Below are 72089 nucleotides of genomic sequence, written 5' to 3' on the forward strand. Positions count from 1 at the left end.
GCCGTGGGGAGATAAGAGACCGTGCGGGCGAGACGAGCGCGGTTGTTGGCAGAGGAGAAGTGTATGGCCATGCAGCCTACCGTCAGGCGTGTGTTTGTCCTGTTTCATAAGCTACTATAATAGGAACAAAATCAAGAATGGGGCCAGCAGATGGGGTAGCATGCTGTGGTATATAAGTTAAAAACAGGAATAAGGTTCCTCAGAGAGGCTGGACTAATTTTCGATAGGTGGGCCTATCTTTGCCAAATGAACAACAGGCTCAAGAGGGATGAAAAATCATCCCTCTCAGAACGGCTTACAGCGCGGCACTGCATGCGTCTGGATTAATCTTCATTGAGATAGTTCGTGCGCTTCTCACTCGTCCACTAAGCGCTCAGCGCCTTATTCTTGCTTCTTTTTTTCCCCAACAATCTCAGAACAATGGGTAATGCGTACCTCGTCTCTATGAAGAGAACAGAATACGCGGGAGAGGGCAGTGGCAACAACCATCCCGTGACAGTTTCACTTTCTCCCGCAGCGCAGCCAAGGTACAACAAAAGCATCCTCCTCGCGTACGCGCGTGCAATGTAACCGGAGGATCCAGCTGGTAGCGCGGCCCGCGCGAACCCGCGTCGTGTCCAAAATGCCTCACGTCTAAACGATGAGCGTCACGACTGTGGTAGGCACGGGGAAGAGTCTGAAAGAGGCCAAATGCAGGGAGAACAGAAACAAACCAAAAAAAAAAGCTAGCTTCGCGAGGAGAGGAGGAAGAGAGTGTCAGGAGTGCAATCTTGGCGGAAGAAAACAAGAAAGGCGACTGACCTCCCTTCCACGCCACCGGTGCATTTTATACAGTTTCGTCATTCCGCCGCCTTGCATACAGTGTTGGCGAGTGACCCGCCGGCCCGACGAACCGGCCGTGTGCATATAGGCTCGCCGCTCGTCGCGTGGCGAGAGCATATAGAAGCTCGCCGCTCTGCGCATCCTCTCTCGCTGTCGGCCCCCGACGCGGATACCACTCACTACTGTACTCGTCTAAACGGCTCTATAGCACCCGGCATCGTCGGCTTCCAAGGTAAGGGACCTTTATCTCGACAATTCCGTCTATGTTCTCGCAAAACTTATTTCCGCGGGCATTTGTGATCGCCGTAAGTCATGCTTCCTAGTGATACGAACACCTGTTTCAGGAAGCTCGCAAACGCGCCATGTTTCTGACAGACGCAATGAGCCACTTCCGGTCTGCATCCAGAATGACGGCGGCTCTAGGCTTCTGGCTGCAAGCTCCCTGTTTAATATGTATATATATAATTAAATTCGGAGGTTTCGCGTGCCACAACCTAGATATGATTATGAGGCACGCCGTAGTGGGGGACTCCGGATTATTTAGACCACCTGTGGTTCTTTAACGTGCACCCAATCCAGGGTACACGGGGGTTTCTGCATTTCGCCCCGATAGAAATGCGGCCGCGGAGGCTGGGAATCGATGCCCCGTTCTCCATTTTTTTCTGCAGCCTGGAATGAAAACCCATTCATGTGTCGCATAATTTAGTCGAAAGTTTGATGGTCTCCTTATCGTTCACTAGCTTTGGAGTGTCGTACTAGCTTTGTCACTGGGATGATACGCTATGACTGCGGGCAACTTAATCCGCAATGACCTTAAAGAAACGATGTAAACCGAATGAAAAAAAACGAGTTGACTGTTGACAAAATATTTGTGACGAAATTGCGCCGTCACTGCACAATGACGTACTTAATGTAGGTTGTAAAACTGGGGTCACGTTTCCTGACGGATCTTAAAAGAGTTAAACCGACTTCTTTTTCCTGTTCGCGGCACGAAGCTAGATTAGCCCTCATTGTCCCTTTCGGGAAGAAGATCAGAAAAATATATTAAGAACCCGCCGTGGTTGCTTAGTGGCTAAGATGTTGGGCTGCTAAGCAGGAGGTCGCGGGATCGAATCCCGGCCACGGCGGCCGTATTTCTATGGGGAGCGAAATGCGAAAACACCCATGGACTTAGATTTGGGTGCACGTTAAAGAACCCCAGGAGGTCAAAATTGTTCCGGAGTACTCCACTACGACATGCCTCATAATTAAATTAAATATTTAGATTACGATTACATAATTCAATCGCAAATTACATAATTAAATTACGACATGCACCTAAAACCACATAATTAAATGAAAATATAGTAAGAAAGTCTGCTAGGCACAAAAGGGAGAAACTAATCAATTTATAAATCACAAGTTATATAGACTGTCTATGCTAGAAGAACGCATTTACCCTAAGCTTTGATCAACCTATGTGATTAACAAAAGCATTAGCGTTACTTGCAGCAGAGAGACCGCAACGCTTAGCGCTGACATATGACACCGTAAAATGCACTAAGCCAAGTACGATAACATGTCCGAACTGCCAAACCATCGTTTATTACACCAGTATCATTAATGATCAGTGACCGCGAGTACCCTCCTGCGATTGCGCCCTGAAATATTCACTTCCGGCTATATTTCATTTTCGCGATGTAACTTCAAGCGAAATCTCGCTTTACAGCGAAGGTCATTTATATACATCACTACATATCTGGTGTCCATGGGGACTCATCGTATGAACGGCGTAGAAATTATGCTACCGGGAGGCTTGCCCAAATTATTTTTTTTTCCTAACAACTGCTTCTCATTGCTCATGTAGCTGGCACAAATTCAAATTCGTACAAAATTGGTCAAGAGATGGGGCTTCGAATTCCGAGATATTTTACTTTATTTTCCCTCTTTCCTCCGTATTCTTGGACAGAGATTTCATTGACGTACCGGGGCCGTCAAATTTCTTTCGAACCTTGCAATACACCTCGCCTGCGAGACCATTTACTTTAATTCTTCACTGCAGGCACTTTAGAACAGGCCTGGTGTACCACCTGCGCAATACAAGATGCCCCACAGAACAAACACAAACCTTTTAGTGCGATGCTTTATAAGAGAGAGAGAGTAGAAGCAGGCTCTTCTCGGCCACACAAGAATATGTTCCAGGAGTGGAAATCAAACTTGCTGCTTTACGCGAACCTAGTGCGAGCGCTACGAGGCAAGATTAAACCCAACTCGACAGCGCTTACGCGAACTTGTTACTCGTTCGCTAATATTTTAACAGAAGTTTGCACCGGGGCATAGAGCTATGACCGGAGCGAGACCACAGGGCACGTGACTTCAGTGTCTAGCTCTTCGTTGCTGGCTTCGAGCCGCCGCTGATCCGACCCATTTAGAATGGGCTCAGACCCAGCTAGATTGGACTTTCGCTAAAGCCGATTCGCAAGCGTTTGTGCAGACCTGAAAGTGCCCTATCAAGGCAACTCGCCTCTTTCCTGTGGGGATCATGTAACCAACTGTAAACGGCGCATTTGCATTCATTTTCACGCAGCTACGTCTGCTGAAGTATACAGAGAGTGGGAACTCGGGAAAGAGCGAATAATGTGCTTGAGCGACACCCTTAAAATTTGACCACTAGTATACACGACGCCCGTGCGCCTTTAAGTCATTAAAAGCTCCTCAGTTTACGGTGCAGCGTCTCTCAATCGGAAAATTAAATGACATGTAATGATCAACAGCATAGTAAGAAGAGGTCTGCATGCCAGGTATTCAGCCTATTCAAAACGGTGAACTGAGCTCACGACTTCTGCACATGCCAAAACTACTTCCTCCTGAAGATATATTGAAGCAAGGCGATGAGACGAGGACGAAAAAACACTCACAATAGGACTAGCCTTGTTGTTGGTGTGCGAGGGCGTGTTCTCGTCGTCGTCTTCCCATCGCGCTGCTTCAATATACCTTCAAGATAAACCAACTCGCTAAAATTAAGCTTCAAACGCATTTTATCAGAACCTCATCTCTTATGAACTTTATATATAGGTCTCAGGTAGTGGATTTAGTCGAACTTTGAATACTCTTGCACGCCTCCCCCCCCCCCCCCCCCCCAAGCCATGATTCCTCTCTTCCCAACCTCTTGAAGTAGTAAAACGATTTCGACAACAACTTCTACATTGCAGGTCAATCATGCAGACGTCGCTGCTGGTCATAGCGCTCCTCTACACTATCGCCCTGTCGCACTCATCAGCACATGTTGAATGGAAGGATTTCATGAGCTGTCTGCAGCGGAGATTCGGCCGAAGTTTTTTCCAGGAGCAGCACGCAGACTGCGCCGCCCGCAAACTATTCGTGAACTACAGGCGGTCGATGTACTGCCATAATTGCAACGCGTAAGTAGATCCCTCGTTTGTTCCCGCAGACTGCGACCGCGGATCGCGAAGAAAAGCGGACTTTCCAGGCCGAACTGTGGTTATGTTGTGTTATGTTGTACAGCCATTTACTGTACGAGGTAGGAAGTCGCGCTTGACGACGTTCTTGATTATCATTTGGCAGTTGAGGCCACGAATGACATCGGAGCACAGCTTGATAGTTCATAGTTATTCCTGCTCGTCGCACCGTCATAGAGTAAAGTATGCAAAGGTGTGCCATGGCTCTTCTTCGCCATCTCGGGGCTGTTGGGCAACAGTAAAGTTGTTCACTAATAAAGTGGACTTGCTTTGTAAAAAGGTAAGCTGCTACATCATCATCCTCGTGCCAACGAACTTTCACGAGTATCTTCATTAGAGGATGAAACCTGATTACGATGCCAGTTCTCTTTTTCTGAAAGATTTCAAATTAGAGTCAGTTGACATCGCTGGCTTGGGTTTCGTGTCTACAGTGGGCCATCGTGGGGAGCTGTCTGCATGGGTTCCTGTTGAACATTTCTTTCATTCTTATCTGCATTCGGCGTCTCGTTGTGGGTCGAGGTACGCGACGACACTGGTGCTCCCCATCGTCTTTCTGAATACATTATTTGCAATAAACCACAGCGAGCCCCAGTAATAAGCAGCTATTCACTACGTGCACGTACCGAGAGGTCTTCGTATTGCACAGCTCAATGTATGGTGGTGTCGTCCCCTTGAAGGTGCACTTAACCTGTTTGTTTTTCCTTGTTTGCGGATGGTGCCTCGGTGAGCGCCTGTATTCCAGTGCATGTGCGTCTCGATGCCACCAGGCTCATCGCGTTCGCCTTACTCTTTTTTTTTTTCGGGAAGAAGTTAACCTGGCTTACCCTTTTCTGGCGTAGTCCTTCTTTCTTTGCGAGTGAAGAGACCTCAAGTTCTTTTTTTAGGGTTCTTTTTCTTAATTGTGACCTGTCATACTGTTCTTTCTTTCCTCTTCCCCTATTACCATCTTCAATTTCTATGCTACTCTCCCCTCTTTCGTGAAGAATAGGTAGGCGTTGTGCCTCTTCCGGTGGCAATTGCCCAGCCTGCTTCTTCCTGTCTTGTTCCTCTAAATCACTTGTACGTATATTAGCTTTGAAAACGAAATAAATAAACAATTAAATAATAATAACAATAATAATAACAATAATAATCAGTTTCCTTCGGCCTTCTTCGCGTGCAGCTACTTCCACTGCCAGGGTAACTACGAGGCAATCTACGACTGCCAGCGTGACGGCCGCGCCCAGGAGGTGGCCGAGGCGTTCAGCGACTGCCGCGAGCACTTAGAAGGCGCCGGCTCGGACAACCTCGTGTACAGCGAGATCGACTTGTACGGCCGCCAGGGAGGCAACTGCACGCAGGCGTACCTTGTCGACAGCCCGCGCTGCCATTACAACCCGGCCACCGTCGTTTGCAACAACACACGCATCGAGCCAGAATCCTTCGAAGAGGACGAGTCCTGATCCACGCCTGCATCATATCTTTAAAAGGGATGAACTCCATGGTAACATCGGGTACGACAGACGTAACGTGTGATCACAACTGCTAACGAAGCACCCGTGGGCTCCACACTTCGTAGATATAGGCATACCGAATGGTATACTGAGATTTGAAGATCTGCACACCGCCACTTCATCTGAGTTCTAAAAATAAACGGGCGCTACCATATACGGTGACGCCGGTGTTGAAAGGTGCCTTCTTATTTTCTCATTTGCTCACCGTAGATAGATATGTCTCCTCCCATACGTGCCAAATAATGGTCGCAAAAGACGGCTGGGCACGTAATCGGGAAGCTTGAAGTGGTTCTTCACTTTCACAAAATCCCATTGACCCCGATTCTTTCACAAAGAAAACAACTAGCGCCACGTTATTTGGCACTAAATGAGGTTGAAGGCAAAGTATCGTGTCACATGTGGCCACATTTTGCCACAGTGGTAACGACCTTTCTTTATCATTTTCGCTAAAAACGAAATACATACTTGTTTGTTAGAGGCTCCACTCGGGCTGCATTGAAACAGAGCCGCTTTATCTTCGTATGCTTCGTAAAGTTTTCTGCTGTCAAATTCCCATCAGCCACCAATCTAGCTTATCTCGTTTGTTTGTTAAGCCATTACGTAGACTACGATTTCAGCGCGCACTTTAAGTTACAAAGAGGGGCGAATAACGGTTCTAGTAGTACTGATGCTTGGGCTAGTTGGTGCATACCTAATATTGATGCAATGGCGCCAAAAGGACGAGGACACGAGGACACGTGCAACGTACACAACAAGAGGTAACGTGCGTCGTAAGTTTGGAAGTTGGAAGGATACATTTCATGCGTCTTCATGATCTCGTCTTTTTCGCACCATTGCATCAAGATTAAGGATTGTAGCTTTCCGAAAACCACAAGGTTGATCGCGATAAGCACTGGGAAACAACTCTGTACCAGCATTTCTCTGAAGAAATCGTCCGTTCATTGAAGCATCATTCGTTTATTGAGAATTTTTATAAATGTGCAAGAAGAGAAAAAGGCAAGGAGGTTAGCCAGTGTAAAGACCGGCTGGCTACTTTGTACTGGGCTAAAGGGTATTAAGGGCATTAAAGATGACAGAAAGAGATGCAAGATAAAATAAAGTAAGCGAAGAAAGAAAAAAAGCTGTGCACCTAAACGCTATGCAGCGCACGCCAACTCTTAAGGTCTGCCACTCAGTCCACATATCCTCAAGAATCGGTTCACCTAGTTCAAAACGTTCACCAAGTTCAAAACCAAGTTCAGCACGCTGTCTGCCAGTGTCCAAGGATACCTAGAGTGGTCGAGAGCTCTTTTCCAGGTGCAGCGTAACGTGACAACTTAACCTAACCTCACTAAAATCAACAAAACGGGACAAGCTCATGCAGATATGTCTATCAAGTACGCGAAATATATATACTTATTTCTCCACGCCCGAAGGCTACGCCAGAAAGAAATCTGCCAACAGTGGCGTGTCGTGGTTTATTTTTTTTTTTTTCGTGTCGTGGTTAGAGTCCATGGTCCCTTCCCAAGAAATGCACTGCAGCGAATGAGCGGGTATTGACACAAAATTTCGCAGATGCCATATTTAACGCACTTTCTTAAGAACAATGCTCTTCCGTGAGGTGAACCGTGCTTCACTCCTTCAAAGTGGAGCGCGCCGGTCCCTGACTTTCTTGCGTACTTAAGTCTAAATGCGGCGCTTTCGTCCAATTTCGTGATACCTCGTGCTCACCCAACCGTCTTTTACATCTCTCGTTTTATTTTTCCTTTGTATCGTTTCATTTTGCTCCCGTTTTCCTCTTGTCCGAAGAGGATTTCGTGACCGTGGACGAGGATGGCGCGTCGACTTCCTACTCTCTGTTTTGCCCAACACACGCAACAAATTCGCTCCGGATAAAAGCGTTGATTCGGTACCTTAGAATGACACAGCCTCTGTCTTTCTGCCAGCACGTAACAAATTTCGCTATGGGTAAAACGATGTTTTAGTGCCTGAAATAGAAGCAAAGCTGCATTCTCCTGAAACGGGTTGTTTCCGCGTGCACGTATACCTCATTTTCTTTTCTTTTTTTTTTCTTATTGTTTCAGATTACTTCAAGCAGGTATGGCACTGCACCCGCACGCCGGTGTTCGTGCCGCCAGTGCAGTAGTCGTACATCGAAAAATGGGACACAATTCGGTGTTTATTTACCGACAATGCTCAGCGTAAACGTTTTGTCCTTTCACATGGTGCAAAGCTTGGAGCTGGACACAAGAGTGCATGAGTGAAAATTCACTGAATATACACGTCTGCGTGTTCGCGATTTCGTCCGCAACAATTTATTTGCTCTGAGCATAAGTAGTAATTACAACGCATTAGGTGTTAAGTACAAACTTCAGCGAAATATAATGGAGCGTGTCCTCCCCTCCATCCCACAACACACCACAACACCATTATATATATATATATATATATATATATATATATATATATATATATATATATATATAAACTGTGAAGCAATGAATCACAGGAGCCGGTACAGAAGTAGTTCAAGAAATAGAAGCACGTAGGACAAAACATAACAGGACTTTACTGACGTTCCGGTCGGGGTCCGGCCTTGATGGCTGATAAGGCCGGACCCCGGCCGAAACGTCAGTAAAGTCCTGTTATGTTTTTCCTACGTGCTTCCACTTTTTAACTATATATATATATATATATATATATATATATATATATATCCTCGTACGCTTAAAATTGAACTTTATACCCACTGGCATACTAACTCAAGTACCGGCGGCATTGTAGTACACTTCAGAGCGGGACGTGCCAATCACAGCAATATCGTGCAACGTTCGCGCCTGGTAGTTTGTGCAAGGTTGTGCGCCCTACACAGATTCTTGAGAGCTCTGTTTCTGCGCAAGTATATTTCGGAGGCAACCGTAGGCAAGCTGTAGCTGACGAGAACAACGTTGTGTGCGCGGCAACGAAATTGTTTTCCGGGAGATGCCAGGTGTGAGAAACTGCTGCTATCGCAGTAAATGAGTTAGTTCATCGCTAGATGAGCATGCCACACCGAGATTTAGCAATTTCTCGCCCGAACAGCTACATTTGTTACGAGCAACACGCGTATGCTTTCCACTGATGACACGCGCAGTAATGAGGATCTAGATGATAAATGGTAATTTCTACAAACAAGTTTTTCATTCATGGTATATATCAAAGCCTTTTTTTTTATGAACAAGCATAGTAATTAAGTGGAGCGTGGTACCGCAAACGATTCGGAGTAATTTCATATTTTGAAATTGGTGTTTCCGTTTGAGCCACGACACGTGTGAAAAGTGGTCTACGAGCATAAGCTGTGCCGGTATTTTTTATATGTATACTGGTAATGAACTTAATGCTGACGTGTAGAAATTACTGCGAATTGTTATACGCACACCACCGCCAACAGCCACTTATAATAAATAAGGCAGCCAATCCCAACCTCCGTATTGCCGAAACCTCAGCAATAACTTTTTTATATATTCGAAGGAGTGTCAAGGGCGCGATGCACTTAGGGAACTAATCTAGGCCACACCTTGAATTAAAATGCAATCGTGTGCCGCGGTGAGAATGATTTAAAGCGCAACATTTAAGAATTGGGCGAGCTCCCAAGTTGTATGCTATTTTCAACCCTTACATCAAGTTCTGTGTATCACTTTGCAAGATACTCTGGGTGAAATCTGAACTGCGCAATTCAAGAAATAGTAATTGCGAATATTCTGCCTTCAGCTAAAGTAGGTCAACGGGAAAGGTGAATTTTCAGCCATTTCATAACGACTCAAGGCCTTCGATCTACGTGCCAAGATAAAATAATATGACGGCGCAAGTTTGTACACCAACCGTCGGCGGTTCTGCTTGGAATTGTGGCAGAGCAAGTAGGCAGAGGTGAAGGAATGACGTTGTCACCTGGTATTGATAGGCTCAGGAAAGAGAGAAGGAGGGGGGGGGGGGGGGGGCAGAATGACGCACGTCAAGGATAAAATAGGGCTCGTAGAGGGGCCTCCATGTCCTAGTAAATGTTGCCTTACTCAGGTTACGAGAAACAGCCTCGAAGAATGACAAAACGAGACACGAAAACGAAGGGCACCAACGAAACACAGTGTGAGAGATTTGCCGTCACGCTTGGTTGTCTTCCAGATAGTTTCTTGTAATTTACGGAGCGCAATATTCACTCGGTCAAGCATGGAAACTGTTGAGCGTATACTTGTGCCCGATTTGTAAAGAAACAATGTGTGTCGGTTGCCAGCGGTTTCTTGGTCCAATGACGATGCATGCATACCCTTCGTAAATATCGTACGTAGTATAGCTCCCTTTAGGGTCCGCTTTCACGAAGTACTTTAGTGAATTAAATTGCAGATTACGACCCAAGATACACAGTATGGCTACACGTCATACCTTCCCACGAATGAGAGCAAGTAGTAACACAGCAAGTTGAACATGAAATTTAAGATGGTGAAACATCCGTAGAAACTCAGAGGGACACAGTATACAATGGGGGGCTCCAGCTTAATTTCGACTGTTTGCGAATCTTTGACACGTCAGTTAAAACCAAAGTACAGAAGCGTTCTGCACTCTGGGCCCATCGGGATAAGGCCATCGCGGCCGACGAATCGAACCCGCGACCTCGAGCTCAGCAGCAGAACGCTACAGCCTCTGAGGCTGCATAACAAGTCACCGACTGACAATGGCAAACATTTTGCACAAAATGTCACACGACAATTTCATGCGCAGCAATTCACTGTCACTAACGCCTTCTGAGTAACGTAACGTTCCAGGTAAATTTGCCTCAAGTCATACGGAGGCTCTGGCCATGCTGCTAGAAGGTACCGCTGTCATCGAAACAGGCCTACGATATTGGTTGCCCCAGCTAGCGTTAGCCAAGCTGTCCAAAGAAAAAAAAAGGCTTAAAAGACAGTGTGCAAGATAAAATTTTAAGACCTACAGTAGATGTATAATGGCAACTAACACCGTGTTCTTTTTTTTTTCTTTGAACAGTTTGGCAAACACTGACTGGGATACACGGTATATGATACAGGCAACGGAGCGCCATGATGGACGGCAGTGGCCAACGCTGCCATACGCTGCTTCGACATTCGCGACAATGCAACAATCCAGAGCACTTACGTGAAGACAAAAAGCGGGCCGAGTCTGCTTACCGGAATCAGGTTTGCCTGTCAGGAGCCGGTCAGGGTCGTTGATGGTCACTGAGCGTAGGTGCGATGATATTGTAAATGTCCTGTTTGAAACGACGATACCAAGGTCTTTTGATAGATCGGTGACAGAACCCTGAAGGCTTTTATGAGCGAGCATCGGCATCAGTTCCAATGAACTGGAGATTTTGTGCATTTAGCATGCCATTTCGATACTGATGCTACTAACGTGCTGCCTGGATACGATATATCGCAGCCCTTTCGAACAAACGCCAGCTGGTAGTCACCGCCCGTGCCGTCCACGTTCTCTGCTCCGCTTTTTGCTGTTACAACACAACTCGAATGCCAATTAGTTTTAAGTTGCTGCGCTGCTAGGCATCGGGGAGCAAGGCGCTTATCGAATTCGCGCAAGTCATGAAACAGGCACGCGTCTGTCCCTTCAAAATGATGCCTGACTTCTGCCGAACGCTGATAAATGGACGCTGATAGCACTTTCTGGATGCTAGAAGAGTCGTACCAATGTAGATCTTGGTCGTACCACAATTAAGCCAGGCGGTGGACAGTCGGGCTAGTTTCGGTATTGGCGATAAAGCGTCGCCTTCACACTGGTAGCCAAAGGAAAATTCAGTAACTTCTGCATATGTGGCTCTATCTTTTCAACCTACATAGCAATAAAGTTAAGTCATGCAATTATATATAGAAATAAAATGTGTTTTTGGTTATCTTTTTTAGTCGCGCTTCACATGTTGCGCCAACGGGCGGCGCTTTCGCTCTTATCGCTTCGGCTGCCATTCCGTTCGTCTGCTCCTGCCGCTCTCTGCACACGTGCACGCGTTTGCCTTCTACTGTGCGCTGCAAAATTTTGTTTCTGTATCGGCGGGTGGCTCCAGCGATGTACGAAAAACAGAAGAAAGGCCACAAGGACGTTTCCGCGCGGCTCTGTGGTTGACGAGCACGGGAAGGGACAGCAGGGTCACTTTTTCCGCTTCCAAGAGAATGAAAGGTAAGCACGCTTTTTATGCAGTTGCTATAACGAATAGCCGCTAACCTTATCGAAACGGCTGTAAGACGAAGGAAGGGTATTCCGTACGCGGTATATTTCTCTGTGGTGTGTAAATATATTGTTACGCGCCAAGGAGACCGTTTATCACCCTTACGGATGAAGGGGGCCGTTTATTGTAGGTCGCGAAGGTGAGCGCAAGAGCGGCCAGCTGGTTGATCAACTCAGCGTCGTCCTCCTCTTCTTTTCCAACCCGGGACCGCAAGCATGTTCACCGGTCATCGTTTTTTTCACTCACGCGTGCATGCAACATTCCTCTCATCGCAGACGAAGCCCGCCGGGCGAGTCAATCCAGTTGTCTTGACGTGAACAATTTCAAGCGGGCGACATGGACCACTTGGGTCTTGGCAGCTCTTCTACCACTCGCTTTGAGGCGAGCTATGGTATAAGTGACCTCTGTGAGTCTGTTAAGAGTAACAAACGGTCCATCGTAGGTGGCCAAAAGCTTTTGGCATAACCCGCGTTTCCTACAGGAGTCCACTACCACACTAAATCACCAGGGCGATAGGTCACCGGACGGTGGCGAATGTTGTATGCGTGCTTTTGACCTGTCCTGCGATGCCAAAGTGCGTAAACGAGCAATGCGGTGCGCCTCTTCGGCAAGGCAGAGGGTCTCAGTGACAGTGGGATTTTCGTTACTACAGAAAGGGAAAATAGTGCCGATTGTGTACCTGGATCGCCGTGCGTACAGCAGGAAGAAAGGGTTATGGCCGGTTGTCTCGTGCTTGGCGGTGTTGAACGCTTACGTGATAAAAGACAGTACGTCATCCCAGGTCTTGTGGTCGGAGGAAACATGCATAGATAGCTTGTTTATAATTGTTCGGTTGGTGCGCTCCGTAAGGCCATTCGTTTGTGGATGAAGTTACCTATCGACAGCAGCTTCTGAGACGAGTGAGTGCTAACTGAACCGCTGACGGAACTTGCGTTTTGTTATATCTCGGCGACTGCTGTTCGCTTTATGGAATAAACTGATAACTTTGCTGGAGATCCTTGAATGCTTGCTGCACGGACGAAGGGGTTAAGTTAGAGACTTTCCTGTTCTTGGTTAGACATTGCAAGTCACCTAGAGCTTCACAAGGTGCGGAGACCAATTGAAGGAGCACTGCGCTAGTGCGGAAAGCACTGCAAGCGCCGTTTCCTTCGCGTTCCTGCTACGGCGCCGGGTGCATTTTACGTTGCGCCGCAAAAAAAGAAAAAAAGAAAACTGCTGCTTGGTCTGTTCATTATCGAATATTCATCTGCGATGTGCGATGTTCGCGGTTGTTAATTGAGAGCTAAGCAGGCGAGCAGTTTTCGTTCAGAACGAACTAATTTACCTTCGGGCTCAAGCTAGTCGCGCTGGCACGCAATGCTCACGAAGGTGCTTACGTCGGCGCTGAGCGAGCCACGCGCTCCGGTTTACCCGCCGTGGTTGCTCAGTGGCTACGGTGTTGGGCTGCTGAGCACGAGGGTGCGGGATCGAATCCCGGCCACGGCGGCCACATTTCGATGGGGACGAAATGCTAAAACACCAGTGTACTTAGATTTAGGTGCACGTTGAAGAACCCAAGGTGGTCCGAATTTCCGGAGTCCCCCACTACGGCGTGCCTCATAATCAGATAGTGGTTTTGGCACGTAAAACCCCATAATTTAATTTTAACGCGCCCCAGTGTTCCCGCAAATCCCCCTGTGCAAAACAAATTGCTCTTTAACAGGAAAGGCTCATAGACCGTTTACCAGTGGCTTACAATTTTTGGAAGATCGTCTTCCAGTAATTGGAATTCTGCAGAACTAGGAAGACAAGGAGTATGCAAATAGGTTGAACAAACTAATCTGTCAGTGCCTTATTGGCTCGTGCATAGGAAATTCAGTGATCAATATTATTTAGCTGTAAGAAACTGATCAGTGTTTTCAGACAGCTGTAGAGAAAGCAGCATTACCAAACCTGTTATTGCAATACAGTAGCAGTTAAAATAAGAATTTGGATTGTTAAATTTCTGTGGCATATTTTTAGCATAAATTCTACAATAAAATATAATAACTGACGTACATGAATTTAAAGCACTGTTTTGGGGAAAGAGTGCTGAAATTTGTTGCTGCAATTGCGTTGTGTGTAAGCATAAAACATATTACTACCATTTTTTTCCTGACCACAGCTCCAGCTCGATTAACTCCACCTCGTCTGTCTTAGGGTATGCGAAATGTGCTGCCGTCAGTCTTTCAACCGGTGTCGCTTAATTATATTTTTTGAATGAGTAATCACAGATAACTGCTGCTACAAACGATTTGCGTTGGTAGGATTGCCTCATGCGAAGTCAAAAAACGTGACTTTTGCTATTCACAAATTCTAAGAAGCTTTATGAATATGCGCCTATAGAATGTGCAGTTTGTGCTGGTAGATGCGAGATACCCAAGTCTGCAATATTCTTTTGTGTATTGTATCTCTTGCTGTACAAATGTTGCTAATAAAATGGCAAAATAAAGCACATTTCACTGCCTGTTATTCTCCTGCTGAAACGCAATCGCCACACGCTGTGGCATGCTGGCTCACGTATCATGACGGAATAGGGTAAAATTTTGCAAACACAGATGTGCTGCTGGCATTTATTAAATATACGAGCCACACACGCAAATGGAAATTGTCATTACAAAAAAAAACTGAAAATGACAGCCTTTAGAATAATGCAGACTGTTGCAGCAACCAAAACTCGTGCTAGTTTTCTTTTTCGTCTGCCGAGAAAATCGCACACTCGTCGAGCGCATTGCAGATAAGCGGGATGGCCGCTACCGCTTCGCACATCAGCAAAACCGTTGCCATAACAGCAGGCTTCATTTTTTTTTTTCATTCTTTTTTCTCACAAGCATGGCCTACCAAGCACCAGGGGAGAAACTGGCGCTCGCGATGGAATTCCCGTTTACCTGGGGGGTATACCAGCTGACCTAGCCGAGGTTAAGCCAGTGTGGCGGTGGCTATAGGCTAGTGTTTGCAGCGCTTCTAGGGGCGCAGCCTTATTTTGCTGGAGACTTCAGGAACTGGCGGAAAGAACGAAAGAACAGCCGGCCATAACGTTCAGCGTCTTCTTATGGCATGTTTGCCGTCAGCGTTCGCTGGCCATGGCTTTGTCTTCAGCTGCTTCGTCATCAAACCCGCAGTTCAGCGTGAGCTGCACCGAAAGCTGGCGACGGGAATCTTGATTAAGTGTGCTCGTTCTGAATTAGTGTGCGAAAAAAAAAACGAAAGATTCCGGTTTATGAGCTAGTCCGTGACCCTAAATGGCGTCCGTCGTTCAACGCGAGTGATAGTTTCTTGGTCGTCCTGCCAGGAGAAGCAAAGAAGTCGGATGCCGCAGCATGTTCTCACCCAGTATTTGATCCCACGTCCGCAACGTGCCAGCCCTCGTGCCGTCATCGTGTTGCCTTCACTATGACCGTTAGCATCGTCATCGCGCTGTCGTCGTTGTCGTATAGAAGGCAATCGAAAGAGGTTAAATCGAAGCGGCAGGACAAATCTCCAGGCCATCAAGCTCGCAGCTATCACTACAAATGTAGATGTAGAGCCTTGGTGGCAGTGACTGTGCTGAAAATCGCACAGGACTAGTGGCGGCTTCGTCATCAATAATGGTCCCTGTTATCCATCATCAGCGCATCATTATACGTTTTGCTCAAGCTGTCCCATAACAGCGGAATTGTAGATGTAGAAAAAATTTTAACTAAATTATGGGGTTTTATGTGCCAAAACCACGATCTGATTATGAGGCACACCGTAGTGGGGGACTCGGGAAATTTGGACCACCTGGGGTTCTTTAACGTGCACCTATATAAATCTAAGTACACGGGCGTTGTCGCATTTCGCCCCCATCGAAATGCGGCCGCCATGGGCGGGATTCGATACCGCGACCTCTCGTGCTCAGCAGTCCAACACCATAGCCACTGAGCAACCACGGCGGGTATAGATGTAGAGCCTAGATGGCAGTGGCGCATACCCACTCTGGGGGATTGACCAAGAACCGGGTAGTTCAACATAACCGATCGCGAGTGCATTGTCAACTTCAACATCGATGCACGGAGTGCGATAACTACAAAAACACCGGGTCGATGTTGCACTCTCTTTCTCTCTCTCTCTCTCTCTCTCTTTATATATATACCGGGTGTCCCAGTGAACTTCGACCAAGATTTCAAAAAAGACCGAGAGCTCTAGATAAATTGTATACCGACTGCATTGTAGCGACGGTCGTGTGTACTTACAGCCAGTATCTTTTTCATCACGAAGCATTAATTAATTATTTGCTTTTAATTAGTGAACTTTCTAATTATTGCTTGAATCGCAAACATGTAAATTGCAAAGTTGTAGGGCACCTCAAAAAAACCTCCGAATCAAGCATTTATTTCGTGCTGAAGTGTGCGTGGTTGTTTTTTCTGGGAAAAAAACAAAAGCCCGCGATATACAGGAAATATGAAATAGATGCGCGCTCGGCGCGCTGCTACTCAATCGTTCCCGAGCGAATAGTCACGGATACACGGCTTTACTAGCGGTGGCAGCTCGATACAGGGCTTCACGCTATTTGAGGATCGCGGCATCATGAGAACACGCCGTTGACACATTGATAAGCGTAGCGAAGCCATAGGGGGGGTTGAAGCCGGGAAACCGTGACGGCGCAGATCTGACGCTTATCGCACCACGCTAGTTAGGTCGCGATACCGCTCGAGCCATCCTACATGACGAAGCCTTGTACGATGCGGCGATAAACGAGTGCATCCGTATATCTTTCAAAGGTTGCTTGGAGGTGCTTGAGTAGCTGCGCGGGAGCGCGCATCTATTTCATATTTCGCGGGTTTTTTGTTATTTCTTAGAAAAAACAACCAGGCACCCTTCAGCACAAAATAAATGCTTGATGCAGCTCGGATCGCGCGGTCCAGCTCCGGACCGTCAACTGGGCTTTGGAGGTCGCCGAAAGTCAAGGGCTTACGGCCACCTCACGCCGCCTAGCAGAAGAAACCCAGTAATTTAAATAACTCTGCATTTGACGAAAATAAAGTTTTCCCTCCTCCTCCTTGATTCGGAGGTTTTTTGAGGTGCACTACAACTTTGTAATTGACATATTTGCGATTCAAGCAATGATTAAAAAGTTCACTAATTAAAAGCAATTAATTAAATAATAATTCGTGATGAAAAACATACTGGCTGTAGGTACACACGACCGTCGCTACAATGCAGTCGGTATACGGTTTATCTAGAGCTCTCGGTCTTTTTTTTTTTAATCTTGGTCCAAGTTAACGTGCACACCCGGTATAAATATATATAAACGATGAGAGGCACAACTTCGCGGTTACCGACCGAAACTGTTAGCTAAATAAACCTAAAATGACCGCGAAATAGTGCTTCTCGTCTTTCTAACTACGCTTGGTGCATTGACAAATCTAGTTACCTATGTATGTATATATATATATATATATATATATATATCTTGTGATGCCACAGTAAGGGCGGACCTTTACAGAGCCCGAGAGACCACACGGCGAAGAAGGGCGGTTAGATTAGATCATGGATTTTTACGTGCCAAAACCACGATCTGATTATGAGGCACGCCGTAGTGGGGGACTCCGGAAATTTGTACCACCTGGGGTTCTTTAACGTGCACCTAAATCTAAGTACACGGGTGTTTTCGCATTTCGCCCCCATCGAAATGCGGCCGCCGTGGCCGTGATTTGATTCCGCGACCTCGTGCTCAGCAGCCCAACACCATAGCCACTGAGCAACCACGGCGTGTGAAGAAGGGCGGCGTCCACAACCGGCATGAACGGCCTTCGGCACAGTCCAAGCTGATGCGCCCCCACGCGCGATGAAGGGCACAATAAATGCCCACACTCAATATATATATATATATATATATATATATATATATATATAGTGTGTGTGTGTGTGTGTGTGTGTGTGTGTGTGTGTCTCGTTTTGACATATCCCAACTATCCCCCGTGCTCGTGATATTCAGATCAGCGTTAGTTGCATACTTGTGTATTGGTTACGTGTATCAGTATATATACTTACTGAAAATAGTAATAAAACATGAACACCGTAATGTGTTCATTGTTCTTTTCTTTCTTTTGCTGTTAATTTCGCGATGAACAATTCCGAACAACTATAAGGAGTGGCGATATATTCTCCACATGTCCTTCCTGAAATGATCTTCAAAAAGCTTGAAGGAACAACTTTCTTTTTTTATCTGCTTTATATCCTTCTTTCTTCATCTTTTTTAACTTCCGCGTCTTTTTTTACTTTGCACTTTTGCAAATGGAAGGTTTCTTAGACACTCTGGAGGAATTTCGCATCGCGGGGCCTGAGTATACTTCGCACTCCAACACGAAGTCTTCTTTTCTCTCTCTTTTTTTCTTTTTTTACCAAAACGAAAATGATTCGCGAATACACGCGCTTACACTGAAAGTCGCCGCCTAAATGTTAAAATCAGCCATACGTCGGTGGCTATTTCTGCACGTTTCTAACGCGTTTGTGCTAGCGTCCCCTTAAGCGGGAGATGGTGCAATTATAATGAAGGGCGCTGTTATAAAATAGGAATGACGTCACATATGGCGCGTGTCATTGGTGGAAGTCAATCGTTCCATTTAGTGCGGCGAGACTGGACGAATTACACGGAAGATTCGCGGTTTACCGATGATTCCCTCCGGAGCTTCGCCCACTCATCATCATTCACCCCGTGGATATGCGGTGTTTGTTTATCATCGCGGCGTCTGCCAGTGCATGCTTAGAGACAAAGAGCACTCGATAATCGGAGAGAAGCGTAGTTGTTAAAACTTGAACGCTATAAAACATTATTTGCAATGAATTGTCATGGAGGACGCAGGAGCTGGAGACCTCCAAGCCGTTCGGCGAGCTCGAGACCTGCAGCCAAAACAGCCTGCACCACAGCGAACGCTTAAATATTCACGTTACACACTCGTAACCGTCGTGTGATGTGTATACAGGGTGTTCACTTTTAATTTTTACGGAATTTTTAGAAATCGCCTGTGGAAGGTAGCCTCATTCTTATCATTGAGCTGGGTTATTCGATGAGGCGGACATTAGTAGCACGAGAAATCTAAACACATATTCAACTAGTTAACAAAAATTCACTAATTAACGTCTTGGTTATTTCTTTACGACACATATTGCCATTTACGAATTGTAGCCGGTGAGTTTTTCAGGCGTATCCACTTGGAATGAATTTCTAGAATGACGCCAGTTTGGAGATATGCGCCATCACACTCGCCATAAAAATGCACTCTTCCACTTACGTTTTATCAAAATCCTGTTTCATGCACTAAAGCACAAAAGCAACTGGAACGCCCATCTAGTTTCGTGCCACATTTTGGGAAATAATGTCTCGAAACTGGTGTCATCCTGGAAATTCATTTCAAGTGGATGCTCGTCTTGCAAACTCACCGGCTACAATTCGTAAATTGCAATATGTGTCGTAAAGTAATTAACTAAGAAGTTCATTAGTCAATTTTGGTCAGTTGGCTGAATATGTGTTTCGATTTCTCGTGCTACTAATGTCCGCCTCTTCGAATAACCTAACTCAACGATAAGACTTATGCTACCTGCCACAGGCGATTTCTATTCCTGTAAATATTAATTTTGAACGCCCGGTATATGCATTCAACATTTAAAGGTCTTAATCGAGAATGTGCAGAACACTGTAACACATTTATGGTTGCTAAACAGTAAGCAGGGCCTATAAAAAGTGTTCACACATGAAAGATTATTATAATCTTAGATTAATATCACCTTTCATGTATTCTTCCATAATAATCTTTAAAAACCTAAGACACTGACTGATCTTTATTTAGGTTGACCAATCGTTTATTTCCGGGTATATAACGACTGACAAGCCTAAAGCTACCTTAGCGACCAGCCAACTTTGAAGTATACAAAAGATATGGCCGGACTTGAACAGTTCTTGGATTTCATTAGTTTATGGGGGGTAACCTTGGCAGTGACACGCTGTAGGAATTAATAGGTAAACCATCAAAAACCGGCGTGTTTTTCTGTTTTTTTTTTTCTTCTTTCTTTCTGAGAAGCCCACGCATTTGTTATGCTTCAGCAATCATTAATTTCTCCCGTCTAAAATATATTAAGAGACCCTAAATGGTTCTGAGAACACACGTTTTGGTGCAGGTTGAACCATTAGAAAACACTATATTTAGTTCACGCACTCTGTTCGGACTAAAAAGAAGCTCGATGTGTCTGGTCAGCCACATAATAAAAGGCCTTCATCATATACCGTATTGGTGAAGCAGCCCACTGACAAGGACAAAGTGGAGAGACACAAGAATACACGACACTCGCTGCTTTTTTTTTTTTTCAAGCCAATACGGTACGATGATTAATCACCAACTCGCCCAACTTTCGACATCACTGAAAAGGCCTTCGTTTCAATTGTTTGAAGCAGCTGATTTGAGCAGCATATTTTAGCTCAAGACAAGCCCTTCGCACCGTCGATTCACGAGTTAAAATGAATGGACGAGACAATTTGCCTTTGAGAGACTGCAACAAAAACGACAGACGAGATTGACCAGAATAAAGGGTGTTTTTATTCATGTATTTCTAGTTTCCGTCTCGACGATGAAATAAATAAATATTGAGAACAAGGAAAAAGAATCTTGTGTCGCACTGATATCGTGCGCACATTTTTCATTCATTCATTTGCAACATTCCGTTCAATACAATATCATCTGCCGACATGACAGAATACGTTTTCGCTACCGCAGCCGGTCCGGGCCCAGCAACGATCGACATGTGCCAGATATGTCGAAACTTGGCAGAAATCACTGTAAACGTGCCGTGGAGCATCCAGCAACAACGACACCTGCACGTTGAAAGACACTAGATACACGACATAACTCCAGACTCGCATCGTACAATAAATAGCTAACACGAAAAGCATTGGACGTGACAGAAACAACACGTAAATAAATAACTATGTACACAATCTATAAATAACTTGTGTTTTTCTCGTACAAACCAGCAAAGTAGTCAAACAAGGGAGCGATAAAGAATCGAGAGGAAACGAGCTTCTGCGCAGTGTTATTCCCATCGCTTGTCACATCGTGTGAGGGAAGAGCATCGTTATTTACTTTAGCCGAAATTTCTGGTGAATTAAGCAAGTGTTGATATCCCGAATGGAATAAACATGACCGCACACTGACCCTAGATATTCGTTTCTGGTGCATAATGTGTAGATTCGTAATTTTAAGCCGTGCCTTATTTTTCACGCCTAAATGAAGTCCTACTTGCCAGAGCTCAGAGAGTGTGCAAACATCTTGCTTGCCCAAAGGGATTATTCAATATTGCTTTTGGCAACGGAATTTCCGCGGTTCTTGGGAAGTAAACAAAACGGTGTAATATTGCTGGCGGCAGATCTAACGATGCCACGCCCACGAAAACACGTTGCACCCTTATCCAATAGTTATTGCGCAGATCTCAGGATACTCTCCCAAGAAAAGCTGAGAATATATATAATTTTTCTGCTAATCCCAGCCATTGGCCAACGGCAATAACAGGTAAAAAAAAAGTTGCATTAGCTCTCTGCCATTGTGATTAGGTGGCTCGTATCTACAGAACACTTTTGTCTCAGTTTCTAGAAGCGTAATTTAGAAAATGAACAAACGAAACAACCTGTTCGTCAAGATTTTGACTGCATTACTGAAAGTCCTCTTGTAATCTCATCACTAACTCTTGGAACGACACAGCATCTGCAACAAAACGCTGACAAATGTGACAGCTATTGGAATCCGATACAACAGCTCCGATCTGCCCCTTTTCTATTAACTACGGTGGTACGTGTCTCCAATTTATGACATGAGACGGCAAAATTCAGAAAATTTCCCCACTCGTCTTTATTATGTCTCTTGACTACGCTCGCGTACAAGCAACTTAATTAAAAAACATACAATGATAAATAAGTTACGATGAACTAGTCCGGTACATGGATAAAATAGATAAATAAATACATCAAAGGCAGACTAAATAAATAATGTCTCTCTGTAAAACCAGTATGCAGCAGGCGAACAATAAATTTGTACGTGCCCCATTTCTGTCGTCTGCTGCACTATTTTTCTCTATCAACCATTCAAGCGCTTATGCTCTAAAGTCGAGTTTCAAAGAGAGAATATGAACAGTCTTCGCCACCGCAGAACAAGTCCTTTCGCGGCTTTTTCACATTTTTATTCTCGTTTTGCGTTTTGCAAAAATAAACCCGATCACAGTATTGCGGTATATGGCACGCATATTGAAATCTGTTGACAATACTGTGTGCCCATGTTAAAATTCAACGTACAACGCCGACGTACACTGCGGATGAACAAAGCGCATTAGTAACTTCTCACCCTTGAATCTATAAGACATACAGCAAAAGAAGTTACTCCACGACAAAGTTCGTCTTGCAACTTTTTTAGTTAAAAAGCAAAAACATTCATGTCAGAAAATGTGAGATGGAAAAAAGTGAATGGTGTGCAACAAATTCTCAGAATTCATTCCTTCATTGGGACACCCTAATGTGTAAAAGGAAAACATTTCTCGATTTCGGCAATTACCGTAATCAGCTAATAATACTGCCCTGCAAAAAAAAAGCATACGTCGCATCACTATGCAACACTCCAGAAGCTCTCGCTCCGAATCCTCTCATACAACCCGCATCATCCGAAAACTGCGTACGGAAAAGTTTGATTGAGAATTCATCACAAGCATCTGAGAGGCATCTGCCCAGGCGGCAGGCGCGCGTATGTGCCTCAAATTTCCTCAACATTATGATGCACAGAATCTCCCACTGTGACGTGACATTTTCCAGGACGCTTGCAATTATTGAGAAAAGGTTGCATATGAGATGCTGACAGCACAGCCGGACAAGCATGGCCAGTGACTTCACAATCACATTGGTTGCCCCTAAAACCCTTCCATTTTTTTTCTTCAGTTTATGGCGCTTCTTAAAATGATTGCTTTGGCAGCATAGAGATCCTCACGCATTGTCAATCTTGTGCGATGCCTTGATGACAATGTTATTAGCACGACTGATGCTTTATCTCGACCCATCAACGGGATCATAACTACCTTTGCATATTACTTAGTTTATGAACTCCTACGCAAGATAATCAGCCACACGCGGTGAAGTATTCGCTTACGCACAGACTAATCACACTGCAGCGAAGAAAGAGGAGAAACCAACGAGAAGACAAAACTCAAGAGACATCGTCAAAAGACATCGTGCTTTGGTTTCCTGACAAAACGACTTCGTACACATTAAAAACATCACTAACTGGCTCGTCTCGGACGACTCGCAAGAGCGACAAAAGAGCGCGCCATAGCAACAGAACGACAGCTGAGACAGCGGGCAAAAAAGCACAAGCTGAAGCCGCGCCGTCAGCTCCTGACTCTTGGCAACGAGGGCAAAGCCGTCCTTTTACAGAATAACGGGTCGCCTTTCGAGTTGATCCAAGGGCTCAGCGAACGCGTCGCGTCGCTTCGGTACAGCGTCTCGCGATGGTTGGGGGGCTTCGTTTTTGGGACTGGAGTGTGTGGTGAGGCTCAGAGAGGAAGGTTCCGGCGACCGCTGGAACGATGACGATTTGAATCAAAGCCCCACCCCCTTATTTTTTTTTTCTTCCTCTTTAGTCCGCGCTCCGTCCCCGGACGTCCCGTATGGTCCTGAGCAGGAGGCCGTAGCGGTCCCGGCTAGGCCGGGCGGCCGGCGCCGGTTGCTCCAGGAGAAGCTGCTCGCGCGACGACGAGCTTCCGCCGCCGACGTTGCCGGACGCCCTGGCTGGGCGGTCGTCATCGTCGTCGAGCAGCACCGACTGGACGTCGAGCACGGGTTCTCGGATGAGGGCGATGGCTCGCGACGAGTCCCTCTTGCCGAAGCGCATGAAGGTTCTCAGCCGGCAGCGCTCGCAGGCGTCTTCGCCAGGGTCCTTCTGGCAGAGTGCGCGACAGCGGGGTGGCTGAGCATCCGCCCATGACGGCGCCAGCAAGAGCACCAGCAGCGAGGTGACCAGGCACAGGTACGTGAGGGTCATCGCGGAGGCTGAGCCTGCGCAAGTGCACAAGGGGAAGAGAAAAGAGAAAGAGAGGGTGTTACTCCTCGTGTGTGTTTCGAAAAACGTTGATTGGAATTCGCTTTAATCTTTCGCGCCAACAAGTCTGTTTCGATCACACACACAAAAAAAAAAACTCGACACTTCGGCTTTGTCGTGCTGGACATGCCGGTTCTCGTCAAATCGTCGATGCTAAACAGAGCATGGTCGGCGCGTACTTGGGATGGAGTTCTAACCAGGCACGCCGAGTGTCGATGGGACCCCTACTGTACTAAGTGTCTGTGCGGAGCGAGGCAGTAACAGTGTCCACCGGCAGGAGATGTGCCCATTATCTCTGCCCTTAACAAGCAAGAATACCATTTTTTTTTCGGGAAATCGTCATCTTCTAGGGGCTGAACACATGTAACCGCAATGTTGACATGGCTTCCACATGTTACCGTGGACTTATGCAAAACACTTATTGCCTCCTCAAATAAACAGCTACAGCGCGCACTTCTGGGCGCTCACCGAACTGAGAGCGCGGTACTTTTTGCTAGGACCTCCTACACCACCCTGCCATCTATAGCTGCACGCAGTGCATCGGACGAAGGTATCATTATACAAAAATGTGTTAATTGATGGTAACCGCGGCGCAGCAAAGTTCAATGGGATTGCTTGACGCCTAACTGGGAATGGGGATGACAAAAGGTTTATTTATTTATTTATTTATTTATTTATTTATTTATTTATTTATTTATTTATTTATTTATTTATTTATTTATTTATTTATTTATTTATTTATTTATTTATTTATTTCAATCTCAAGGCTTTAGACCATTGTAAAGGGCGACTCGGTACTCGAACCTTTCGAATCGCCGCACTGAGTTCGGAATCTTTCTGGCGTTAATTAGTCACCAGCCGTATTCAGCCCTGGAAGGACGTCAACGCCTTGGACTAACGCATGTAGTAAATTATCTCATGCATCAGGTGATGCAGGCGAGACACATTAACGCATTCGTTGACATTGTGCCAGAATACCGCCCCTTTCTCTTTAGTGCCAGGCAACAATGCAGCAGTGGAACGGCGTGCGCAAGAATCGGCCTGTTTGGTGGGTTATGTGCGTGTTTATCGTAAGCACGCGCCTTATCTTTCTCCTGGTAATACCTTGACTGTGTCGCACTCATACCTGTTCACTGAGTGCCGGTTTCGTGGCTTGTAAATGTGTTTGGCCTACGTCGTCCTCTAACCGCAAAACACCATCAGACGAGAGCACATTCCGGCTCAGAAGGCCAAGAAAAAGAACGCTGCTGTAATACGATGAGCTCGTCACCGGACCGCTTTTATCTTATATAACGGTTTCTCGTGTGTAAGGACGGAACCTTATTGGTTCCACACGAAAAAAAAAAGACGCGCAATATAAAGCAATTCCGAAAAAGGCAAAATAGCTGACAAGGATACGAGCAATATATATATATATATATATATATATATATATATATATATATATATATATATATATATATGAAAAGCGAAAGAAACGTAACGCTATCAAAAGGTGAGGACAAGTTGATGAATTGACATAAGTCTACAACGTCAGATTGAGGTTACGTTGAAAATCTGTCATAGGTAACAATAGACCATCACTCCCTTTGCGCTGCTGTATATTAGACATGTGCAAAACGGCCTGATTGAAGACGTAACGTAGGTAAGTTGTGAATATCCCATTCAGAATAATAGCCAATGCTGCAGTGGTTTGAAAAACTTCTGCAAGTGAAAGTTCTTTTGTCGCACAAACCCTGTCGGGCTGCGAATGTTTCAAGCGCTGTGTCATTCCATTCACACGCTCAGCGATATTGAGCTAGCACGACCACTTATTCTGTAAAAGTTGCCCATAAAAGTTGACCTCAGAACAAACCGAGCTTCTCAGGCGCAGCCACTCGAGCAACGTTCTGTGGCGAAGGTGTGACCCCGTCGAAAATCGCGAAGGCTCTTCCCTACCTTCTCCTCTTTCATTCTAATCAACCCTGTTATCCCTCTAATTTATGATTAGCGCTCGGGTTCGTTACACCTTTCACGACAACGCACTGTACGCATCGTCAGCGACGTAATTTCATCGCGAACAGGCAATGCTTGCAACACCGGCCTGCAACTAGAGTGTGTCGGTATGACACTGAATCCTCTATCAGCCGCCTTTCGTAAATCTAGTTCATTCACAGCTCCCGAAATATCGCTCTCAGAGGAAAGCCCATCAGCTGGTACCTTACGGCTATTTAAATAATGAATGGCATGGCAGAAACTCGTTGTCAGAGACGAGTTACGCGTCGCAAACAACAAAAATAATCTTTTTCATCAGCGAGAACGCGCCAGTTCTAGCCCTCAGCTTCAAAGGCAGCGCGCACAACAAAATGTCCATTTGTTTGTCCACCTGTTTGACGCCTAGAACAGCAACAACAAAGACAACGAAGTTTATTAAGGCGGGCGCGGGTTTCATCGTACCCGTTTCTGCCCTGCACAACTGTTTGTTTCTCGACGGACCAAATGGCTGCAGAATGACACAGCGGCAAAAGTATAGGAGTTCGCGAAACGGTATTAAGAGGAAACTACACTACAGCGAGAGACGACGACGTGAAGGGTTGCGGAACGCGCAGTGAGTGGATTCCGCGAAATGCAATCCAGAGGAGAGGCTAAGTCAGGCGTCATCTTTCCTGGCTCCAGTATAGCTGGCTACTTCCAGCCTGAAAGCGACGCCACTGCCCGCTCCAAGCACTTTGGGCAGCCAAGGTTGCCCAAGGACAGCACATATCCAGGAACAGTTAGTGCCCCGACAAAGAGCATAGACCGAAAGTAGGGAGAGATGGTGGGGGAGGGTGGGGCGGCGACTACGAAAGGGCGGCTCTCCGAGTAGAGGAGGAGGGAAAAAGGTGGCGGGTCGGTTCCGCAGAGGACTTGCCGCCCATGCGTCCCCCCTGGAATAATGCATCTGGGCCGCACCCTTACGAAATATTTGAGGAAGCCTGCATGTTTGATGGACGAAGTTGGAATAACGTCATTCGACACCGCCACCTAAACAAAGCCGAGTCGTCGAGCAGGGCCATGAGCACTTTGTTTCCGGCGCGCCTCGTGCTCGCTGGGCCAACAACTTCGTCGTGGTTTTGCTATACTTTCAGTGCGACCCGGCACGATTTTCCCGGTGGGTCAGTAGCGCATTTTTACTTGCTTTGATAACAAAGGTCAGCAGAAGCTATTACATGCTGCGAGTGTTTTCGTACACAAATTACATGTGCCGAATTTTCAGTGCCTCAAAACTCTTATCTGTACCACTTGTAGTCAGTAATCACCAAGTCGCTTATTGTACAGTTTTCAAGGAAACACTTCGGAAGCTGTCTTTTGCGTCGTATTCGCACAACGATTTCAGTGCCTGCCAACGGCAACCCCCAGCGTGTCTTGTACTTTCGCAGCTCGTGTGTAGAAGCCGCGCGCGGGCGAAACCTTTTCTAACGTAGCTTTTATTCATTAATTAATTTAAACGATGTACCTTGTTATCGGGATTAACGCTCACACCATACAGCGTTCGTCTCAGGTAGTTAAAGTGGGTGGAAAACAGTCACTGGTATGTAACCATGTTTGACCTTGCGTGTATCAGCATGATAGAAACCTCGAACTGGTTTTCTTTCACCTCAAAAAACAAGACACTTAGCCTTATGGGGGCAAATCTTTCGAATTCAGCAACACAATGTCCGCCCAGATATATCATTATTTGCCCCATTTTGAGAAAAATTCACGACTATTGGCCCTTAAACCATCTCCAGAACTATGCTTGTGCATGACAGCGTTTGCACTGGTAAATCGAAGTGTTGTTGCGTCAGTGGAGATGTATATGTCCACAATCTGTCTGCCTCCCTTCACTGATAGCGTGTTTCTCACGTCGACATCAGAAAACTCAATCTGGGAGTCCTGTAGGCCAAAGCGAACGAGCTTTCCAATCCCACACCCGGGTGCTCACACCTTCTTTTCTGTTCTGTTATGATCACTAAAACCGCGGCAATTTCCCCGAGTCACGCGACGCCTCCACATCGCGCCCCCAATAACAATGAGCTGGGCTTCCTGGCACGGCAGGCGGGTATGCGGTGAAGCACGGCCCGCTCCTTTCGCACTTTGATGAATGAGACGGTGCGCTGGGTACACAAGGTGACGTTTTTCTGCCACACTGTTCTACTGCAAACAGGCGATACAAATTTGCTTGTAGACCTAGGCAAATGGGTGCATGACCGACAAAAAAAAATATGAAGCGACCGGGGAATAGGGAGGCCGCCGAGATCTAAGCGCTCGTGAAAAGACAGCGTGTTTGCCTACCTGGTTGCCTCATTGGTCAAACAATTCGTGTGACAGATCAATCACGAAGGCACACCTCGAATGAGGGCCGCAATCAGGCGTTCACATTTCGCCTTGCACCGGCATTAGCTGAAGCGGAGGCGCCACCTGCGTCAGCGTTTTGACCAGCCCTCCACTCCCCCCCAACCATCCATGTCGCATTCCTGCCCCAAAACCAACAGTGACTTCGCTTATTTTATCCTTCGCTCATTTTAGTCACTGTTCTAACACGGTGCGTCGAGCGCCTTGTGTAGTCCCTTTAACCCTTGGAACCTTCTCCAATCTCGATTTGAAATTCATTCCTCGAGTAGAAAAGACGAGCTCGAGCGCCGGCAAATGTACAACTTAGCAAGCCGCACGTACAATAACGATTCGCAGCCAAGCCGTAGTCGCGAAGGAATTTGAACAGTCCCTGACTTGAACAGACATTCCATTACTGCCACGCTCCAAATGCAAAGAAGGGAGCGCGGGCGCAGGGATATATTAAGTAGGAGAATTCATTGGAAATAATTCAATAACACTTTCACCACTGCGTGTGGAATTCTCCGACAAGTTTAACCTTATGCCCATCCTTCCCTGTTTGCCCTGTTTAAAAATTCAAGCGGACCTTTCTTTGCTTTTCGCGTAAAAGGCAGGTATAGGGCTGCAATGCACTTCGAAACTCCTACGCGGTGCTCCGAACGCCGGAAAAGTAGTTCTTTTCGTTTTTGTTCCGTTTCAGCTTCTACTTAATTCCGATATTTTTTCGATAGAAAATGGTCGCAAAGTTCCGTGGTCCCCCAACCTTCTGTCGTACTGGTCTCACGAAAAAAAAAAAAGAAAGGAGAAGAGAGACATAGCCACTTGTGGACGTGCGAGAAGCAAGGCGAGGAGCAAGACGAAGCTGAGTCAGATGCCGATTCGCAAGCCAGTCGGCTACCAAGCCAGCCAGCTGCCGCGAAGAGACGCGCTCGTCAGAGTGAGACGCGTCTGGCGCTCGGAGCCCCTGTCGAGAAATCGAATAAAGTCTCTTTTTTTTTCAACTCCACGGAGTCTCAGCGGGATCAGAACGGCTGCATCTAATCGAGTCGCCCGCGATTCCCCCCGAGTCTCATTGGATTACCCGAACCTTAAAGGTCGTTAAAGTTTAATACCGCCACTCTTGCAACGCCGATTCGAGCCGACGACTACGACGACGGCGAGGACTGCGGCCAGAGTCCCGGGACGTGTTTGTGCGCGTGTGTAGCTGTCTCTCTCTCTCTGGCTTTTATCGCTAGTTGCGAGTGAGAGTCGCTATTAATTCAGCGAAAGTGTGGGCGTTCAAAAGTGGAAAGATAGACTATATAGGGCGATTATTCGCTGCCACAAAAAAAAAAACGCGCTGGCTCGATGGTCGTCGCTCGTGATAAGTCGCCGAAGTGCGTTCTAAGCCGCAGGGCCACTCGGCCAGTTGTCAATATTTGAGAGCCAGCGTCAAGCTCATTCGTTACGCCTACGCTGAATCGCCTACGTCGACTGCAACGTAGCCCATGTATAGTCGAGAACGCTACGCATGCGTTCATGTGTGTATGTCGGAATGTATGTCAATGTGTACGGTTATTTCACGGCAGTGAATGGCGTTGTAAATACGTATACCGTTAGCTCGACGTTCAATACTGACAAATGCAGTTATTATCGCAAAACCAGTGCAAAACATAGGGCGACGTCACTCAATGCCTGCTGCTTGCATCGGCAAGCCGTCTTTTGAGTCAGTCGCTTCATCAGATCCGCCACTGAAGTTGTCAGCGGCACTTAGTATCTTTCCTAACCCCAATCCTGCCTCCACTCCGTCTCCACACGGGCTTGACTGCATTTTTTGTTTGCTTGTTTGTTTACTGGCTTGCTTGCTTGTTTTTTTTTTTTCTTCCTCTCCTATTTTTTTTTTTTTGGCTTACGCTTCTTCTACCGTTATCCGACCTTTTGGCTCGCCAAGAAGTACTAGCCTATCCAATAGCTAACGACTGTCGCTCACAAGCGCCGGTCAAACGCGGTACACTTGCAATTCTGTTTGGAGCTCTTCGGTCACACCTAGCCAATAAAGGACATGCATCATCATCATAATCAACAACAACACTATCATCGTCATCATCATCACTCTAATTATAGCGAGGTCTTTATTTGAACAGTGAGGCACAACGCGGTAAACTTAAGAGACACCTGTCAACGCTGTTGCATTTAATTACACGTCACCAGAGTAGCGGACTACGACGCTATGGGGTACGTCGACCATCCATCGAACAGTACGCGCGAAGGGCTCTGGTATAATTATTTTCTTTAACTTAACATCCTCAATCATCCGTTCCCTTGAGGCCGCGGCTCTGGGCTTCAGCCACGGGAGTGCAGGCCTTGACATGTGCGATTTCATTTGTAACACAAAAAGATTGTCGCACTACTATGGCATTGAAGATTTTTTTTTCATCTTTCTGTTCATTTTCTATACAAATACCGAGTTTATTTTGATGCGCTATCAAAAGCTGGTATTGTTTCCCTCGCTTAATTTTCAACCTCCTATTTTTCTCCCATTCTTCTGTTTGCTTGTTTTTCTTGTAGAAGACAGAGGAGAAAACGTGCTTCTTATGCTTCTCGTCGTCATCATCATCATCATCAGCCATTATTTATGTCCACTGCAGGACAAAGGCCTCTCCCGGTGATCTCCAATTACCCCTGTCTTGCACTAGCTCATTCCAATTTGCGCCTGCAAATTTCCTAACTTCATCACCCCACCTAGTTTTTTGTCGTCCTCGACTGCATTTCCTTTCTCTTGGTATCCATTCTGTAACTTTAATGGTCCACCGGTTATCCATCCTACGCAGTACATGGCCTGGCCAGCTCCATTTTATTCCGCTTAATGTCAACTAGAATATCGGCTGTCCCCGTTTGTTCTCTCATCCACACCGCTCTCTTCCTGTATATTAACGTTAGGCCTAACATTTTTCGTTTCTATTCTTAAGTAAACATTATGGTAAAAAATGATAATTTCCGGCTTTACTATTCTTATTATTACGCTACTACCGTTTGCACACTCTCGTTTCATCCTTCTACCGGGCCACTTCTTGTCCAGTCTCCCATTGTCGGTATGTGATGTTGTCTGGAATCCCCATCATCATCGTTTTCCGCGCACAACCGCCCTGACAGACCTCACACAACCGCTCTGCTATCCCCCTTAGTGGGTGCGAGTCATGACATCCCACTCATTCATGCTCATCATCATCAGCTGCTGCTGGTCTACTAGGAGACGGCGCCACCACGCCAGCTTCCCACCAAAGTCGTGAAGCCGTGCATCGAGCGGGAGCAACCGGCGGCTGTAGCACCAGCAGCGGGCGAGCCACCATGTCTCGTCCCACGCCACCCGACTGCGAGAGACTCTTGCACGCGTACGTGGACTCTGGTGAGCTTCACCGCATCGAGCTCAGCTACAACGAGCACTTGCACCACGGGCACATGCTGCCATCCGTGCAGTACGACTACGGTCGCTGCCTCGTCTTCAGCCGCTTCCCGGCAGACATCATCAAGGTACATGCACGCGCCTTCCATACTCTTCACACCTAGACTATAGGTCGGCAACATTGCCAGCGTGTCTGAGCAACACCACCTAGATAGCACAAGGCCCGTTTACTCCGATCCATGATGTCATGCTTGCTACGTGGCCCGAAATTTCCATTTCCAAGCCTGGCGTGACGAAAGCGGTGGCGTCGAAATTACCGCTGCTTACTCGGGAGCATCCCCATTAGATTCTATGCCAGTCGGAGCCAGATAGCATGACGTCATGGTTTGGAGTGAACAGGTCTTGAGCTATCTAGGTGGTGTTTGTCTGAGTCAGAATGAATACGAATGAATCAGTGTGATATTAGCCTAAATCTGTATAAGTGACTTTCGGTAGAGTAGTCAGACTCTGAGTAAGTTCACGCGAGTACAACTGTGTGTGAGGATGTAGACTGAGCAAGCCCCAACTTAAAGGAATTAGTTGTGAAACTGAGTTACGCATGTTATCGACATATCTCCAAACAAGCCATAATTTCGCAGGAAAATGGAGGCTTGAAGTGATCCACAGTGGTAGGACAGGCAATGCCGCTGGAGCGAACGTTTCGAAAAGGGGAACTGTCTCCATCAGGGCAGCAACTATACGCTCGTACGTCCGACACACGACAGACATAAAATCATCCGCCAACAAGGATATCTACGCATAGATTAGAAATATGACGCGTTTTTGTTCGGCCTTCATGCTTTTTCATAAGTCGTGAGGACGTGTAACGAGAGAGCTCCTGCACAACACTTTGCAATACGGTGAACGCGGTTTAAATCGAGGATCCGGGACGTCAAAGAGATGCAACGTAATGCTTACGCATTTCTCTCGCATTTACCGCGACGTTGCCGCTGAATGTTCTCTTTTTATTTTGTTTTCATTTTCTGCCGCTTTTGTCTATCCTGGTGGTCTTCGGATGTGTTATAAAATTTGGCCTTTCGGCTCATGTACCATAACCCGATCGTTCTTTGAAAACTTTAATACTGCGTCGTCTTCGGTTATTTTTTTTTTTTTCATAACAATCTCAGTAATAAAGAAGCTACCGCGGAAACGCCGCTGCTTAAAATTTCCGACGTGCAGCTGCGTCCTATTGTTGTCCAGCGTCTGTACACGCAGCTACTTCGGAGCATTAGTAGCAGATGTTCGTTCAGCTTTCCTGATGCGGGCTGTCAGTGTATACACTGCTGCTGAACACTGCCGCGCCATGCACCCGCCGCTGGCTCGCAGGGCATCGTGCTCATGGAGCAGCTCATTCAGCTCGAGTACCGGCCCGTCGACTGCTGCTACATGACGGCGTTGGCTCACACGAAGCTTGGCAACTACAGCACGGCGATGCAGTTCACCAAGACGATGTTGGTGAAGGACCCGCGCAACTGCCAGGGTGTTGAGCTGCAGGAACTGATCCACCGCAAAGTGGTGCGCGAGTACCTGTTCCAAGTGGCCGTCGTCGGCGGTGTGGTGATCATGATCGGCGTGCTCATCTCCATGGTCATGGCACGGCGCTGACACGGCGCTCCGACACCTATCTACTTGTAGTCTCGAGGGACACTGCAGACAGCTCCTTTGCAGACGGGAACCGTAATGTTCAGCGCAACGTAGAGGAACTTCGTGGCTGAAGCGCAGCGTGTCTGTTTCGAGGCGGTGGCTGGTTTTACGAACGTTGAGCGAGCTTGTTCGCTAGGGTGTGCTTCCTATACATGTACATGTCTATACCGTGTGATCACTCCATGCCACCCACGACAAGTCAATCGTTTACGAACATGACGCCAACGTTGCCAATACGTTTCCATGAATTCTCCCTGTGCGTTCCGCGTTGCCCTGTCCCGTTCTGTGCCCTGCCTGACCTTGCATGATGGCAAGAAAAAAAATCTGCATGTCAAGCCCGGATGTACGGCAAGTGAAACAAGAACAAAGCAATGTGTATCGAGCCATGTCTTCAGGCTGCTGTTGGAAAATTTTCGTGTCATCTTCCTCTCCGCAACTACAGTGTTGCCTCTCTAAATTAGAGTTACTGTGAAATTAGGACAATTATGAAAAGAATTGTGGAAAGAATAAGTCAAGGCGGGATATGGGTTCAGAAGCAAAATATATAGGTGTATTTTGCTGCTTCGATTATGATTCAGGGCGGCAGTCGCTGATAGGACTCAATTTTTTATGCATTGTTGGATTTGCCCAAAACTGTAGTTCGCAAACGATTAACAAGATGTTCTCCGCGGTACAATCACCCCCTGCTTACTGCGAACACCGGTACAAAGCTAGCACTCATCCGGAAAACCGAGCACAGCCACCGCCATATTTTCCCTCTGTTGCGGATTTCACGTTTTTTCACGTTGTAAACTACCCTACAGGGCTTCTTTAGTACAGTGAAAAGGGCTGAAAGAAATCACTGCAGTCGTTGCAAACGTGCCGCCCATGGGTTCCGTGTGATCACAGCCACTTGCGTTGTCATTTGGGGCAGTTCGTGAGTGTTAACGATCGATGTTCTTTTTTTTTTTTGCGTTAGCGCCTTGTCTTCCGCATAAGGCAAGCAACTGATAAATAAAAATTGCGCTAAAAGGTCACAAAATTGCGAGAAATTCATGTCTCCCGTATCTATAGATGCTACAATATTAAACTCAAAGGCATCATTGTCAGATAGCATTTCTAGCCGCTAAAAACCAGAGTGTGCGTTGCGCTAACCCAAAAGTGTTATTAACATGCTGCACTGAAAAGCGGCACTATTCTACAAAATACTACTTCTCATACTGCAGCGACATGGCAAGTTTCTGATTAGAGGGGACGAAATCCCCGCTGCGGAGCTGTGTCGCATGAATGTCACAGCTATATTGCGTCACACATCCAAGTTTATTGCCCACTACGTCAACGAAAGTGATGCCAGTAACTCTTGCGCAATAGGTCACATTGTGTACCGAGTTTACCAGTCCCTTCTTTTCGGGACACGGCAAAGCATTTACGCTTTGTCTACGCGGTGCCTAGCAACAAAACACACGCTGAAGTCGTTATTCTGTTTCTTCAAAACACCATGATATAGTCATAAATTGGCTAAACCAAGTTTTTAGGCGGATACTCAAGTAGGCTTTAAAGCTGAGGCAAGGAATGCGTCGGTACTAGTATTCTCTTCTCCCGCGTATTGTCATGTCCTCAACTTTGCAGGAGCCCATACGACCCCCCCCCCCCCTTCCCCCCTTCCCTCTTAATTTTATACGTGTCTGGGACCTGGCTTTAACTACGCGAGTACTTTAACCCCGAAAAGCCGCCAGGCACAAGAAACTTGGATCCTGATAACAAAAGACCTCTCCTGTCGAAATCTGGACACCGTATTCAAGCTTTATCCAACTTTCTGCCGCTATACCAAAAACTTGAACACGTTGTGGAATGGTGAACATTATCGGCCTATTAACGCAACAAGATTGTGATCCTGGGCACATTTTTTTGGTGCAGTTAGCCACGTAAACGACAAATCGTAGCTACAGCAAACGATCCTCCTGGAATTACAAAAAATAAAAATAATACTGCAGAGTAAAATATTCAAAAGCGGTCTGGCACCCGTATTCGGAACAACAAAGAATTATGCTGCCTTCATTGTCTCTTACAACTGACGGTCCCCGCTGTGTAACTTAATCGACACTGCCTGCTCCTATTTCATTTTTAAAGGGCCTTCACAATGGGAGGCTCCGAAAGAAGATCTTGCTTGTGTTATCATTCCACACAGCTTTCTTGTTTTTTCTTTGTTTTTTTTTTTTGCCAGGTCATTGTGCATAGTTCGTTCGCTGATCGGTCGCTCGCTGAAACTAGCCGCTTCTATGCGAAGCAAAATTCGAGAAAACTTCACGGCATTCGTTTTTTTTTTTTTTCCTCTTTCACAGATGCGTTGTTTTACCCCCCGGTCTTTTCTTTTTATTTTATCTTCCAACGTTTTTGTCCGCTCTCCTCACTGAATAGAAATAAAAGAAATTCATTAAGAGCTAACAACCTGCCTTGCCAGGAACTGCAAATGCAGAGGTTAAGAGAGGCAAATACTTGAAGTCATCTTTTCCCTTGTATTGTTTTATTCGTTTCTTTGGTTACACCACCCCAAATTACGTCACGCTGTGTATAAAAGCAGGTCGCGTGAGTCTTTTGGTCACAAATAAATGAAGAAATATCAAAAAAGCATATATATATATATATATATATATATATATATATATATATATATATATATATATATATATATATATATATAGCGAACCGAAGGTGTGTGCTGCAGCTGTGTCGGGCTTCTGTGCTCGAGGTCCTACGTTCGAATCCCGCCATCGGACATCTTTAATAATGTTTACCTACTTATTTAAAACGCAGTACTTTCTTAAAAATGATCACTTTGCAAACTCACGAAGCCATCTGAAGCCAGAAGGACGAAGTTTAGGCGAATCCATGGTACTATACCCGTCACTGCCACGCTAGCTGAACTGCCCTGCGCGCAGCTACCGTAGACACTTACGCCACAGTTCCCACTAGTAATTACTGTATGAAACTCTATGGGCATTGCCACACGCATACCCCGTTCAGCATTGTGGGACAGCACGAACTCGAGGAAACGCCATCTGCTACTGAAGAAGGGAACATTTTCAAGGACCCAATAAAAGCGTGTCTAATCTGCTTATCGGGCTATGCTCGTCGCGCTGAACAAACGTTTGTTGGGTTGGGACAACCTTCAATGGGTAGGTTAGCACACGCCATTAGCTTGAAAAGATTCAGCGACCGGCTCGGGTCGGGACGGGTTGGGTCGAGTCACAGGGGCGGTGGTTCGGGACGACCGACAAAGAATCAAATGCGTCTGACCCTGCTGCACTCTTCCGTTTTTGGAGGATCACAGAGATTTCAGCCCGTCAGAAGCATTTTTGCATCACACCGTTCCCTGGACCAGGGCTGTCTCAACCAGACTTTTGAATCAATCCGCTTGCATCGGGTTTATATAAACCAACCTATTGATACTAGTTCAACGTGGTTTCGGCCATACAAAACGCACTGTACAAGCCGGTGGTACCATTTTTTTCTATTACACCAAACTTCTTGATTCGAAAGGTGTAGCGACATGGCCGGCACGCGATAAACGTACTGGGTTTGGTTACTGGGAGCTCTTAACTTCAGCTTCGATTTAGATCAACGCAGGCTATTGCGATACCATCGAATTAACCCTCTCGCGCGTCACGTTCGACCACCGTAGATGCTCTAATATCCTAACTTGATCATCACCTGATCCTAGGCAGCTCTATCATATCATATATTCCTTACTTTGTGCATCGCTTTCATTATCTACCGCTTATCTCTTCTAATCCCATCATATCGTGGCCAGATCTATTTTCTTTTTGCAGTCTCATGTACAACAATGTCATCCATTATTCGTCTAACCAACGTCCATTTGAATATTCCTTTGCATCTAGCCACCCTCAATTTATTTACTTGCCCTTCTATAAATATAAAATATACAGGATTTCTAATAGACATCCAGGTCCACCAGCAAGCACTGCGTGGTTTGATTGATTGATTGATTGATTGATTGATTGTGATTGATTGATTGATTGATTGATTGATTGATTGATTTACTTGACGGCCACCTACCTTTTCATTACGCCACACAATTTCTGCGCACAAGAGAAGAAAGAAAATTATAACATGTAAATGTCACGCATCTCTGGCGAGCCTAAGGTGCAGCGCGCCCACTCGGACATGGCGCAACGATCTCTCACGCGAAGCCTTAGAAGTTCCGAACGGATATACTTTGTAAGAGAACACGAGCAAATCGAACTGTGACGACCTAATATAAGAAACCTGCCTTATTAGTAAGCGACGGCGGTCGCTGTTAAAGCCACGCCTTGCGTGAGTGCTAAACCTTTTGGCGCTTAATAAATGCCCCGTTAATCGGGCTGTTTCTTCTGACTGTTGCTCGGTCCTTCTCACGACGTTATTTTCTTAGCGCTGGAGAGCTAAGTATGCGTACACTGCCCAAAGCTGGGGGGCCCCCTAGGCTGTTTTGATTTAATCAGACGAGAAGGCTCGTTTCTTTACAGCTTTCATTTCCTCCTTGCTCTCAGCAGGAGCCTGACGAAGGCACCTCGGCAGCAACCCGAGACGTCGTTCTAAGAACTCGGCCTTTGTTCATTACTCGCGTTGTATCAGGGGTGGCGTGGCTGGATACCGAACAGCGACTGTCCTCCTGGAGGAAAGAAAAGGTGACGGCGGGAGGCAACAACAGCCGTCCCTTCTGACTGCAGTCCGAAGAGAGCACTTAGTAGAAAACTTGTTCTTTCTCAATACTCGGCGAACGCTGATATACTCTTCGGTCCAACTTCTGACTCCCATGTCACTGAGACTCCTCGCTATTGCAGAGGCGAATCCGGCGCCGTAAATGCAGTTCTCACGGTATAGGGTACGTCGACCAGTGGTAGGCGAGTCGGCTTAGATTAACTTCACACAATCAGTTTAAGTTAGAAGTAGGCAGCCGACAACCGGAACCAAACACATTTATGTGAGCATTCCCGGCTAGACGTGAGCCCGCGTCGTTTCGAGAAAATCCGGAGCGTATCAACCTGGCGCTTTCGTTGTTCGCCCCGAACTGCCGGTGCGACTCAACAGTGTGCGCGTCTCACCCTTTCCATTTTCACTGTTGTTGTTCTCTGTATTTTTCTTCCCGCTTTGTATATAACAGATCTGGACACGGGGAACCTATGAATGAAACAATAAAGTTCCCCTGTCGCTTTCCTAGTTTCAGTGACCATCGCCTTGCTTGGTGCACCGACAGAGAAGCATTCAAAAATGGCCGCTGCAGAAGCTCATGGAGCCTTGCATGCTGCTCCACATGATACAGACGATGAGTGAAATCACACATACGCAAGGACATTGAACACACGCACTCGAAGTGACCAACTAACGTACACAGCGTTAGTCAATAAAAGATTCTCGTCAAAGCCAAGTCTTCCGCGGAAGAAGAATTAGAGCACCCTCGCTAAGCGCAAAGCGCTACCAGCATTTTTTCCTAAATTCCAAGCCCCTCACGAAAAGCAGAGGATGACTCCGCTAAACTAAACTCCTCATTTTCTCTGGACCTACCTCGCAAAAAATGCGTTGTTTCTGAATGGCAGCACCTTTAACACCAACTTCTAGACGCTCAGATGTCAGCATATCCTGAATCCGCGCCACGCAGAGGGGCTCGCGCTTATGCGCAAAGTCTTGGCAGTCGCCACGGTGAAGTGACGATAAGCCGCGTGCCATTTCTGTTTAGGGTCTCGCGAGATTTGTGCCGCTTACGAGGAATCCTATCTCTCCGCATTGTTGGCGTGTCGGCTCGCCAGACCGCGACGAGAATGACCTATAGGAGGCGACTGCAAACAGCGCGACAGGTGCGGCGCCAGATTGCATCACGCGATCTGTGTTTTCCTATTTGAGTTTGCATCAGCGTGTTGTGCGTGCTCATTTGAACATCTCGTTTTAGAGTGTCCCACATTTGTTGCGCAGCGAGCATTGCTGATTAAGGAATGTAGACTTGTAGGACTGCAATGCGCGACCCTTGACTATTGCTTGTTTCCAAGGGGTTGCGCGCTGCTCGACGTGACCAGGACCATCGAGACCTGTGGTGGTGCCACGCTGAAAAGTGGGCCTATCCTGGCGATAGTGCAGAAAGGGTCCAAGCTCAATGGCACATATCAGGGACAGAAGAGAGAGAGAGAGAGACAAAGATAGATAGAAAGAGAGAAACAAAGAGAGAAAGAGAGAAATAAAGATAGAGAGACAGAGAGAGAGAGAAGAAAGAAAGACAGAGAGAAAGAAAGACAGAGAAAGAAACAAAATCACCACGAAGGTCACATACACGCACGGCAAGCTTCGCTTACCCCCATTTTCTCGACGGGTGAAGGGCTGGTGATGTTTTTTTTTTTCTTTTTTTTTTTCTTCAGATGCGTCTCAGTTTCGCACACTAATGGGCCTAAAGTCTTGCAGTATCTTTTACCGGCATACTGGTAACTGTAAGTAAAAGCCTGTACACACACAGTCTGCTCTTTTGCAGCGAATGTTTTCTCCGGTGAAAAACATTCACTGCTAAGAGTGTAGCACTATCGTATATAGATGCAGCTCGTGAAAAAGAGCCCGTTAATGGGTATGAATTTCGGGTATTGAGTTTATCGTAAACCAGTGCAGGCCATATACAGTTTTATGCTTGTGCATATATACTCGTAACCCAGCACCGCCCACCCCATGAAAAAATAAACCATAACAGGACTACGACCAAAAAAAATTCAAAAATGAAAATTAACCTTTATGGCAGATCGCAGTGTTGTAGGTGTGTGCGACTTATGCCGGTGTCACACGTACGTCTCTGATCGCGATCGGGGCCGATCCGGATTGGCCTTGATCCTGATCGAGTGCTGCTACACGGTCATTTGCGATCGCGATCTAGCGGGATCCGGATCCTTGCGATCGCGATCCGAGAATCGCGATCAGGCCCCTTGATCGCGATCGCAGCCTGACGGCTGCACCTTCTACCGCAGTATTCTCAAAACTAAAAACAAAGTAAAAGCAGCTCAATAAAAATGTTTCAAAACATTTTAATCAGAAATAGTAAGCTGTAAAATTGAGAGTGTCCACATTTAACCTCATTTTGCAAATCTGAATTTGTAGCCGAGGCCTTCTGCAGTTATGAGAGTTGCCGACGATCGGCAGACGATAATAACTCGATCCGGATCGTTGGACCGTGTAGCAGTGACCACTTTTGATCGCGATCAAGAAATCCGATCCGAATCGGCCCCGATCGCAATCGGAAGTGTACGTGTGACACCGGTATTAAAAGGAGAAAAGTCCAAGGCCACAAAGATGCCTGTTTTCCTTTTTTGTCTCTCTCTTTCTTTTGATATTAGTTTATTTCTTCTTTCTGCGTTACGACCGGGCGTCGTAGCTAAAATTCAATTTAATTGTGTGTTTTGATGCGGTTGTGGAGGGCTCCGGGTGTAGTTTCAACACCTGGAATTCTTTAATCGTGCACAGAAGTCTACGTATGCACGGCGCCAATCGAAATGCGGCCGCTGCCGCATGGAATCGAACCCACGACCTCATGCTCAAGGATGACTAAGGAACTCAACGATTATTTGTGTACTGTAGGAATTGTACGTGTCGCTAGGCAGTACATAAAGCATATAGTGAAGTATGAGTCACATTAGCATTGGTATTAACACATAAAGAAATAAATAAATAAGTTATTAAATAAATAAAATAAAGAGCTGCAAAAGTTGAGCACTCCGGCACTTGGTGAGTTGATTTTAAAAAAGTAGCTACAGGTTCATATAAAACACAGCGCCATTTAGGCGTCATCTACAGCAGCTTTTAAGGCATTCCTCGCGGCCTTAAGGTCCAAAGTTGCGTGGCATTCCGAACTGTGCTTTACGAAAGCCGGAGAACACGGTGATGAATGCTTTTCCGATAAGTAACTTTAGTGTACCGTTATTTCTCTTCCGTGCAAGTAATGCGATGTGGATATAACGGTAGTATTCCCTAAAGAACACCCGATCGTCATGCGGGCAATCTTTAATCTGTTTCCATGAAGCATATGCGCAAATGGCGGCAGCGCCTTCGAGAAAATCAATCTAAATGCACCGCAGCGCGGTCGTAATGAGGCGTTTATGGAAATTTATACCTTAACGGCCCCGGCTCGTGTAAGAACAGGTGTTCTTTAGGGTAGGCGCTTTCTTTCATTTCGCATCTCGCTTGCGCCGCTGCATATCATCTTGTGTTTATTGGCAGTTTTATCGCTGCTTAATGACCTCTTTTTGGAAACGAGGGACACAGCGAAATAAAAAAAAAAGATACTGAAGTCGCCTCTTCTTGCTATCATATGATTCAAGGCGAGTTTGTAATGCATATGTGCCTGCCGCAAAGGCAATTAGCCAAAACCCGCGACCGCTCCAGCCTTTCTTCAATATTGACCGTTAAACGGCCTTTGAAGGAGACCGCTGGTCAAAGTCGAACGGCTAACAACGTTTACAAGCGTTCGCCGCTGCGGCACCGAAGACCACGGCAAGGTAAGTGGAGCGCCGTATCTTTCTAAGCCTCGTTCGTATAGCGCAACTGGGTAATCGTCGACAAAAAAAATGTGCCACGACTGATAAAAGACTGATGGGTTCAACAAGTCCGACCCGGAGATGGTGCAAAGTTCAACAAAGTTTCATTTGTTGCTGCTTAGCTTCCGTAAAGAGGACAACGTTTTGCTTTTTGTCTTTTAATAGCACTGGAACTTTTGAAAGTCTACACCTAAATACGTTTGCGAACGCTACTGTCACAGTTTAAACTACTTTTTATACGTTGATGAGCCACTGTCTAGACTGACTGCAGCTGACCTTCGGGCCAAGCGGTGAGCCTGGTAATGTGCCTTCAGCATTTAAAACCCCTACGGGGTGAGGTCTTTCGCTCTTTATCAATATATCTATCTGCCTCCTCTGTCTACCTCTCTATCTCTTTCTCTCTCTCTACAAGGCTCTCGAACACCAGATTTGGAGCAATACTAGGCCGTAAACTGGCTTACATTCCCTGCCCTCGTCAGGGCAGGTTAAACCAATATGTACGACCCTTGCCGATTATACGACGTACAGAAGGGCCGCCGGGCAGTCGCAAAGCACTGGCTGTTTCTTATTATTGTCCTTAAACTTATTTTCGTGTATGTTCCGTCCGCAATTACCCACCGTCCGCGTGGACGTTTCGTCATCATGTCGATTGCAAACACGAGCGACTCGAACCCGAACGCTGGGAAAAGAACGCTCTTACGTGGAAGGAAGCGAAAGTTTGTGAACAAGGGCCCCAAGACTTCTGTGGAACGCCACGAAAGCTCATGGATTACGATGTCGTGAAGCCCAGACTTTATGAGCGTCATGCCGCTTCCTCTAGTCTCCTTTTGCTGTTCCAATGGCCGGCAGAGAGATTCTGCTGCACGAACCATGCGTCAGCAATGAAGTCACGCGGTTGCATAGAATTTGGACAGGAGCGGTATTTTCACCCCAGTGTGACCTTTGCGCCTATTCTCCCCCTTGCATAAACTGCAACGAAGTGGCCGTCGTGGAGCGCTATATCTCATGCTGCTGGTGCTTCACTGCGAACAGGAAGTGATTATTTGACCAAATGGGGAGAAACGCATTTTCTCATGCGTATGTTAGACATCTAGTGCTTTCGGAAGGACTGCGCACAGTGCAGAAAAAAAAAGGGTGTCGCCTCTTCTAGCCTTTCAACGTGACTCAGAAACTCACGCATGACTGAGAGCGGACATTTGTTATGGACAGCGGCGCTCAGGGAGGATACAAACCGCCGGAACTGATTGGTAAGTTAGCACCGCCTGTGACAACAACACAACCAAGCACCACCACGCAGCTGGAAGTTTTCGGGTGCGGCAGTCAGAAATAACTGTTCGTGAGAATGGCAGTGAGCTAGTCCTAGCTGGCCTTCACAAAAATTCATTCAGAGAGTATAGAGAGAATCGCAGACATTCTTATGTGGCGTCTTGATAGTGTTTGCGGACAGTCTGTGGGCATATGGCCTTGCATTCTTTGTTGACTAATGTATATCGATTATCTATGAGGTTAACTGTCGCAAAGTGACTCACTATGAAAAAATCTCTAGACTTTCTACAAGATGTTTGGAAGTCCACGGACCACGGACTGTGATTAGACCAAAGGAAATCCAGTTCTTAACGACTTTTGTCTATAGAAAGCATATATACTTCATGTAACCAGGAGAACGTGTCTATAATAGGCAAAATCAGTGTACTTGAAGTCTATTGGCAGTCTATAATAAAGTGTATGTTCTATAAGAGCCAACGAAGAGCAATACAATACAGACTACGCTTTAAAAAAGGTTCTTCTGTTGTGAATCCTGAATCTTATATTTCTGTCCTCTAGGAAAATTCGTAAGCAGTTGAAATTCACGTGCCTTTAAAACATGCAGCAAAGTGATATACAATCCCGACCTACATTTCTCTCTCCTGCAAGCACAAAGAACACGAATGCGAAGACACTTCCGGATAAATCGCCTGTATTATTCACCGCGTCGGTGGAGATAACAAATCAGTATTAGGACGAGGTAGATGGGCTTCGACGCCGCTGAGCTCCAGGTATAGTCAATCAGGCATAGCCAGAGGGCACGCCAGACGAATCGCCGCAGTGTTAATTCATGACACATTCCTTGAGAACAAAAGTACGACACCCATCTACGAGATAAAGCGCATAACTTGTGTCATGGCACAAACACACTCGTTAGAACTACTTTATTTATATTGCAAGTATAAAGAGAACGGATCTTGAGACAAAAAAAATTTACTGGACTCGCTCGTTGCTCCATTTCTGTTGTGTCTCAGGTTGCGCGCGGCATTTGACAGCAGAGACGTCACCGCAACGATAGCGTTATCTATGAATGAGCCGCGACCGTTAGCGCATTTTTTCTCGCACGATCTGGCATCCCATGAATGAGAGAAACTGCCTGCCAGCCTCATTGATACGATGTTCAATCGTCGTTAACCGCACCAAGTGTTTCCGAGAAACTGCCAACCTTCTGACTTCGCCGACCGACATAAACGTATAATAAATCGGCGCGAGTGATAAGGAAACACTCTTGCCCCGCTATCTCGACACAAAGGTGTTAGTTCCTTCCCGATACTCCTACCTCCTAGTACGAGAGTTCCTGCCCTTTCGGAGCTATAGGAAGGATCGATTGCTCAGGCGTTGCATCGAGGGGGTCTGCGTCAAGAAAGCCTTTTCTGTGGTGAAGTTATGGCCATATCATGAACCTTGTATACTTTGCCCGGCACGAATGCCGCGTGACGTCCTATCAAATCTGCAGCAAGCTTGTGTGTATGTATAGGATATCCGTGGACGCGTACAATGAAAAGGTGGTCCTGGAAACTTTTCTTTTTTTTTTCCTTTTCTTTTTTCTTTCTATGAGCACTTCCGCGGGGAAAAAAATATCGAAAGAGTGGCTAGTTCGAGAGCTTCGAAACTCCAGAAACTTCAAGCTATCGCTGGATCAATTAAAGTGAACAACTTCAATCCCATGCTGCTCCGGGAATTTACTTCGGATTCGTCACGCGTGTAGGTGCTTAGTGTGTGGTGCACCCCCAACTCCAGAAAGGTACCTTCCTTATTCACTTACAACTACATTTGAAAAAACATTTACGCAAGAAAAACGTTTGCGAACTTTAGCGAGTCTTCCGGCTCCGAACTCATTTATTGCGACCTCAGCGGCAACTCACCGCCATCACTAGCTTCTCAAAAAAAATTATGATGATAATGATGATCCCTCTAACAATGACATAAACTCACTGTGGGGGATAGGCCACGAACCTGGTAGCATTATGATAACAAAAAAAAAAGAATGTCAACGAAATTATGAATGACACTGATCATAAATAAAAGAAAGTGGTGTCTAATGGTGTAGTCAGCTTTGCATAAACAGGAACAACAACTTTTCTATTAATACCACATCATCTTTGTCTGCTTGTATTGTGCCATATGTGCACAGATGTGACCACCCTCACAGTTTGCACGGCGCACAGAACTCCGCACAAATAACCAAGTGTTCAAATTGCGCGATATCTTTATCAGCTGCCTGTCATTGCCGCTCTGTGAGGTGCAAAAAAAAAATGCTTGTCGTTTTTTGTGTTGCCGGGTTTACACTTCATGCTTTCTAAATCCTTTTTCAAACAATCGATGTGTGATGTTCTCACTAGTGCTTGTGCAGTTCTCGCATACGATGTTAGACTCGATTTAATAAATATTCTCTAATAAAATGGTGGTACCTCCGTGTAAGCGTGATAGCTCAGCATTGTTGAACTGCTCAGCTATCGCGCTTATACTGCGTGCCAGTAAAAATTCTGCCGACACGTTTCGGCTTTTGTGATATTTGTTGGTGTTTTGTGTTTGCGCTGGTGTATAATGTCAAAGTCGGCAATAAAGAAAAAAAATGCGTGATAGCTCAGTACGGTTCCCAACTGCCCTTTTCCGCAGGGGTGCGAGTTCGATCCCCGGAGGTATAGTGTTGAGCAATTTTTTTTAATCTTTGCCATTTGGTATAAGGGTGGAGCTGAGGCTAACAACGTCGACCCAATTATTAATAACGGCTGCATATGATGATTTTATGAGGATATGCTAAACACTTTTTCATGCACTGACATCTCTATGAAGAAGCATGTCTATCCGTTATTGCGTCGCCCCGCTTTCCTTACCGCCGAACAGAGCCTGCCAAATTCTCACTTCACTTTATCATTTCCCGTTTCGAGCCACTTCACTGGCGCCCTCCCCACATTGCCGGCATACCGTGAGTGGCAGCCGCCGCATTTGGCTGATGTCATTCCTCGATCAGGCTACGTGCCTCTCGATCTTTTATCTGAGCTCTCTCTCTCTCGTCTTCTCGATTTCTTTGTTTTCTCCAGCTCTCTACATTTTACTGATGCCTGAGCGGCTGGTTCTCGGCGCAAAAGCCGTTCTCAGCTTCAAAAACACCGAGGAACCTCAATAGGGCCGCCAACAAGCTTGGTACGGGCGTCGCGAGATTGTCTCGTCTCGGCAAACAATGGGCATTCCTCGTATTTTCGCTACGCAGACGCACTACAGACGCACCTGCGGTATGCCCATTGAGGACTTGGCTGGAAACATGAGGACACGTGTCGCATAAAGCGGGGCATATACTCTTGAGGGGTGTTGTTCACCCTTGACTCGCCATTATCGTTCTGTGTTCGCACTTTCTCCAACTCAGGGGCCCCGACGAAAGCGACGATATTATATTGCACGTGTCTATAGGTTCTAGCAGTATTGAAGGACTCTGGCTGCGGCTTTGCTTCGGGGTCGCCTAATATCAGCTTGAAGCCGAAAGCAATGTCGACCGTGTGCTCAGAATGCTTCCGTGAATTTTTCATACGAAACACTCGACACATCGGCTCCTCTAGATGCGACCAGCGTTAGATCCCGCTGACTGCTGGTGTAGGTCGGGAAACGTCACTTGCGGCCTCACCGTCGGCTTTCATGCTCGGCATATAATCGGCAACAGTACAGCGACACATCGGCGCCATACCTTTGAGTCGAGGCCACGATAAGTGAAAGAGTTGGTGTTCTGAAACTGCTGCCAGCTGCTGGCGCCAACGTACTTGCGCTTAAATCAAGAACGACGCCGGGACGCTACTAGCACCCGGTTTTCGTCGCGCAGCGTAAGACATACTGTGTGGAGAGTCGTGCATTCATGATTATGAACTCCTTTATTATCCTTATCATTTCACATACTGCGTCACCTATCTTCCCTGCCGCGTCATTTTGCCAACAAGCTAAAGGCACAGCCCGACCGTTGCAGCTTTCCTGTACTAAAGCCCCTCGCTCACTGAACCCAATTTTTTTTTTTACCGCGCGATCACACAAGGGCACCAAACTTTCGTTATTCAGCCCGTCGCGGCACACTTAATTAATGCTCTCGTTTTTCACGTGCATTCCTATTTCCAACACAACGTAACTGTAGCCTGCAGCCTGGGAAGCACTCTGCTTCCAATCTCTCCATTTGGACCCCACTTAAAACCTCACGCTGCCCTGTTTCAATTCTCGGCGGCTTCGTTGGTTTCGCGTTCGCACCCCTGTCGAGAAGGTAAGATATATCAGCGAGCCTCACTGTCTGCGGTTTCTCCAGACGTTCATAAACCTCCGATTGTCATGCCATATCTCAATGAGATAGCCTTTGTGAACTGCCGAGTTTTGTTATATGGTCGTATATTCTGATATCAGCGACTTGTATGTCACATTGTTACGAGGAGTGATAGCATTCAGTAGCACGCAGATATACCATTCAGGGAATGCTGAGGCTGACCTTGAGAGGATCTTGCGATGTTGCAGAGATACAGATGTACAGAAGCTTCGATGCTGGACAGATAAAATTCGCCGGCCCGCCATTCAACAGACGAGACTCTGTATTGAATCCACTACCTAGAGTTAAACCCGGCCGTCTGATCAACAAGGTGGGCGTTTGGTATGATAGTACTTGCACAGGGTGCCGAGTAAAGGTGTAGGCTTCCTTCGACGTTCCTTCGACGTAGAAGTAAGTCCTTCTGTTGATATCGTCGTGCAAGCAGGTAATACTGATGCTGAATCGGGAGCTTCAAACAAGTTTTAGACAAATGAGCAGAAGAATATAACAAAACTTGACCAATGCGCAGCAATTCAAGCCAAACAGGCATCACGACAGCAACACAACTTTACGGTTTAGCCTACATATCAACAAAGAAGCAGATGAACATGGTCATATTACTGTTCCGCGGCTGATATCCTCTCTCGAGCGAAGCTTCGCGACCCTCTTGATATTTCGCTCTTTACCGGTCATTTCGGGGCTTGGGTATAGTTCACGGAGGATCTCTTTTTTTATGTCCCGGGTGGCACCGTGGTATACGACCGTAATAGCATGGTCTGCGCAGGTTATGAGCTGAGCTTGCCGGCTATCTGCAAGAGCTGGGCGGCAATGCGCCGCGCTCCTCGGCAAGAACTTACGGAAGCGAACCAGCGCTCATGATCGGGTCTTTCGCAAGCGCGGCCAAACAGTGACTGCCGCCCTGTGCTGGGTTAGACGCACTCGGTGCTCATACGAGGAAAAATACCTTTCGTATGCGGAGTCAAGCAAGACAGCGGTTCACAGAAAGCTGGAGACGAAGCCATCAATAGTGGTGGAAGAATTAAGGGATGTTGCTGGAGCCAACGTTTCAACAAGGGGACGTGTCTTCGTACGCAGAGGATGTCGCATACAGGGTGTCTCAGCGAACGCTTTCAAAAAATTTTAAAGGTTGCCTGTCACACATAGCACAATTTTAGTTCATGAGTTGTTCTACTCGAAGAGGCGGACATTACTAGCACAAAAAATTGAAATCCATAATCCACTAATTAACAAAAATTCACTAATTAAGTTTTTAACTATTTACCTTATAGCCCATATTGCAATTTACAAATTGTAGCCGTCGAGTTCGCAATTAACATCCGCCTCTTCAAGTAGAGCAGCTCATGAACTAGAATTGTGCTATCTGCCACAGGGAACCTTTAAACATTTTTTTAAGTGTTCGGTGAAACACCCTGTATATACAGTGCGATTTATCGTGCCTTGTAAGCATCAGGCTCGTTTGTAATCACTTGATCACTGCAGTGCCGTTAGCGCTTCTATTTCGATCACTGCGCTAGAAAAAAAACTCTGACAGGCTGAGTCTGGTTGAAATTCCGCATGAAATTCTCACAGATGAAATGAACCTCTGTTCAAAGCTCCGAGCCCGCAGTCACAAAACTCGTAAGTTGTAGGTTGCCGTCCGTAACACGCGGCGTTCTCTTCAAGCTCCGACGCGCGATGTTACATAACGACCTCTTGGACGATTCCGGCTTCCTGGGCCAGTGGTGAATCTCTTCAGTTCGTTAAATGACTCGGGTTGAAGCATGTCATTAGTTGTCTTCTTTTTTTCTTCCCCGGGAATTCTCTCGACAGAAAGTTCAAGGAAAGCCTTTTATCATTGCGCGCATATGTTTTGCATCGCCCGCCCCATCTCTGTTGCCTCCCTCTCTTGGTGTTTCATATTTTCTTTTCGACTTTCCGTGTACCTAAGAAAAGTATAGGAAGTCAGAGTGACTGATTGATGGGGCTTCACGTCTCGACGAAACGAAGGGGCCATTTTGATTGACTTTATTTATGAGTTTTGACGTCACAACCAAACACCGGGGCTATGAAAGACGCCGTAATTTGACGAATCCTGGGAATCTATCCCCGAACTTCGTGCTCCACAGCAAAACATCCACTCGCTGAGCCACAGCTGTGGTAAGAGCAAACCAGATCTTAAAGGCGAAATGTAACGCTCCTGCATGCATTTGCTCTAAAAAAAAAGCACACGCTCTCTCTCTCTCTCTCTCTCTCTCTCTCTCTCTCTCTCTCCAAGGTAGATCAAAAGATTGCAGCAAGTGTGCGAGTCGAAAACCACCTGCAACTTTTGACGCCTACGCCCCATCATCAGTCTTGTCGGATTAAGCACGAGGCCACCACGCTCATGTTACAAGTATCCGAAGAAAAATCCCACAGAGGTTTCGTAATTAACGCAGCCACGCACCATCGCGGTTGCGAACACGTATTCTGACGTCATATTTTAGGGAAGCTGCAATGATAATGAGGTGGTGTCTGCCTCTGCTCCCTCATTATAGGAAGGGTTAAAGATTAATCCCGTATAGTGTCGTGTGCTATGAAAACACGCCAAGCGTAGATGGCCACACAGTTCAGAACTTTGAGGAGTTCTGGTCTGGCATAAATCATTAGCTGTATAGAGTGGCGGAGCTACAGTGTGTGCTTTATCGAATTTTACAACCAATAAGAAATGAAACAAGAAAAAAAAACGCTAGTCAAACAAAACGTCTGTTATGTGTGACTGTGGACAAACGTAGATTTCAATAATTACCGAGCAACGATCCATTTTTAGTCACTTCGTAAGCAAACGATTCCACTCTATAGTTCCCAGTGGTAAGAACGCCGATAAGCAGATTCAGGTGTTCTCAAAAGAACTTCGTTCATTCACCCATGATCTCTATTAACAAAAATTGTGAAACCAACGTGTTACTGAGATAGATCAATTGTAGTTCCTATATGCAAGCGTATATTGTGGTGATTTTCAGTAGGGGTACATGAACACCTTGTATTTGTATTGTATTTGCAACACCTTGTATTTGAACACCTGTATCTGACGTTCTGCCTGGTGCCGTCTAGAACGCCGTCAGCACTGGCACGCACATTGTTTCTACAGGTTCTAATAGTTTATATATATATACATACATATATATATATATATATATATATAGACAGCACTAAGCAGACTGGACTCCCGAACATTTTCTGAAGCAGACATTCTTGAACCTTGCACGGCCGCATCTGTCGCTGGCGCAGAAAGCTATCCGTACGCTATTGCAGTTTTTGGAGAACACCGGCCTCAGTGACCGCTTGTAGTCTTAATGGGCATCCCACTGTGTGTGAGCAGTGCTCAATATCTCCCTCGTCGCCTCTTTCAATTCCCCCTTTCCTTTACCCTCAGTGTAGGGCAGCAACCCGAACGCTCATCTGATTGACCTGCCTATCTTTTTACTCCTCTTTTTCTCTATCACTCTCCGTCCAAGTGCTACTGTTCGTCCACTTGAAATTGCCACTATATATGAACATTTACACAAACAGCGTAGGGACCGGTCCTCCACCTGCGCGACGTGCGGTAGTTTCCCGGATAACCCTCTCCAACCCCTCTTTCGATGGGAATGTCCAGGTGAGGGCGCCCCAGTCGCATCCGTACACTACACGTACAGATCTGCGATCCCCGGAAAAGTGGGTGACGGACACCTCCCCCGACACCATGCGGGCGCTGCTAGAACATCTCGAACTTCTAGGCCTCGCTGAGGAATAGGCTTTCCTTCTCTCCGAAAACCCGAACTGCGGTTTCGCTTAAAATAAAGTTGTTCTCTTTCAGACTAGCCTGGCGGCCTTTGACCATACTTGGCCCTTGCGCCACAAAACACCAAGTTCGTCATCATCTCTATCAATCACGAAATTCCGCCTCCTTTCCGTAAGTATTTCAACTGCACGATAGCCCTCCATGTCTTGCAATCTGTTAATCCGCTACGATCGAGTTCTACAGGTGATAGTTTGTTATATACGCTTTCGTACGCAGCGATCTGCTGCCCCGGTAAAGTTCTGGTGGCTCGCTGTGCCAGCCTACTTAGCTTTTGCGCTAAAGCGAAACTTCTTTTTGCGGTTCACACCGCTTTGCACGGACGACTGTCTGATTGAATAAACATAGCCGATCCCGGAGACAATGTAATCGGAGTTGGGACGATCCTGGAGACAATGTAAGCAAACCTGACGACTTGGCGAGCCCACTCTGATACGGGTGCACGGTAATGTGTCCGCCCAGGGTTTTTGATGTGGTCTATAACGCCGCCCTATCCTGGAGGCAGTGCAAAGTCAAAGACCCGCTTCCCTCACAGCGTTAACGAATGGAAAACTAACCAATAAGTGTCCCCAGCAGCATATCTCAAAAGGTCTACGGCAAGCCATCGCTTGACTTGACAATCAACCTCCGATGATTTCTGCCTAATATTTATTGCGATTAGCATTCCCAGGACACTTGATTCACTTTCCGTTATCTATGTATGTCCGTGCCTGCCTCTAACCATTTGCTTCAACATTTTCAATAAAAACGAAATACTAGAATTTCCCCAGTGCTGGGAGGAATTGAACTGGCGTAATATATATTGAGACACGCGCCACACGATGATGATGATGATTTATTGGCATCTATTTTGAAACAGTGCGGTGACAAATAGTTACGTAGCCTGCTTGATTTATTCAGGTATGCTATACATGTTTTTCATTCTAGTATATTTGTATACATATTCTTAATCTTTATTTTCTCTAAAATTATCTGTTATACATTGTACCGCTACGTATGCCATAACCGATCCGGTCGTATCAATATCTTCCTTGCTTTCTTTTCACGAATACCCTAAAGGTCTCTTGCGTATCTCCGACTGCTGACCGGTTCATACTTCCACCCACTTTAAATCCAAGCGCTTCTGGAAGGTGTACGTTACCTACAGGTCTCACTGGGTGAATCCCTTCGCATTCCACTGGTATGTGCTGAGTGTTCTCCGTATTTTTTCTGCAGCATAGACTTGCCTCATCTTGTGGCGAATATTTGCTCCGGTATTTACTTGTACTTATGCAACCAGCTCGAGCCTCAAACAGCTAGCAAGGCCCCTTTGTGTTATTACAGATGTTCCCTTCTAATTTCTTTCTTCCCATTCTTGTAAATATCCATGGTCATTATTGTTTCCGTTCTTTGCATCCAATTTTCTGTCTCTGTTTCTCTCACTTTCTTTCTGATGATTCCTGGTTGTCTATTTGTACTTTCAATTACCCTCTACTTGGTTGCCAACTTTCTTGACCTCTTCCTCGATTCTGTGTCCGCGCCTTTCAGGTGCAGACACTCGCGCAATTTAGCCGCCCGTTAATTTTGATCCATGTTCCTGAGTCTTTGTTAAAGTAATTTTGCTCTGCGCTTCTCTGACTTCAAAAGAGGACCAACCCACGCCACCACGCAGACTTACCGGCGACGCCAGCTAGGCGGCGCAGCGTGCCCAAAGGGAAGCACGAAGGAGGAGCTCGTCTGCAGTTAGCGCCTCACACGTGACGCTTTACGGTGATGGCAACACGGTATGAAGCTACATTGCTTCAATGCTAATCGCACTGACGTCGACAGTTATCTATGAGATGCTTTCTGTCAGCACTCTTTTTTCCATCTGCGCTTCATTACAGGGGAAATGTCTCTCAAGGAGCATGATTCTTGTTTCGAGTGCATGTAAGTACGCTCAGTTGCAAGCGTAGTTTACGGGCGAAAGTATTTTTACAAGTTTATGATTCGCAGCAACGCAAGGCGACTCGGGGAAATGAGTCACTCTATATTAACAACTGGCCTGCCAGGCAATTCGTCTATTGCCCGACAAAGCGCGTGATGAGCGCCGAAGGCTCAAGATGATGATTTCCGCGTCACAGCCAAACAAGTAAGTAGTTTAATCATGCAATATCTCTGCAGTAGTAATAAGTAATGACAGCGCGGGCGCATTGCGCGCTTGTTTATTTCGTTTACACCGCAAGGCTCTTGTAAGAGCATTGAATGAGGGTGACACAATTCAACCAATCAAAAGTGTAGAAGCAGTCATCACCTATCCAAACACTATTCCTGTGGCACTTCGAATATTCTTTGCCCGCCTTGTTTTGCTAAGGCTCTGCTGGCTCGTACCCTCAGATTCGGTAGGCTAATATCTGGTGTTTTGCACGCGCGAGAAAATCACCGTGGTATCGTTCAACCACGCGTGTCAATGCCCCGCCCCTGCCTTCTCGGTCGCTTGGGCGCCAGAAGGGTGTTACACGTGGCGATACCCTTGTTTGTCTGCGCGGGACAACAACTATCTTGTAGTAACAAGTATGTGATCGATACTTCAATTTTGCAGTATCAGCCTCGCGAGAGTTCTTGATAGCTCTCTGCCTCGATAGCTAGTGGTATTTCTGTTTGTTTTACTTTCAGGTAACAAGGAGAATTATCGTAGACTTGCACCACGTTAAAGTGGTTTCATCACACTTCATCATCTTTTGTTCCGGCTGTCTGGACTCGAAACAATGACAGGCAGGTACCTTTCTTTTTTTTTTTTCGCAGTATATTTTTTTGCTGTCGACATCCCTGTTTGCACAGGTATAACGTTTCCTATAATTGGTACATATAGTCTTCTTAATAACACAGGATTCATGTATGTATTCAAAAATGGAGACGTTGAATGTAACACAATCATCCAGCTACTTCAAAATTTTGGGTGCTGGCAAAGAAAAAGTACTTTCTTTTTAGCAGAGAAAACGGCAATGAGAAATCAAATGCGTACATAATACAGATAAAGCATTAAGAAAAGGTAATATTTAGTACGCAGAGCCTGCATTACTTGCAGTGTAGGTCCACCCCGCGCCATGTACAGAATGTCTACGACGCGTGTACCACGTTGGCGCTCGTATAAAACTTTATCGCCGAATGCCATCGAATACTCTACACTGCAAATGATTTCTCTAAACCGAGTGGTATTTCAAGCGCCACACGGATGCCATTAATGAGAGCCTGTGGGCTGGGCGCGTTTTAGAAGCTGGCTTTATCAAGTTACAGAGATAGCAACGCGACGCCGAATAAGCTTTCTAAGTTTTTGTCGACCCAGCGCGCCATGGATGAATAAAAAGAAAGCAGGGCGTTGTTTCCCAAGCCCACAGTTCTATTGGTATAACCACTCTGCAAACAGCGCCGAGGACCATGTTGCACGAGTGCGCGCCAACTCACCTTGGTTTGTAGTGGCCGAATCTGGAGCCGACTTTTGTTTTTCGAGCCGAGGCGACGATAATGTGAGCAGGCGGGCCGCGACTCGCACAAGCTTGTTCCTCCGAAGGAGAGCTGGCCGGCGAGGACCGGTGGCACGCGGATTCCAAATCAGCGAAGAGAAGGCGAGGCGGTGATGCCGCTGAGTGGTGGTGGTGTCGAGCACGTGCGATAAAAGCGAAAGTCACACTATATACTGGCGGCGCCGCGCGCTTCGCGAAACTTGTCCGCCGATGTACACTGTTCGCTTTTCTGTCTCTCCCTCTCTCCTTGGTGGTCGCTTCCGCACGTGCGAGGAACAAGGACTTGCAGCGGGGGGGCCGCCGATACCGAAACAGGACCCAAGAAAAAAAGCGCGTTAAGAGCCGTGCCTCCAAAACAATGTGTGCGCGCTGTTTGCGACCGGCGCGGTCTTTATGTGCCCACCGGCGGCGCAGGCGCGTCGCCCGCCGCGCTACTCGATTGGTCCAGAGCGAGGACTCCCCTCGCAGCCGAGCGCACTGACGCTCTCCTCCTCCTCCCCCGAACGCGCACAGCGGCGGACGCACCAAAGAGGAGGAGGAGGAGGAGAGGAGAATTCCGAGGAAGAGGAGAGGCGCGAGTGGCAGCAAGCGGTGGCTCAACAGGTGCAAGCCCGATGAGTACGAGAATGGGGAAAGGGCAGCGGGCCAGGAGTGTGCTCGTGGCGGGGGGAAACCCAACGGTAAAACGGCTCGCCGTTCTTTTTGCTGCCGACTCTCTTTTTAAGTGCGCTATTTTCGGGGGGCGGGGCTCATCGGCATGCGCGTAGTGTGACGTCGTCGCGAACTTGGCGCGCTCGAGTGAAAGCGCGGAGAAACGCTCGGACGCTGGCAAACGCGGTTCCGTTTCTTGTGCGACGCGGCGCTCACTTCGACGGTAGCCGCTTCTGCGCGCGGTGTCGTAAGTGAGATGCTGAGCGATAAGGTGGTCGTGAATGCGGAACAAAAGCGGAGGCTGTGGCAATGAACGTCGACTGGTTCGGCCCAGGTGAAATGTAGCTTCCAGGGAAGTACCTGGGCTCCTTTTGATCCACTACTTCCATTGGCGTTCCAAGTTAAGCGCGTTGGCATGTGGTGACATCCGAAATTGGTAGTAAGCAAACATCACTTTGAGCGATTTGATCGTCTTTCTATGCCTGCGATATGGTCAGGGGAAACGATAGTACTGGTTTGGCCGGGGGAGTGAAAGTGTGGGGAAGTGGTCACTTTGGCCGCAGCTGATCCGAGTGGTCTAACTTTATTCGTTATGGCATTCATCTCGAAACCTGGCAGGCGAGCGGTACTGGGAAGAAAGGAGCGGCAGCGCCTCCTGCTCCACTGCCCCTTTTCGAGTTCCTCTATATGGCTCAAGCTGCGCGGAATATTCAAGTGCTTGACATTAAGCTTTCTTTTCTTTCGTTCATTTTTTTTAACATTCATGAAAGATGAAGATTTGAAAGCGACAAACAGTCATCCACCTGAAAGCAGCATGAACATAAAAATAAAATTCGTAGATGCTTCTGAGAATGAAAGCCCTCGCAAATGAAGAAAGATTCGTCTTGGTCCGTTTGTCGCCTTTCCGAGTCGGTAGCTCTACCATCTGAGGTAAGCAGGCGGCAAGTAGATAGCAGAGCGCGGCCGAATTAAGCGACAAGTCGCGGTTCGCTCAGTTGATATAGCGATCGCTCCGGAAAGGCGTTGTTTCCGCGTTCTGTGTCCTGACTTTCAGACATTTTTTCTACAATTGTGAAGCTTTATTTTGAGAGACCCCTATCTGTTTCCTTTCAGCTTTATGATACTCTCAGGTAGATAATTGCTTCTTTTCAAAAACTTCTTTCACCTAGTGGATTTTCGCCGAACTGATTGATTTTTCAAGGTAAAGATGTGTATATAAATAGACAAAAATCATAGGCATATACACATTGTAGATGTATGTTCCATATAATAAATATAAATAAGCTTGCGATTTATATATAAATCATAAACTTCAGAAGTCAAATCCTCTGCATTTCTGCAACTCTTCATATCTGCCTTCAGCTCGAAATAGCTCGAGATTAACGATCGAGGAATTACGTGCAAGGCCCAAAACTGCGATATTTACAATGTTGTGCTGAGTATCGCGTACCGATTCTGAATATCCAGGTGGTTTTTGTATGATGTAATAATCGTTATGGTTAATGTATGCATTCTGAAAGACCACGTGCATATATATATATATATATATATATATATATATATATATATATATTGTGTGTGTGTGTGTGTGTGTGTGTGTGTGTGTGTGTGTGTGTGTGTGTGTGTGTGTGTGTGTGTGTGTGTGTGTGTGTGTGTGTGTGAGAGAGAGACCACGATTTACTGCAAATCTTGGGCGCTATGACGTAAAATAATTCCAAACTGTTTTGATTCCAAACTCCTGACGTCAAATTTAGGTAACCGCCGACGCAAGCATCGGGCGGTGACCCGCAGCGTTGTCAGAACAACACAATCAAACACTCTCCTCCTTTGGTCGCTTTCAAAACCCATAACATTGTCTACACGCCACGGTTTTTCTTATCTAATTGGCTTACAAGAGGCGAGGAGCACGCTCTAGTGGAGAGGGTTTCGATGGGGCCGAACCAGAGCAGTGAAAATAGATAAGCCGATGAAGAGGGTGGTGCCGGCTTCTCCGATTGGTCCGCTTCGCCTTATTTAGCTTGCGGTGGCTGGTCGAAAATCGCAGCGGCGTGCAACGGAAGGATAAGAGTACCGCTAAAACGGATCCTCAGCAAGGAAGAGTTGGCAGAGCGATGTCATATGCATGCCGAAAGGGCTCGATAACGTTTTGCTACCACGGAAAAAGGTTTATCATGCGCAAATAAATACATGCTCACCGGCAGGTGTGAATAGCGAGGGCCTGAGCAATCGGCGGGCAGCCATCTTCTATTCCTTTCGGAACGGGCAGTCCATGGCTATTCAGAAAAAAATTCAGTTTTGTTCGGCATATTAATGCATTTCTTTCACGTACACCTCACTATGACGCGGTGAGCTTTCGTGGTTTTGTGAGGTCGCGTGACAGACAGGCGAAGTGGGCGTAGCCAGAAAACATTGGACCAATAGCAGAGGGCTAATGGTGAAAAGGCGTCGAATCGGGAATGATTATTTTTCTTTTTGTGCGGTTTAATCATGCATAATCAGTGTGTACACGTTATATCAGATGGGGAGCTATTGCGGTTTTCGTGACGTCGCGTGACAGAGAGGCGAAGTTGAGAGTGGCCAAATAATGTTTTGACCAATCGTGGAGGCTAATTGCAGAAATTGGAATCAATACAGTTTGGAATCATTTTACGTTATAGCGCCCCTGGTAATCGTAACGATAAAGCAATCACGTAACAAGTAAATAAAAAATTCAGAGCCCTTCCACTACTGTGAAGATGGAAGCCAGCGAAGCTGTGACTATGGTGGGTCTGCTGTAGGTTTTCGCCCGGCGCGATGGCCAAGTAGTGCGTTTGCTGCGTCAAGTCATCGTCATATACTAGCGTATGAGCCACAGCGTTCATAGCCGTGGCACACTGCACGGCAGCCGTCAGGATCCTGTGAGATCTCTCCCGCTCCTGCTCTCGGCGGCTCATACCCACATATCCAACGCGGCTTATGAGCCACAAGTGATTTCTTTCTTACCTTCCTTCCTTCCATTCTTTCTTTCTTTCTTTCTTTCTTTCTTCTTTCTTTCTTTCTTTCTTTCTTTCTTTCTTTCTTTCTTTCTTTCTTTCTTTCTGTCTTGTCACTGGCCCATACCCGCATAACCAATGAAGGTATGCGCCACACGTGATTTGCTATCGTTAATTGTGAGCTAACTGAAGAGCATGTGATGTTATTGATGTCATGACTTATCAGTCATGTTAGTCATCCGTTTTGACACCTGTGCTAAGGCACAACTGGCGGGAAACCGCCACGAACATGGAGCCGAAATGCTGATGATGATAGTGTTTTCTACATACGGACACAATCCTGGGGAAACTAGCCCTTAACAGCTTCGCTGTAAAAATGATGGCCAACCATGCTACGTCACGTTATACAAAATCACTCTCTATATATTATTCTTCTAAATAACAGTGCTTTTACCAAAATCACCCATAATTTCCCAAATAATACGAAATTTCGAGCGTACACTGACTTGCTGAACTAACTTGGGCGTATACAACAGTGGCACACCGACGGTGGGCGGGGGGGTTCGGGTGTTGTAACCCCACCCCCTGAGGCCGAGTTACCCCCCCCCCCCCCCCCACGCTTCCAGCCCCACCAGTCCAACGTGTACCGTCAGTGCTCCGTTCACATGGTCATTACAATTCAGGAGGTGGCTTGAGGTCGAACCTTCCCTGATTAACAAAAACACTATCACTGTCTTGTATTTATTCATGCACTCTTAAATTACGCTGAGTAAAACGCTGAAGAAATAAACATCGTCATCATCCTTGGTGTCATTATATTATATTTATTAGGCATTTTATTTGCTGTTGGATTCCTCTGGCTAAAGCAAGGAAACTGCATATTGTGCAAAGTGCTTGCTCCCCCCTCCAACCACAAAAATTCAACCCCCCTCCCCCCTGGCAGAGATCCTGGGTGCGCTACTGGTATACAACAGTCGACTTGAACATAGCAGCCTGAGCCATCCTGCCGCAGTCATCCTGCCATCAAGATAGTGAACTAATTACTGATAGTGATGATACTGCCGGCGCGCCGTCTTGTCGTTCTCAACGGGCCAGCTACGGCTGATTTAGGTTTAGAGTCGTTTCTTACAACACTCTCGGCAGATGCTCCACAGGAATAAACATATCCATAACGACAATTACTTTATAGTGAACACATATATGAGCACCTCAATATTCTTCTTCTTCAGCCTCAGTCCTGTTCGATAGCGAGATCGTGATTAAGTAAACGATAAGAGGAAGACCAGCGCAAGCGTCTAAATAAACGATTCCTGGACAGGTCGTTACAGCAGTAAACACAGAAGCCGACAAAATGGCCAGAGAAGCACATCACTCCGCTCCTGTCGCACTAACTCAATACACGAGGGCTGATGCCAACATTAGAACAAAACAATTAAGCAAGTCTATAACACAAGGTCGTCGATTTGACGCCAATTCTATGAAAAGTATCCTGTATACTATAATTGACCTCCCTATACAGTTTCCGATCGCCGCTGGTGCTGGCCGTGCCACAGACTCTCTCGTTCATTGTATCAGGTTAGAAGTGGCGTATACTGGTAGTTTCTTTGTATTATGTATTAAGCTACGCCTTTTTGCACTTGCGGCCACTCATGGTATAATGTAGAATACATTCTATTGAGCTGGTCCTAAGTTTGAATAGCAAAGAAGTGCTTCGAAGGAGAAGTTCATGACGCCTGATAAACGTCCTTTCAGCATATACATGTTGCTTGGGCCATGTGATAAGGCATGGTGACAGCGTTCAGCTCTCAAAGCTACCTTCCTTCTTTTCTGAAAGGGACATTGTATCTATGTATTAATACTTTGTATGTCATTTGTGTGTTATCGTGCTTTATTGTCAGATCGTTTTTTTTTTTTTTCATATCATCTCATGTCATCCTTTCCTCACTGAACAATTTATTATTTGTGGAGAAGCCAATGGCGTAAGAATTACCAACATTTCCAATGCCATAACAGTAAATCACTCACTCACGGTTTCAGCGGTCATTGAAATATCTCTACGGAATATATGCCCACTTACATCGGGAGCCTTATCCTTGGGGTCGAAATAAAGCATCATAACACAAGCCCTGATTTCTTGCTTCCTGAAGTAATCTTTGTGAGACGTGCTGAAGATACCTTCATATTAAAAGCAACCGCATATTGTCATTGCTGCAGGCAGAGTACCTCGCTCTACCTGGTAAAGTGCAGCACATTGCCGATAGACGAAGAGAGAGCTATTTCTTAGTTATCGGAGCGGTTCGTACCGACGTGCATATTCACCTTCAAGCTACTGCGAAGTGAAAAGGGCGTTAGGGGAGGACAATCTAACAGCTTTACGAATAATAAAAAAAGTGAACTCCTTGGACTTGCTTTCATTCTAAGTGCTCTTGATAACGAAAGCGAGTGTGAATGAGTGATTTATTCTTGTTGGCTTTGGAAATGTCGGTAACTGCTGTGTCGCCGGCTTCTCCACAAACAACAGATTGTCCAATGAGCTAGGGGTGATATTAGGAGGTTATCTGAAAAAAAAAAACCGGTCTGGCAATGAAGCGCAATTCAAAAACATGCTTAAACAACAACAGTCAATACCGAAAAAACAGCGCATTCTGCATGTTCTCTAATTAAATGCAAGGCAATCTATGACTCACGCCGAATGCTGCGACATAACAATAACACGCAAACGCATACAAAGTGTTAATACGGAGATGGTATTTGGCAAAGAACTTGTAATTGGGACGCTTATACCAAAAATCATTTTTGGTATAACGTGAGTCACAGTTTCGTAAGCGAAGCTCATTGCATTGGAGAGGGAGAGAGACAGAATAAATTAAGAACAGGGAATTTGACCAGGGACACGTCTGGTTTGCTACCCTGCAATGGGGGAGAGGGAATAAAGGGACGAAAAGAAAAGAAACAATGGAGAGAAAGAGCACCAGTATTGCGCACACGTGATGATGCGCAGCGAGTCTATATAGGGTGTCCCACGTAACCTGAGCCAAACATTAACAATATGCAAATACCACGTAGCTGGACAGAACTAAGGCAATGTTGTTGCCGTCGCTTGAAGACACTCAGATTATTTATTGTATTCCGCCTAATTACTTAATAACCTTTAATTAATTAGTGAAGTTTATTATAATTAGATTAAAAGTGACTGAGAAAAATGTAGAGCAACATGAAAAAAACCACCGTCCAGGCACTCCGTACAGATGGTTAAGCAGCGAAGCTGAAACGCGCGGCCCCGGTGTTTATCACTGGGTTAATCCCGACGATACATTAAAGTCTTACTCAAATATTGCTTACGTCTTTGTGTTTCTTAATGAGGTTAATCACACGTTCGGCTGCGACGGAGAAAACGACGTCACTGACGGTATGCCGCAGTCCGCCGTTGTCACATTGCCGCTCACGATTCTTCAAAATTAAATTCCTTCAAAATTAAATCTGTCCATCACGTAAGACAATGAATGGCTCATACCCCCTTAAGCAATGGCTCATACCCCCGTAAACGCGGCCTCCCCATTACGACGACGGAAGAGAAGTGAAATTCTACACTGGAATGATGAGCGGCAACGGAGCCAGCTGTGGAAGAAGAGGACGATGACGAACGCGGGAGCAGTGGCACGAGCGCGTTCGTGCGGTTGCGCCGAGGGCTTCCAACGAGCCAGCTGTTGAAGAAGACGACGACGCTCGAGCCATTGCTGATGATGATAGTTTCTGTGTACAGGTGACGGACGAACGAATCGGCAAGCTATATACCGCTTTCTGTTGCTCAATACGTGCTACATAAAAGTGTTTTTCGAAGCATCAAAGAAGCCCGCGAATACACGCAAAGTGCCTCGAGCGGCCAGTCGCGCGCACGGTGGAAGAACAGAGACAGGTGTCTAAACGGCGCCGCCTGTCTGCAGAGCGAGCTGACAACTTTGTTCTGGCTTCATTCCTTTGCCGGCAGGAGTGCTGCAGTATTGGGGGGTCATCATTTCCTGTCGTCTGCTACCCAGCTTGTCACGCAAAAGGTGTAATGCCATGTATCTGCACCAGGATTCGGCACCCGGACCGGATGGACTCACGCCGGCGTTAGTGAAGGGCTTGATAAAGGCACAGCCAGGATTTGCACTCATGGTATTAAATGTGGCTTTGCGCCTTGGGTACTTTCCCCGTTGCTGGAGGAGGGGTAGGATTGCCTTTATCCCGAAGCCGAACAGACCACCCGAGCTCCCAGGTACAGACCGATGAATGGGGAAGCTTAGTAGGGGCGGGCCAACTTAAATTTGGAGGTGGGAAAACCTAAATTTGGGGGTTGGACAACCTAAATTCAAAGTGGGCCAACCTAAATTTGGTGGTGGGCCGCTTAACTTTTTCGGCAACCATAATTGATTACGTCTTTACAAACATACTAACGAATGTAGATACCCACGTCCTTCAATTAACAGCCTATTTCAGACCATTCGCCAATATCTGTTAAAATTGGAATCCCTATTCATTGATAAGACATTGATAAAAATTGATCACACGTCTGCACGGAACCTTCTTTTGTCATGCAAAACAGACACTATTTAGTATAATTATGTCAATACTGAATTCCTAAACTTAATTCACATTTTAAAAGACATTTTAAAGAATAGTCAACGCGAATTTCTGGAGTGTTCCTATGATAAACCTGTCTGCCCATGGATGGCTAATCATATAGTAGACCTGCTTAAGGCGAAATACTACTTGTAACATAAATGGACGCACAACAAAAGCAATGGTTACTAAAGAGAGAATAAAAAAGCCCGTAATATAACGATATCGGTTTTGCGTAAGTGAAAAAAAAAAGACTAATACTCAGCGCTGAATAAACAAGCTGCAGCTAACTCCACGAGGATATGGCAGATTGTTAACGAAGGTATTTCCCAATCTAGCAAGCAGAGCATTCTTCCTGATAATGTAACAGAAAGTACTGTAGAGAAATTTTACACATATTTCACAAACATAAGCCTTAGTCTAGCGGAAATCCTTCCCGATCATAACTTGCCCACATATTCTATCACTCCTATTGTCAATTATTTTGTTATGCGTGGCATCTATCTGGATGACAAACTTAATACTGTAAACAATATAAACATTGGGAAAGCAACAGGACCTGATGGTATAACTGTGACGTTAATCAAAGAAAACATTGGGTTCAATACTACTCCGCTTATTCAATCACTCGTTATGCAAGAGAATCTATCCGTCAACGTCAGAGACTGCTAAGGTCACCCCGATCTTCAAAGAGGGAGACAAACCTGACCCATCTTGCTATTGCCTCATATCTGTTCTTAGTGTAATCAATACCGTCTTCGAAAAACTTCTTGCTAAGCGTATTCATTCTTTTTTTATGTATAACGTACTCACTCCACAACAACATGGTTTTCGACCTAATCACTCTGCGTCTACTGCAGTACATTCAGTACCACAGGCCCAATAAACAACGCTCTTCATAATAACCAACTAGTAGCAGTTATTTTTCTCGATTTAAAAAAAAAGCCTTTGACACCGTTAATCATAATATCCTACTTCATAAGTTAAGCACTTATGGGTTTCGCAACAACGTACTTGAATTCTTTCGTAGTTAATTTCACAGTCGAAAAGAAATCGTTGAAATAAACAAGAGCGCCTTATCCCCTAAGCATCAGAGAACAGGAGTGCCACAGGGATCTATCTTGGTCTCTTGTTTTTCATAATTTATATTCATGACTTAGCCCCGATTTTAACATCCACCAATGCATTAATGTATGCCGATGACACTGCTTTGATAATTACAAGCAACATCAAGGAAATAGAAGAAAAACACAAATAGAGCTTTCTAAGCTAAGATTTCCGACTGGTTTACTGCGAACAAATTGACAATAAATACTAAAAAAACTAAATATGATCTTTGTTATTCACGTTCCAAAACTGTCAGTAGTGATTCTATCTCATTGTCCATAAATCAATGTCCCCTCGAACGCACCAACTCATATACCTATCTCGGCGTTATTCTCGACAACCATCTAAATTGGCAATGCCACATAGAAGCTCTTTGCCCCAAGCTAACACCTGGCTGGTATGCTCTTCTCCAGGCATGGGAACATTTTCAAACAAACATTCTCCGCATTTTGTTTTGTTTTTCATTTATTCAGTTTCATTTAATGTACTTCGTTGAGCCATGGGCACGGACTTTCACAACATATCTAGAACCTATTCGATGCCTACAAGAACGAGCCGTCCAAACAATTAACTTCTCTCAGAGAAATGAAACAAGTAAGCCAATTTTCGTCCAAACACAAATACTGCTGTTCGACTCTTTACACGAAATAAATATGGTCAAATGCGTTAATAGCATAATAACAGACAATCATTCATTTCATGTATCAATATTACGTATGCCAGTTCGTCCAACACGAAATAAAACTTTTGGCAACTTCAATGCACCACCAACAAGAAATACATATGGCCAGAGATAAGTGGAACTTATCAGCATAAAAATATGAAACAACTTACCATTTAAGGTTAAACAAAAGAAAGATGTATCACATTGGTTAAAAAATACTATTTTCAGCAAACGTCAGCAGAAGCTGTCTTAATATGCTCATCCTATGTGCGCGACCAATCGTATGTACTTGTACATAAATATATCTTTTATGTTAGCTTGGAAACAAGATTTTGTTTCGTAGTAACTGCTAACCAAGTGTACCTTTCAATCTATACTGTTTTTCTAAATGTTTTTCTGATATTTCTTCTCTGAATTAATGTGTCATTAACAAGCTTACTGCCAATTGCATATTTGTAAATAGTCTTTACTAAGGGGCCATAATGTGTTCGCTCAGTTTACAGAAATAAACTTGAAGTTTGGGTGCGGGCCAACTTAAAATTTGGGGGTAAACCAACCTAAATTTGGGGGTGGGCCAGCCTTAATTTGGGGCTCGGCCTACTTGAAATTTGGGGGTGAGCTAACTTTAAATTTGGGGTGGGCCAACCTAAATTTGGGGATGAGGCCAAAGTAAATTTGGGGATGGGCCAACCGAAATTTGAGGGTATGCTTATGCATACTTAAACAACTCCAGGGGAGTTTCTGCATACTTTTAAACGTTGATTTGGTTACAAATCGTTATCACATTATTCTAGCTACCACTGCATGATTCATACATTACTATATATCCCGTTGGCAAATGTCTGTGCAGTCGTGCATTTATGTTTCTTGAATTTTTGCCCCAGCGTGACGTGTTAGCATTCAATATACTAGGTAGGCACCACTCGGCATAAATAAAGAGTTGGAATAGAGTAACTTACAAGGTAATCTAGATTAAAATACCAAATATTAAAAGTAACTTGCGCCGTTAGTAGCAATGTGCGTGCTTGGCATGCATGCTAACCACGAACATCGCTGCAATTGGCAAGCCGTGGTTTCTCGCCTGATGTGCACAACTTGAGAAACTTTGCAATAGCCGGGTGGTTTTGCATTTGTACCAAAGGTGAGCCCTAGTAAACACGCTGCTTATACAGTGGACTTTCACGAGTTGCGAAGCACATTTAGGTCTGAATAGCACTACTAAGCTTAGATATGTAAGGCGATATGCCTAAGCTAGCTTCCCAGAGGCTCGCCACACATTTAGACTGGTACACAGGCACATACGGAACAATTTACTAGCGATTCTTTTACGTGCGCGCCTGTTTTAGGAGCCCTGCGCGCCGTGCCATGCATTGTTGTGGTTGATGGATGGATGGATGCTAGGAGCGTCCCCTTTGGAACGGGGCGGTGGGTTGCGCCACTAAGCTTGTTATATTGCCTAATGTCCTACCTGTCATCAAAAAAAAAAAGGAAAACCCCGAAGAATTTCCATCACCAAACTTTAAGAACCCCTATTGGGAACTTTGTTTTTGTGCGTTTGTCGTTTCCCTATTTTTCTTCCACGAATGTTCCAATCGCCTCTTACTAATTTCTATTGTGGACATGTTTACTTTCCTCCACCTCTCGCTGAACCCAAGGGCTTCAAGAATACCAGAGGTACCTAAATCGACCACTGGGCAGATATGTCTTCACATTCTAATAGAACATGTTCCATCGTTTCCCTAGCTTTGCCGCAGCAAGCACATGCGTCTTCTTTATTGTACCTCGCTTTTAAGTGCACGTTCTAAGGCATCCTGATCTCGCTTCGAAAAGTACAGAGTTTCCCTTTGAGTTATAGTAAATTGTTGCTTTCCTTATTTCATTTTTTCCTCTTGCGTAGTTACTCATAGAAGGTCTCTTTTCCATTGCCACCACCCATGAGATTGTCTCAGCCTCTCTGACTTTGCGCTTGACATTCTTTGTTGCCATGTTAACGCTTGACCCCCAATAATCCACGCCATCTGCCGAGATAGACGTAAACAACGACCGAAAAAGTCGTCGGCGTGGCAATAAGCCTGCCGACGACTATCTGCGTGTGCTCGCGGACTTCTATGCTTCGAAAAACACTTTTATATGGCACATATTGAGAACCAGAAAGCTGTATCGGAAGTTTTTCATGTTGCTCTACAATTTTGTCTTTGACACTTTTAATCTAATTATAATATTTGACAAGTTCATTAATTAGGACTAATTGTCCAATTAGGTGGAATGCCAAAAAATATGAGTATCTCCATGCGACGGCAAACATTACCTACGTTCTGTCCAGCTACGCGGCATTTCCATATATTTAAAGCTAAGCTCAAGTTGCGTGAGACACCCTATATAAACGGTCGGATAGGCATGTTGACTTGAGCTATACTGCTGTAATGCTCTCGTTGATTTTTTAACCAGCAGCGCGCCCGGCCACGGTCCAATTGAGGATCTTTAGTTTCCAAAAACGCTCTCGAGTGCAGCCGGTTTAAATTTGTCTGAAGAGGTTCACGGTCAACGTTGTATGGAGGACAAAGGTGCAAAAGTTGTTCACTAGCTTATTCGCTTCCGCAAGAGTCACACACAGACGTGTCACCCATTTCCGTAAGCAACCAGTAAGCCTTTATAAATGCCACGCAGCGCCAGAGGCCGCACCACCTAGGTTCAACAATGGTCCATCGTATCTGGACGCTTTTGGTGACACTTGCAGCTTTAAGGAAGAATTCACTGTACGCAGACGAAAATGGTAAGTTCAGCTCTGTTTTCGTAGGCAAGGCCAGGCACTATACACCCATATCAAGCCGATTGAGGCCTTGGTCGAGTTTCTCCAAACAGATGTGTAGAACTTCTGCTAGAAGGGCTAAAGTCGGTGCTAGATGGTTGAGCACGTTGAAGTTCAATGCCTACTAAGCCACGTGAACGAGAAGGACACACATGGCACGTGGACAAGTGCAATGTTCGCGCGATGTTCCTGCTTATCCAGGAGTTGTGCGCGCCCTTTCGTCGTTCGCTCGAATGGCTCAGCAGTGCGTTTCTACTATATGTACAGCTCAATTATATTGGACATAACATTAGGAGACAGCAAGGCGGCGGGTATGAATTACAAAGCAAACACGGGTAGCTGATTTTCTAGCTGAGATTTGGAGGAAGTCGAGTTTGGCCTGTCATGTAACGCGTAGCACAGATAACCCGCGCTATGTTAGGGTAACAAAATGGATGCCAAGGGAAGGGAAACACCGTCTAGAGAGATAATTAGGTGGTGTGAGGAGATTAGGAAATTTGCCTACTCAGAACGGTGTCGGCTGACGCAAGAAAGGGGTATTTAGAGATTACAGGCCTCGCAGAAGAGACATAAATAGGCTGACGATGATACAACACGCCTTCTTTGAGGGGTCTTTCGTTTGCTGACGGCAGCTAGCCACCTCGAACTGCTGCATCACTTTGAAATTACATCCGTTATCTTTTTTTCTTTTTTCCACATCTCGTGTCTGCGTGTTTCTTCGTGTTTGTGCAGGCTGCTAACCTTTTTCCGGCTTTGTCATTCTCCTTTACTCTGCTCTGCTGCATCGGGCCGCGTTCCTCGGTCAGCTTAACTGATAACAATGTTCGTTAAAGCGAGGTTTGCAATATCCGGCAGGGCACGCAACAACTGAGAGATCGCTAAAAAGTAAAGATAATATACAAACACGCTGGCAATGCCTGATCACAAGACGGCAACAATTGTCAAGACGCGTAACACTTCCAAACCAGTTGATAAGTACGGGCGAGGAGCTCTAATTGAACAAGCGAGCCGGGCGCAATGCCTCCTAGATGTAACTCAAGGCCTGCTTTCTCCGACGGTGACGACCCAACCGTAGTCGGTGAAGTTTGTCGGAGCTGGCGATATTCCGTGACGCAATTCTTTCATAGAGCCGCAATCAATTATGCCCTATACACACACAAAAAAGATTATATATATATATATATATATATATATAATCTTTTTTGTGTGTGTATAGGGCATAATTTGCCCTATATATATATATATATATATATATATATATATATTGTATCATATACGCCATTCAGCTATGCCTTGTTGCACGTGCGACCATTCATGGGAGAATGTAGAATACTTTCTGTTAAGCTGGTCCTAAGTTTAAACTGCAAAGATGGCCTTTGAAGGCAACCTTGATGACCCTTTCCGCATATACATGTTGCTTGGTCCATGTGATAAGGCCTCATTACAGCGTTCAGCTCTCAAAGCTACCTTCTGATCTGAAAGTGATATTGTATGTATGTATTAATAATTTGTATGTCATTTGTGTGTTATCGTTATGTCCCAGCATTCTTTAGGCGTAATAGACAGATATGTGTGCTGTTTTCCTTTTACAGCGTAAGCTGTTATGGGCTCATTCCAATAGCCGTTTCGGGTCACGATGATGCCGCCGCCGGCGTCCGCCGCGTAACCGCTATCGCCGGAAGCGCGAAAAAAGAGCCCGATTCCCGCCGGGATCGAACCCGCACCCGCTGCGTGGGAGTCGGATACTCTACCACTGAGCCACGCAAGCGCTTGCTATCGGGCTGCGGAAAATACCCTAAGGCAAACGCAGGGTGAGGCGATTCGAGCCTCCGCCAGTATGGTGGCTCCATATTGGTAAGATGCCTGTAAACGCAGCGTCCGCAGGCGCAGACGACGATATGCGATTCAGACGAGGCGCGCAATCAACGCGTTCCCGAGCTGCCGAGCCTCCGCCAGTATGGTGGCGCCATCTAGTTAAGGTACCTGCAAACGCGGTGCGCCCGACATGTAAGTTGTAGTTGTAAAGCTTGATCGGGCTCAGCAGACTGCTGTTGGGAGATCATTACAAGCCGCAGCTCGCCGTCGACGCCGGGCGGACAGTTCAGATCGTTCTCGTCAAAACGAGGCGGACAGACTGCCGCGAAGACCTTGTTGTGCGTAGTGTCCAAATTGGAGCTACTCTTAAGGTACCTGCAAACGCGGTGCGCCCGACATGTAAGTTGTAGTTGTAAAGCTTGATCGGGCTCAGCACACTGCTGTTGGGAGATCATTACAAGCCGCAGCTCGCCGTCGACGCCGGGCGGACAGTTCAGATCGTTCTCGTCAAAACGAGGCGGACAGACTGCCGCGAAGACCTTGTTGTGCGTAGTGTCCAAATTGGAGCTACTCTTGAGCCGCTCCACCAGCTTACGCTATGACTGTGCTGCGTGTGCCGCGCAGGCCTGTGACTTTTTTGTGTTGGCTGTTGTTGTTAACAAAATGTGCTTTATTGCCGGATCGTTTTTTTACAGCGAAGCTGTATAAGGCTAGGGCATGTCAGCGAACAAAAAAATCTATCATCATCAGCAATGGCTAGAGCGTACTCGTCTTCTTCCACAGCTCGTCTGCGCCCCTCGGCACAACCGTGCAAACGCACTCGTGCCACTGCTCGCGCGTTCAGTCGTCGTCGTCGTCGTCGTCTTCCACAGCTGGCTCCGTTCCACAACTGCTCCAACGAATTTCCTCGCATATCACACGCACGCATGACCGCAATGTTATACGTTCGAGCAGATGAATTTGTTCATTTTAGTTCCGCCTTTGCCATGAGACGGCCGCGAGTGGTTGTACACCCGGAGAACAGCCATTTCACAAGGAACAACGCCGAGAGCAGGGACGTGAATGTAACTGTCGGCGTAGAGCGGCCGACTGGCCGTCCCTAGAAGAACGTGCCTGCAACGCGGCGCGCAAGAAACGGCGCAAAGCCGGCTTCTCCGCAAACAACAGATTGTCCAATGAGCAAAGGACGATAACATGAGGTGACGGGAAAAAACAAATAAACAAACGTTCCGGCAGTAAAGCGCATTTCAAGAACATGCTTAAACAACAACAGTCAATAATAGAGAAAAATTCAGCACATTCCGCACGTTCTTCAATTAAATTCAAATCAATCTATAACCCACGCAGGATGCTGCGACACAACAATAACACGCAAACGCATACAAAGTGTTAATACAGAGATATTTGGCATAGAACGTGTAATTGGGACGCTTATATCCAAACAAATAATTTTTGATGGGTGGGAAAATGTGAGTGGCAGTTTCTAAAGTAAAGCTTATTGCGTCAGAGAAGAGAGAGAGAATAAATGAAGGACAGGGAATTTTACCACGCGCACGTCAGGTTTGTTACCCTGCACTGGGGGAGGGGGGAGAAAGGAAGGAAAAGAAAAAAAAACAAGAGAAAAAAAGCACACGTTTTGCATACACATGATGGTGCACAGCGAGTCCATTTAAACGGTCGCAGAGACCTGTTGACTTGAAGTGCCGCAGTAATGCTCGCGTTGATTTCTCCCACAGCGAAGCGCACGGCCCCTGTCCAATTGAGGATCTTTGTTTCCGAAAACGGTCTCGAGTGCAGCCGGCTTAATGCTATCTGGAGAGGTTCACGGTCGACGTTGTATCGAGGACAAAGGCACCAAAGTTGTTCAATAGCTTATTCGCTTCCGTAAGAGAAACACAGAGACGTGTCACCCATGTCAATAGATAACGAGTAAGCCTTTATAAGAGCCACCCCGCGCCAGAGGCAGAACCACCTTGGTACAACAATGGTTCATCAGAGCTGGAAGCCTTTGGTGGCACTTGCAGCTTCAAGGAAGAATCCACTGTATGCAGACGAAAAAAGGAAGTTCAGCTCTGTTTTTGGGAGCAAAGCCAGGCACTATACACCCATTTCAAGCCGATTGAGGCCTTGGTCGAGTTTCTCCAAACAGATGTGTAGAACTTCTGCTAGAAGGGCTAATTGGTTGTGCACGTTGAAGTTAAACGTCTACTCAGCCACATGAACAACGACACAGATGGCACCTGGACAAGCGCGATGTTTTTGCTTATCCAGGAGTTGTCCGCGACCTTTCGTCGTTCGCTCGTATGGCTCAATAGTGTCTTTTACTTCATCGCGTAGTACATTTCATAATGCGGCAGATATGATCATTCAGCTGTGACTGTGATTTTTAAAGAAAGCGAGATGTCCAGTAGCCATTGTGGCGATTTATAAAGGATTCTCCTTTGTCATCGCAACAATATCCGCGACGGATAGCCTCACATCTCACGAAATTATATGTACAGCTCAATTATATTGGCCATAACATTAGGAGACAGAAAGGCGGCTGGTGTGAATTACAAAGCAAACACAGG

General features: G+C 46.1%; 3 protein-coding genes across 3 annotated transcripts; 2 read left to right on the top strand and 1 right to left on the bottom strand.

Moving 5' to 3' along the window:
• The first annotated feature begins 841 nt into the window (after window positions 1–841).
• On the top strand, window positions 842–5892 carry LOC119448569 (uncharacterized). The gene is made up of 3 exons (XM_037711802.2): window positions 842–1054; window positions 4014–4223; window positions 5443–5892. The coding sequence occupies exons 2-3, from the start codon at window positions 4021–4023 to the stop codon at window positions 5720–5722; spliced, it is 483 nt and encodes a 160-aa protein (XP_037567730.1). The 5' UTR covers window positions 842–1054; window positions 4014–4020; the 3' UTR covers window positions 5723–5892.
• Window positions 5893–20530: 14638 nt separating this feature from the next.
• Window positions 20531–55265, bottom strand: LOC119449838 (uncharacterized). Its single transcript, XM_037713105.2, has 2 exons — window positions 54841–55265; window positions 20531–24039 (listed from the first exon to the last, which is right to left on the bottom strand). Exon 2 carries the CDS (start codon window positions 24023–24025, stop codon window positions 23621–23623), a length of 405 nt encoding a protein of 134 aa, XP_037569033.1. The 5' UTR covers window positions 24026–24039; window positions 54841–55265; the 3' UTR covers window positions 20531–23620.
• Window positions 31624–34001, top strand: LOC119448570 (mitochondrial fission 1 protein-like). The gene is made up of 2 exons (XM_037711803.2): window positions 31624–31924; window positions 33162–34001. Exons 1-2 carry the CDS (start codon window positions 31742–31744, stop codon window positions 33438–33440), a joined length of 462 nt encoding a protein of 153 aa, XP_037567731.1. The 5' UTR covers window positions 31624–31741; the 3' UTR covers window positions 33441–34001.
• Window positions 55266–72089: the final 16824 nt, after the last annotated feature.

This window comes from Dermacentor silvarum, chromosome 4 (assembly GCF_013339745.2).
Source record: "Dermacentor silvarum isolate Dsil-2018 chromosome 4, BIME_Dsil_1.4, whole genome shotgun sequence".
In the NCBI taxonomy this organism is placed as follows: domain Eukaryota; kingdom Metazoa; phylum Arthropoda; class Arachnida; order Ixodida; family Ixodidae; genus Dermacentor; species Dermacentor silvarum.

What these genes read in the sequence shown, in the direction of transcription:
- LOC119448570 (XM_037711803.2), top strand. Translation starts at nt 31,742, where the DNA reads ATGTCTCGTCCCACGCCACCCGACTGCGAGAGACTCTTGCACGCGTAC. An exon ending in TCCCGGCAGACATCATCAAG is followed by an intron (nt 31,925 to 33,161) that starts GTACATGCACGC and finishes GCTGGCTCGCAG; the next exon opens with GGCATCGTGCTCATGGAGCA.
- LOC119448569 (XM_037711802.2), top strand. Translation starts at nt 4,021, where the DNA reads ATGCAGACGTCGCTGCTGGTCATAGCGCTCCTCTACACTATCGCCCTG. An exon ending in TACTGCCATAATTGCAACGC is followed by an intron (nt 4,224 to 5,442) that starts GTAAGTAGATCC and finishes CTTCGCGTGCAG; the next exon opens with CTACTTCCACTGCCAGGGTA.
- LOC119449838 (XM_037713105.2), bottom strand. Translation starts at nt 24,025, where the DNA reads ATGACCCTCACGTACCTGTGCCTGGTCACCTCGCTGCTGGTGCTCTTG.